The sequence below is a fragment of the Tasmannia lanceolata genome, unplaced genomic scaffold (assembly GCF_043159265.1).
Source record: "Tasmannia lanceolata isolate RefF3 unplaced genomic scaffold, GAP_Taslan_0.1 ptg000003l, whole genome shotgun sequence".
Classification (NCBI taxonomy): domain Eukaryota; kingdom Viridiplantae; phylum Streptophyta; class Magnoliopsida; order Canellales; family Winteraceae; genus Tasmannia; species Tasmannia lanceolata.
The window spans coordinates 56,387,955-56,460,043 of NW_027518680.1; the positions used below are offsets into that span (position 1 = coordinate 56,387,955).

At 39.6% G+C, this 72,089-nt stretch overlaps 3 protein-coding genes and 1 long non-coding RNA gene across 6 annotated transcripts in view; 1 reads left to right on the forward strand and 3 right to left on the reverse strand.

Annotated features, from left to right (window-relative positions):
- Nucleotides 1-5,778: 5,778 nt before the first annotated feature.
- PNM1 (Pentatricopeptide repeat (PPR) superfamily protein) lies at nt 5,779-15,929 on the reverse strand. The gene is made up of 2 exons (XM_077366481.1): nt 14,314-15,929; nt 5,779-6,205 (listed from the first exon to the last, which is right to left on the reverse strand). The coding sequence occupies exon 1, from the start codon at nt 15,897-15,899 to the stop codon at nt 14,331-14,333; it is 1,569 nt and encodes a 522-aa protein (XP_077222596.1). The 5' UTR covers nt 15,900-15,929; the 3' UTR covers nt 5,779-6,205; nt 14,314-14,330.
- A 2,468-nt stretch (nt 15,930-18,397) lies between these two features.
- LOC143863479 (small acidic-like protein) lies at nt 18,398-45,529 on the reverse strand. The gene is made up of 8 exons (XM_077374154.1): nt 45,378-45,529; nt 45,178-45,260; nt 39,135-39,173; nt 38,991-39,043; nt 38,817-38,880; nt 38,640-38,682; nt 38,499-38,546; nt 18,398-18,886 (listed from the first exon to the last, which is right to left on the reverse strand). Exons 1-8 carry the CDS (start codon nt 45,456-45,458, stop codon nt 18,725-18,727), a joined length of 573 nt encoding a protein of 190 aa, XP_077230269.1. The 5' UTR covers nt 45,459-45,529; the 3' UTR covers nt 18,398-18,724.
- Nucleotides 45,530-51,583: 6,054 nt separating this feature from the next.
- Nucleotides 51,584-54,249, forward strand: LOC143863490 (pyrophosphate-energized vacuolar membrane proton pump-like). Its single transcript, XM_077374163.1, has 5 exons — nt 51,584-51,631; nt 53,001-53,054; nt 53,409-53,521; nt 53,607-53,687; nt 53,771-54,249. The coding sequence occupies exons 3-5, from the start codon at nt 53,430-53,432 to the stop codon at nt 53,886-53,888; spliced, it is 291 nt and encodes a 96-aa protein (XP_077230278.1). The 5' UTR covers nt 51,584-51,631; nt 53,001-53,054; nt 53,409-53,429; the 3' UTR covers nt 53,889-54,249.
- Nucleotides 54,250-57,085: 2,836 nt separating this feature from the next.
- LOC143856306 (uncharacterized) overlaps nt 57,086-72,089 on the reverse strand; it is a 20,947-nt gene continuing 5,943 nt past the window's right edge. Inside the window, exons 4-8 of one of the 3 annotated variants that reach the window (XR_013238160.1) lie at nt 71,902-71,940; nt 71,616-71,679; nt 71,430-71,472; nt 71,289-71,336; nt 57,086-59,574 (exon numbers count right to left, since the gene is read on the reverse strand). This is a non-coding gene — a long non-coding RNA (uncharacterized LOC143856306). Of the gene's footprint in view, nt 59,575-63,843; nt 64,093-70,689; nt 71,337-71,429; nt 71,473-71,615; nt 71,680-71,901; nt 71,941-72,089 lie in introns of those variants that run through there. The other 2 variants (XR_013238158.1, XR_013238157.1) reach the window with 2 other exon arrangements.

Below are 72,089 nucleotides of genomic sequence, written 5' to 3' on the forward strand. Positions count from 1 at the left end.
CATTGGGTGTATTTAGCATCTGACACATCGAGTGTGTGGTGCTACCATTCACTTGCCCACAAAATATCATTCTCTAAATTTTGTAGTTTATTTTTCTTATCTTTCAAAACACATCACTTTTATATTTGGGAGATGATATTTTCACTCCCCCTGCATTACGCATGCGCCCCCCTTATAACATGATTTGACGTGAAAAGTGGGCAACTTTAACGCTTTTTAACGTCAAATCATGTTAAAGGGGGGCGCATGCCTAATGCAGGGGTGAAAATATCATCGCCCTTATATTTTAATAAAAAGTGTGAATACCATGTTTTTTTTTTTATCATTTTTGAAAAATGAGACATAAATCTACATGAAGACCTGTATGGTATCAAGGGGATTGGGAAATTTTGTGAAAAATGGCATAAATAGGGCTGCAAACTTATGGGTGGAAACATTTTGCAAATTAATGATGTAATTAATCAATGGGGTTAAAAATTTTCGAAAATGGGTAATTTTTGGGGATAAATGCTATAAATATGTAAATAGGGTTGCAATTTTGCGGTATAATCCAACGGCTAGGATTTTTTATATAAAAATTTGAATCTGCTATTTTTTTTTATCTTATAGCTAGTTTGGATGTGCAATAAAATGTTCTTCCATTGTGCTGACAGACAAAAAATATGATACATATACTGCTAAATGGAGCAAAAAAAAAAAAATTTGCAGGAAAACAAGCCAACTGTTTGAAGCAATTCTAAAATAAATAACCAGTGTCCTTTCTTTTCCACCAAAATACAACTCATTTTCAATACTCTTTTGTCAATAGTTAGGGGAAAACATGGTACTATGAAGGAGTGCCAAATTAGATACTATGGGGCTCCTTGCCTTATTAAACACTTTGATAATGAGACTCCTTACCTTATTAAACACTTTTTATTGGTTCATGATACCTTTTTGGGAATTATTACAGCCTTTAACAGCTCATTAGAGAAGTGTAAATAGAAGGATCATTCCAAGATTGAAAAAATTGAGTGATATCAATTTCCCTGGTTTACCATATTTTTCTCAGTGTCTTGCCATCCATCATTTTCTACTTCCTCCCAACTCCACTAATGGCTGAATATGATAAATCTATCAAGAGGAGCAGGAATTTCCTTTCAAGACAACAGGAAACAGTGCAAAAAGGAGGGTGTTAAAGTAAGTATTTGAATCAATAGATCAATACCCACATCATGAAAGTCCAAGACTTTGTACTTTAGTACAGAGAATCTATTGTATTGAAATTAGAGAGGGATGGTGTCTACTCTCCATTGTTGAGTTGACATCACCTTTATACTATCTTTGAGAAAAAGCTCTTCTGATTCTCCATTTATCAAAATTTAGTTGGATCCTGAAAGTCCCATGTATAACTTTTTAAGTACTTGATCTGTGGAAGTTAGCCCACAGAGATTGACAACTCGTTCTAGTCCAATTGAGCTTCATCATGATGGTAGCATTAACTGACTCCATCTGTTGAGCAGCGGGACCTCCTTCGTAGATTGGACGTCTGATATTGATCGACACTACTTTACGAAAAAATGCCTTTTTATTTTGGTTGATTGAGCCCAATGGAGGATCTTTCAGACCTTTTTCAGACTCTTTTTTTTTTATGATTAAGCTGAGAAAATTAGGAAGAAAAAATCTCCATGATTTAATGGAAAACTTATGGTGAGCTAGCTTGCCCAATCACATGGGTCCCATATTTTGGGGAGTGATCCAAACCATTCATTTGCAAGGCCTTATCATAGATAGGAGGTGTACCAAAAATCAGCTCCATAGGATCATCCTAACCCCTCCATTTGTGGAGGACAAAAATGGGGCAGATTTGTGTCTGTCCATTTTTGTCCTCCACAAATGGAGGGGTTAGGATGATCCTATGGAGCTGATTTTTGGTACACCCCCCATCTATGTAAGGGACTTTCAAATGAATGGTTTGGATCATCCTAACAAAGTGGGCTCCCATGTGATTGGGCAAGCTAGCTCACCATAAGTTTGGTGAGCTTAAGCTCACCAACAGTTTCCTATATATGTATATATATAGAGGAAAGTGAAGCTACACCGCCGGCTTAAAATACAATGGGCCCACATTGTTTTGGTGATCCAAAGAATTCATTTGATTGGCCCTCACATAGATAGGGTGTCCACCAAAAATCAGCTCCATAGGATCATCCTAACCCTACGATTTGTGGAGGCAAAAATGAACGTGTAAAAACCTTCACAAATTTGTCCATTTTTACCTCCACAATTTGAAGGGTTGGGATGATCCTATGGAGCTGATTTTTGGTGGACACCCTATCTATGTGAGGGCCAATCAAATGAATGGTTTGGATCACCAAAACGGCCCATTGTATTTTAAGCCGGCGGTGTAGCTTCACTTTCATATATATATATATATGAGGAAAGTGTTTCTACTCGGTCCCCTAGATAAGCTTATCTACTCCTCCCTTTAAAAAAATACAGTGGGCCCACGCTGTTTGGATGATCCAAAGCATTCATTTGATAGGTCCTAACATAGATAGGGTGTGCCCAAAAAATCAGCACCAAAGGGTCATCCGGCTTAAAATATCAAATGAATGCTTTGGATCATCCAAACAGCGTGGGCCCACTGTATTTTTTTAAAGGGAGGAGTAGATAAGCTTATCTAGGGGACCGAGTAGAAACACTTTCCTCTATATATATATATATATATATATGAGTTAAGTGAAGCTACACATACGTGTAGCTAACTTAGCTACACCGACGGCTTAAAATACAGTGGGCCCACATTATTTGGGTGATCCAAACCATTCATTTGATAGGCCTCACATTGATAGGGTGTGCCCAAAAAATCAGCTCCATAGGATCATCCCAACCCTTCAAACTGTGAAGGCAAAAATGGATAGATTTGTGAAGGTTTTTACGCGTCCAATTTTGCCTCCACAAATCGTAGGGTTGGGATGATCCTATGGAGCTGATTTTTTTGGCACACCCTATCTATGTGAGGGCCCATCAAATGAATGGTTTGCATCACCCAAACAATATGGAGCCCACTGTATTTTAAGCCGTTGGTGTAGCTAAGTTAGCTACACGTATGTGTGCTACACCTCTCTCTCTCTCTCTCTCTCTCTCTCTCTCTATATATATATATATATATATATATATATATTAGCGAAAGGTGTGCGTACTCGGTCGAGTAGATAAGCTTATCTACTCGGTCGGGTTAAAAACAGTGGGGGGCCACATTTTTGGGGTGATCCAAACCATTCATTTGAAAGGCCCTTACCTAGATAGGGTGTCCACAAATAATCAACCCCATAGGATCATCCTAACCCATCCAACAGTGGAGGGAAAAATGGGCAGATTTGTTGACAAGCTGTGTTTGTCCATTTTTCCCCATTTTTCCCTCCACTGTTGCATGGGTTAGGATGATCCTATGGGGCTGATTTTTTGTGGACACCCTATCTAGGTAAGGGCCTTCCAAATGAATGGTTTGGATCACCCCAAAAATGTGGGCCCCCACTGTTTTTAACCCGACCGAGTAGATAAGCTTATCTACTCGACCGAGTACGCACACCTTTCCCTATATATTATACGATTCTTCATTATAATGGGTAACCAAACACAAGAATTGAAATCCAAATTCCCTTTACATTGGGAAATGGAATTTGATTTCCAACCCATTCTTGATTCTTGGTATCCAAGCGCACCCTTAGGGCTTCTTCTATCTTGGCAAGTGTTGTTTTTTCCTCCATGGGCATGTGTGATGACCTAGACAAAATATGTTAGGGCACTTTCGTAATCTAATGGACCTTAGTGGGACATCCGGACATGTGTAGAGATCCTGGCTATGGTTCAGCTTTCATTGGATTCTAATGGATCTTGAAATATGAATCCATAAAGGGTCTTTCAGATTATAATAAGTGTCCATATTCTTTTAATCAAATCGGATCGTGAGGATCCATTGTTGGACTGTCCAAGTCTGTTAGCTTTTTATTAAAAAATAGTGGTGTTTTTGTCATAAAAAAAGATTGATAGTGTGTAGTTGAGCACATGGTGCACTCTTAGGATTTATGATGTAAGGCTTGGGGTTTTTTCACGGCAATTCCTATTTATGTGTTGCGGAATTGGGCCCTTTTATTTGGAAGTATTGAATATAGTACAGCAGGAAATGACATAAAATCTGTTAAAGGAAGCCTAATCAAAGGGTCAAACAATAAGATCTGTCTAAGTTGATGGACCGGATCCCAAAAGGCGGCCTTTCAATAAATGGCCATGGAACAAACTCTACCCATATTGGACGATCCAAACTGTCCAATTTCTGGCCACTAGGGATGCATCTCGGGTCGGGTTGGGTCAGGTTGAGGCCAACCTGAACACGACCCAAGCAACCATTTACTCAACCCGAACCTGACTTGACCAGAATTCTAACCCGACGTGGTTCAACCCGACCCGACCCAAGGAACCCTTTTTGCCAACCCGAGTCCAACCCGGCCCAACCAGAGATTTTAAGCTTAAAAAATTAAAAAAAATTATTAAAAATGTCGGGCTTTACTCGGGTCGGGTTGCACAAGCCCTCAACCCAAACTCAACCCAAGCTGGGAAAACTCAATCCGAACCCAACCTGACTTTTATTCGGATTGAATCTGATGGGTTCGGGTTGAGCGCGCCCGAGTTGCACCCCAAGTAGCCACAAGGTAAAAATTTTAAAAAATAATAATGATGCGTATTCATCAAGAAATCCTTTAGAAATTGGGGGATTAGAATCATCCAATGTGAGTGGATTTTCCTCCATATTCCATCCATAGAAAGGGCTACAAGTAAATGATTTGGATCATTAAGTGGGCCCTACTTTGCATTTGCCCACACATTTTTTTCTTGCTCATCCATCATGTAAGAACCCTTATTTTCAGACTTATTATATGATGCATGCACATATTTTGCCAATGAAAAAAATATGAGCACGCAGAAATAGAAAATATGAGCACACAAAAGTAGAAATAAGACCTATTTGTCTTCTTCTGATCTAAACAATTCACCCATTAGGCCCCGAGAGCCTTTAATTTGTGAGCTTCCATCAAGCTCATTCTTCCCGAGTTCCCAAGTGTAGTTATTGCTATTCATGTCTCTCAAGCATTTAATCTTGGCAACTAAGTATGAACAGTAGTAATCTTTTTCGGTGGAAGAGGTTACAGGGCAGATGGTTCTAGAATGAGAAGGATTTACCTCCCGTGGCGTCTCTTCGAATGGATCAGTAGGCATAGTTTCGAAATTTCAGTTCCAGAATGGATATCGGTCAAAATTTCGAAATTTCGGACGAAATCTAACGAAACCCAAAAATGTAATATTTTATCCGTACAAAATTTAGGTAATCTCGACTGAAATTTCAAGAAAATATTAAATAATGAATAAAATTCGGATTTTTTTGGTGATCTTCCTAAATTTCGGAACAAAATTTCAGGGACGAAATTTCAGTCGAAATTTTTTAACATTTTGGGTTTACCCAATTTCATTTTGGTCTCGACCGAAACCCGAAATTTTCAGTCCGTCGAAATTAAAACCTTGATCCTAACCATCCTTAAAATGTCGGCTCAAAGTCCTATCATTCCTACCCATCCCCACCCCCTCAGGAAAGGGCTGGCTAATGGAAGCGGACAAGTGGATTCACAAGAATTAGCATTGTTTGCTCTAAGAATCAGCTTTTCGGAGGCACTGTCGTGACTAGAAGGAAAGGATAGTATATGTCATTCTTGGCATTTCTCGACTTTGCACAGTCTGGACTTATTAACCCAAATGACAAATTGCCAAGGGTCAAGGGGACCTGCCGCCGTTTGCAATTTTACATAGGTCGCTGCCTGTGCAAAAGCCAAAACCCATAATAAGAAACATTCTAACATTCTCCTACTTGGCCTGCATATGTTTCATGGTAGTGATCCTTCATCAAGCGCATCCTCTGTCTCTTTCACCTCTTCAACAGAAGAAACTGCAACACCTTTTAGGACAATTGGGTGTGCAGCGGGGCATCAACTGAAGCTATTATGGATTTCTTGATGTATTTCTCTTTTTCGTTTTGGCCTTTGGTGGGTAATCCAATGGCTATCACGATGCATGCGGTCCCAATATAACATGATTTGACGTGAAAAGTGGGCAACCTTAACACTTTTTGACGTGATATCACTTTAACGCATTCGGGACCAGGATTCCCAGCCTGCAATACAAAATATTAAGGAGATTGGGCACGGACATACCCAAGACCAATTCAAAAGTAACCAGAATAAACAAAATTACAGTAGAAACTGAGCAATCTTTCCTTTATTCTGTAGTATGTCTTCTTAACATCTTTCATCGCAATCTTATAAAACTTCCACCTGTCCCTTTTTGACATTACATATAATTGTAGATCTCCCAAACAAAAACCTCTTGAAACTTCAAGCTGACCGATTCATTTGAAACTACCAAAACTGCCTCCTGAAACTCTAAAAGTCCAGATCTGATGTAAAACTCCAAGAAGGTATAGCAAAGTTCAAATATCCAGACAGGAAAACCTAAGCGAAAGAACGATTCTCTCAAGCTATGGCTATGGAAAAATGACAACTTCTGGATAACGACAAGCAATTTACAATGCTATCAGACGATAAGAATCCTGGAGAATTGTGAAAGGGATTTACCCTATAGCGGCCTACAGTCCCAGATTCTGAAACTCCATAAAAAACCAGCATATTATAAAAAAACCAGCAGATTATAAAAAAAACCTATACTACCACCAAAAAGCACTAGACTGAGGGATTCTCAGGCCAAGAGGGAAAAGCCTCCCACACCAGAAACACTTCTAGTGAAGCTATCCCAAAGCCCCTATCTCCTTCTATAATCCAGGCCTAAATTTTCTAGCTGAATTCTATTTTCCTTTCTCTTTCATTTCTCTATCTATTCTTTTTCTTTTCTCTTTTTTTTCCCTCTTTTTACCTCTTCATTCTCTCTTTGTCCTTTCTCTTCTTCCCTTATCTCTTCTCTCCTCTTTTTTTTTTCCCTGGGGCCGGAAGGCCTTTCATTCAGGGTTATTACCCTCGGCCCCCCTTTACACCATCATCCTTCTCAAGTCCAGATTCCTTACGCTCTTTCAGATCCCTAATAGCCATGGACCGAAACAAACTTTTAGTGGCTTTCAGATCATCGTCAAAACCTATTCCGAAGACATCCCCTATAGCCAACAACTCATCCATTTCCTCAGAGGGAACAACTTTACTTTCTTATGATTCCAGGAAATCCATCAGCCTTGAGTCCGTCTCATGTCCTTCCACTTCCACTCCCATCTGAGTCCGGACCTCCATGATGACTTCCTGGTCTAGGGAATCGCTTGACTCCTAAGGTACGTCTGCTGGGATACCAATCAATTTTTCCAAACACTCAATCTCTGCTACTTTAACGTCCTCCCAACGCTGACTTTTCAAGGTGTATAAAGTAGACTCCTTCAGTTGATGCTCCGTCCACAAATCGAAGGGTTAGGATGATCCCATGGAGTTGATTTTTTGGGCACACCCTATCTATGTCAGGGCCCATCAAATGAATGCTTTGAATCATCCAATGTGAGCCCACTCTGTTTTTGGTCGGCAGACAGAGAAGGTTCTCTAGTCGACCGAGTAAAGACGAGATATTAATTAGCATTGACAGTGTTTCAAAAGAGGGGGTCTACCTTATACAAATTGAAAAGTTAGGGGGTGTAGTTGATGAGTTTGAAACTATAGGGTTATCGTTGAATGTGTCAGAAAGTTGAGGGGGTGTGACTGTAATTTTTCCTAAAACAACATTAAAAACGTTTATTTGGAACGATGCCAGACACACCTTATCCAACCGGCCTGGTATGAAATGAGGCATGCACATATTGTATTAGATCCTACATATGAGATTGGAGATGCACATAGGTTCCAAATCAATCCTACAGCAGAGGAGGACTGATGCAGGGCCTGCAAATTAACTCCACTAAAGAGATTTTAAAGAAAAGTAATTCATCTGAAGTGTTCAAAGTCACACACAATATATACAGTATTCTCATCACCATCAGATTTGCTTTACCTGATCAAATTAGGCAGCTTTGTGCAACTGCCTCTTCCAGCCACGCCCTAATGCTATTTCTGCAATTAAGCTATAACAGTTCTCATCAGTCAATACATCTTTCTCACTCACTTTTCTTTCTTTTAGTTCTCTCATCTAAATGCAATCAAAAGCTTTGTCTCCTTGACTCTCATTGCTGTTCCTTGTCATCTAATGACCACCATGTCTGGATCCCTAACACTATTGGTTCCTTCTCTGTTCCCTCTTTCTTCTACAGGTTGGCTCGGGAGGATGGGACAACAGAGAACTTCTCAAACAGCCGGTGATCGTTGTCCCCCCTAGAATTGTGGCCTTTGCTTGGACCGTGGTGTGCAAGAGAATCAACAAGTGCGAAAGGCTTAAAAGTAGGAACATCTCACTTGCCGGAAGGGGCAATTTTAGCAAAAATGAAGATGAATCCTAGACCATGCACTATTTCACTGCCCATTCTCCTTCAACCAATGGAGGACGATTATCAAAAGTTTTGGTACGAACAGGATGTTCCATAGATCTATCAAAACACAATCTTTCGTTGGAACAATGGCCCTTTCAGCAATACAGGGAGAAATCTTTGGAGGTTGGGGCCTTATGCTTTGATATGGCATATTTGGAGGGAGAGAAATATGTGAATATTTGAAGAGAAAAAAGATCTAGTAAAATTAACTACAAAGATAAAAATTGATCTTGTATCTTGGGGAAGGGAGAGCCCAATTCTATCCTCATATTCCATGGGGGACATTTTGAGAAATTGGAAGACAGTGATATGTTAAGTTTAAGGTGACCCCAAGATGGTACCTGCGTCCACTTGAGTGGGTAAAATTCAACTTTCATGGGAGCTCAGAAGGGAACCAAGGGAGAGCCGGCATAGGAAGGATCTTTCATGATGACAACAGAGCTACACAATTCACTTTCTCCGAACCAGCAGGGATATGCGACTCCAATGAGGCAGAGGTGAAGGCTCTCCTAAGGGGCTTGCAACGGCATGTGAAAGAGCAACGCCTACCATTAACCATTGAAGGTTACTCGACTAATGTCTTGGCACGGGCAAGCAACAAGGGGCAGGGGTCATGGAACTTAGCTGGTACAATTTCAGAAATTAAGAACCTCTGTCGGAAATTAAATCCTGAGTTCTCTCACATGAGATGATCTGCAAAGAAAGAGGCTGGTCACTTAGCAAAGAAACGACCAAAGGAGCAGGAAAAACCCACATAAGCGAATAGTTGAGGAATGATTAGAGCCTTACAGAGGTAAATGACAATTGACGCAGGGAATCATCATTTGAGGAATAGCTGGTGAATGGTTAGAGCCTTAAAGGTAAACGGCAGTTGTTATTCTAACATCTGCTTCTTAAAGATTGATATGGTAGAAACCTGGAACTCTCAACTTCTAGGGATATCTAGGTGGAGTCGTCCCAGCAAGATGGCTCAAGGAGTCGACTGTATTCACTAGAAGGGGACATCTTGCCCATTTCTCTGTTGTAATCAGTCAGTATTATGAATAAAATTCCATTTCCTTTTGCAAAAAAAAAAAATGATCGAAGAATGCAATAATATCCAGCCTGTGCTGGGGAGCTCTACAATGCAAGGTTCTTAAATCCTTCGAGTGTAATAAAGGACATAGTTGGGAGACTCCCCCACTATAGCCTAGCAAATAAGCCTTGTGACCATAAGAACCATGGAGCATTGCTAACAAAAGTAGTTGGATAGAATATCGCCTCTAGTTCATATGTCAGCAAGGCTAATGAAGTTGATGGGCCATAGGAATATGGACTCCTATAACAAACACATCGGCTCTACAACTACAAGCTTATTAAAGCCTCCATAAGAAGTGGACAAACATTCCATATAGCTGTCTCAAAACACCCACTGCCCAGAATATTACTCTTATCCCAGGTTTAAATGCCCAGAGAATCTTTGATTCAAAGAAGAGGACCCACAAGATACATCATAGCTGAATCAATGACAAAGATGGTCTAAAATCAGTCTATAAGCCAACACTTTCTTAGCCTCCACAAGCCCAAACATCATAGACAATCATTCAAGGTATGTAAAAAAAAACATCACTGCTTAGATTATACCCATGCTAGGTTTAAATATATGGAGAATCTTGGATTCAGAGGACCCACAACAAACATCGTAGCTGAATCAACGGACAAAGATGTCAATAGTTTAAATGGAAAAATACAATTACACCCCCTCAACTTTCTGACACATTCAATGATAACCCTATAGTTTCAAACTCATCAACTACATCCCCCTACTTTTCAATGTGTATAAGGTAGACCCCCTCTTTCGAAACACTATCAATGCTAATTAAGAGCTCGTCTCTAGTCCGTCGACTAGAGAACCTTCTCTAGTCATCCGACCAAAAACACAGTGGGCCCACATTGTTTGGATGATCCAAAGCATTCATTTGATGGGCCCTGACATAGATAGAGTGTGCCCAAAAAATCAGCTCCATTGGATCATCTTAACCCTTCGATTTGTGGACGGACCGTCAACTGAGGGGGTCTACCTTATATACATTGAAAAGTCAAAGGGTGAAGTTGATGAGTTTGAAACTACAGGGTTATCGTGGAATGTGTCAGAAAGTTGAGGGGGTGTAACTGTATTTTTCCCTAGTTAAAATCATTACATGAACCAAGTTTATTTCTTAGCCTCTACAAACATAGAAAAAATGAGCCTTCTTCTTAAAAGGGATATTTTGCAAGCTAGTGATCGCTCCACAAGCCTTCTTACTTTAAGGGATATTCAATTTCCTTTTTAACTAAGTCTTCTATTATCTTTCAAAAAGAAAGCCTTCCCAGTGGTCACCCAACAAATAAAGTATACAAATACGATTTACCAAGTTTTAAATTATACAAGCGAATTGCTGCATTAGAACTTGAAAACAAAAATACGCATCAGTGTTGCATTAGACACTTGAAGGGGTATGTATTCTGTTTTCTCTTTAACCGGATATGAAGACAATCTCTATTATCTTTGTTGAAAGAAATCTTTATCTCATAGGTGGAGGAAGACAAGCGTCTTTAGGAGTAAGGACCCTTTGGCAAGATATTTCTTTAGCGTCTTGTTGAAGGAGAATAAGCCATCAAGGAATTGGAACCAGGTATGGAGAGCCCTTGTGCTTCTCGTGTTCAGAGCTTCGGATGGACGATGGAATTTGAAAAGATAGACACTACACCAGCTCAAGTGGAGAAAAATTAAGCTGGACAACAGTGTATCATGTGCAAGGAATCGGTTAATTATCTCTTTCTCCATTGTAAATTCGCTAATCATCTTTAGGAAGCAGTTCAGCAATGTTTTGGCATAGCTTGGATCTAGATCTCGGGGAAGGGCAGGAGGATGGCTATATGGGTTGAGGTACATATGATAGTGGGGTCTTGCGATTATGTTAAATCTTGGGGTTTCCAAGCATTTAAGTGGCAATGATTATATCTAACAAATATCCACTAAACCTCCAACCTATGTTACCCAGATGCTTTAAAATGGGTGTCATACCTTTGTCCAACACTTCAATTTTGAGCATAAATGCCAAAACCGCAAGTACCCGGGCTATATCCAGGTGAAATGGGCTAAAACTAGTACCCAACGGCTGTGGATGCAGATGGTGTGAAAACTTGGAACATTGGAAAAGAATGGACTAACTTTGATTTTCAAGTAATGGGTACCAATTCTTATTTGTTACTATATAAATGTTGAGAGATAAAGAAGAGAGGAGAAAGAGAGAAAAGAGTAAGTGAGAGATGTGCTCCCCCTCACTTATGTATTCACATAAAGAGAAAAGTACAAAGACCAAAGTGCCCTTAGGCACATATACACTCTAACACTCCCTCTCAAGCTGGAATGGAGATGTCATATATTCCTAGCTTGTTACAAATATCATTTATCTTAGCTTTACTCAAGGGCGCGATAAATACATCAGCTAGCTGATCTTCGGATCTAGTGAACGTAGTGCATATGTCTCCTTTTTGGACCCTCTGGCGTATGAAATGAAAATACACCTATATGTGCTTTGCTCATGAAACACGGGATTGGTGGCAATGTGAATAGCAGCTCTATTATCACAATAAAGCTGAGCAGGAGATGAGGAAGGGGCGAGGGATCAGGGGGTTAAAAGAAGAGAGTGGCGAGAGGCGAGAGGCGAGAGGCGAGGGAGGCGAGGAGGGGTTGGGTGTGTTAGGGTTAGGGTTTGGATGGGGTGAGGCCAAGGAAGAAGGAGAAGAAGAAGGGAGGGGTTTGCAATGGTGGTCCCTAGGGGATCAAAACCCTAGGGCTCTAATACCATGTTGAGAGATAAGAGAAGAGAGGAGAATGAGAGAAAAGAGTGAGTTAGAGATGTGCTCCCCCTCACTTTGTATTTATATAAAGAGAAAAGCACCAAGACCAATGTTGATGCAGGACGGACACGCGATCGATAATGGCGATGAAGATCCGATGAAAAAATAACAAAAGATAATTGTGGTGCTCAAAAGATAACCCACGTTAGAGAGAAACTCCAAGAAAGAAGTGTAAAAACACCTTTTCTCCACAAGAACAGAACACTTTTCACTCAATATGTTTAATTGTCAAAACCAAGCTCCTTCTATTCATTCTAGTGAATCTTTTATAGAGGATGTCCTCTTTACAATTAAGCAATAAAACTATTAATAGGAAGTAAATAGAAAAGAAAGGAACCATGACTCGTTCGATGTAGTGGCTTGCCTTTACATCCTTAATAAAATAACTTTAAGGAAACTAATATCTCAATGGATGTCCATAATAAGAAAGCACCAGCCAATTCGCATGCCACGTCCAAGATGCCATGTCCAAGAATAAAGCAGCAATGTTTGACACTTTCTAAAAAGGTATTTCAATGCTAGGACAAAATGGTGTATTTGAGCAGCTTAAGATAACATGTTGCTGATCTTAACATGGAAATTCCTAAAACTAATAAATCCTATTAAAGGAAGACCTTCTAAATGTGTGGAAAGGTGGTTGACGAAAATGGGTTACAAGGCTAGAAAAATATCCTCCTTAAACCACACTGTTAGGAAATAGAACTTACTAACTTAGGAGAGATGAGAAGGAAAATTACCAAATTAGAAGCCAAATTTATATTTAGAAAAGGGTTTCTAAATCTAGAATGGACCAAATATGAAAACTGACACAAATGGGAAAGTGGCAAAATTAGCGACTAAGAAGATTAGAAACTGGGATTTGCTAGCAAAATTGAAAACTTTCCCAAACGGTGAGTGTTCTAATGATGACATTTCAACGGCCCGATCATCAATCTTGAGGCCCTTAGAGATCCGATCACACATCCAAAGTTTTTAGCCGTTGATCTGTGTGATCTGGCGAGATGCTCCTGGATCAAAAGTGCCCTTAGGCACATATACACTAACAATAAGAAAATAAAGAAGTGTCACCTAGGTTGGCACTATCATCAGTATATAGGTACCAATTCTTCCAATAATGTTGAATGGATTGAGGGGGACATGGTCTTGGTTGAGACAAATATAACAACTTCATTTTATTGTGTTTGCATCGAATGTTATGAAGCTCTTCAACAGACCAATCCATGAAAAAATATAACTTAAAGGATCAAGGAGACAGATTCTTTCTAGTGTCACGACTTGTGTAGCATGCTCCAATTACATCGCTACACAAAACCAACAGACGGATTCAGATTATCCACGAACCAATTATCTCGGGATACAGTTTCTGTGGTCACTTCCAGAGTTTAGAAGTTACCTGTATTTCTTACATGTTACCTGGTTTAAACCAAATATTTTGATTAAACACGAAAGCACAGACATGCACTGAGCTGTTTGACTGCAAAAAAAAGGATGAATAGGTGTACACTTCAAGCAAAGAAGGTCACAGCTACAACTGAATGAATTTAGCTATACCATCCATCCAAAATTCCAAATTATATAGTCTACTGTCATGGTTACTAATCATGGCAAAAAGTCATGGCTTTCAATCAAAATTTATGGTAGATGTTACTACTTGCTCAGTGAGAAATTTTTCAGTGTCGATACAACATATCTATGAGCATGAAGAAGTAGAGTAACAAGTTATTTGTGGTGCCAAAACAGTAGGCACATAGCAGCTAAAACAAGAATAAGGGTTGAGGTGAGAAAGTTCTGAATAAAATTAACCCAATCTACACTAAATTTCAGCTTCAAATTTTAGAAAAGAACAAACATAAAACAACAAAACTGAGAGTTCTGAAACAAAGCAATACCCCGGGAATCACGTTTATCAGTAGGCCATTCGCATTCCTTTCTTTGGCTTCTTTACAAAACTGAGACGTAGCTTCCTAAGACGCTTCCTCTTCCTTGCCATTTTCTCTGGCAAGGTCTCCCGCTTCTTCTCTTTCTTCTTCTCAGGCTTCTTAACAAATCTCGGATCAACCTTATAGACTTCTGGAGTGACAGGCACTCCATTATTAACAGCAGCAAAGAAAAGAGCATTAGCTCTCGCCGCCTTCCCATGAGCTGCCAACTTCCCAATCAACAACTTATACGTCTTAATCCCCGGAGTACACCCATCCTTCTTCATCCTCGTAAAAACCTTCATAGCGTGATCAACCCTTTCAATCCCACACAAAATCTTTATAAACCCATAATACTTTTTCTTATCAAGAGCTTCCCCAAAACCCGTAGACTTCATCCTATCAATCATTGCGTCCCCTTCCGAAGTCCTCGCAGCCTGGTAGAGACTGCGTGTGAGTACAACAAATGTCTCAGCATTGGGTGAACACCCCCATTCCCCCATTCTCTCAAACAACTTCAATGCATCCTCAGTTTTGCGAATTTTGCAAAGATTGGTTATAAGAACATTGAAGGTACCCGTATCACGTGGGATACCCGCAATGTCCATCTCAACTAGCACTTTATCGGCCTCAGTCTGGAGTCGAAACGGATCCTTTTTTCGACAAATCCGACAAACACAATCCAATAGAGAATTATACGCCGACGTACCCAATTCAAATCCCCCTCTCAAAATCTCCCCAACTAGCCTTCTCGCCTCATCTATTTTCCCATCAACACACCATCCCCTCACTAGTATTTCACATATAGATTCATCAGGAAAGAATGCATCGGCCACTCTTTTTACTAAGCGTTCCGCGTGGCTGGCGAACCCGTGATCACAGAGCGCGGAAACAACAACTAAAAGTGCCCCGCGATCACGGGCAAATCCATAGTCCTTTTCCATATTATCAAAGAAAGAGATTGCCTGGGTCGGACGCCCTGCGCGAACTAGGCGATCAATGGATGCTTTGAAGCATTTTTCCCCGGCAATGCCGCGGTTTTGTACTAGTAATTCCTGGATTGCTTTGAAATCTTTGTTGCGGCCTAGGTGTTCGATGAAATGCCTGAGAGAATCGTCATCAGGTTTGAAGGAATTGGGGTGTTTGGAAAGCCAATGGTAGAAAGATAGGATTTGGCGGCCGGCGGAGGGGGAGAGATTTAGGGTTTGGAGAAGGAGTTCAGGAGAGAATGATATGTTGGAAAAGTAAAGGTCTAGTCTTTGATGGAGAGTGAGAGAGGGTTTGGTGGGTTCATCTGGGTTGTCATTGGTTTCGGATTTAAGGAGGTGGGTTGAGAGTAATTGGGCAATTTGTTCGTCTGTTGATTTGGGTTTTGAAGGGAGAGATGCGAGGGTTTTGATGGGAGTGAAATGAGGAAGGGAGAGAGGAGATTTGGGTGAGTGGGTTTTGAGGGGGTGACTGGTGGAAAAAGGGGGGGAGGGAGAAAAAGATGAGGAAGATGAAGAAAAGTAGCGAATTAGGAGTCGCCTGAGATTGGGAGAAGGAGATCTGAACATTTTTTTTGGTTTTGTGTTTGCAGAGAGAGCGGGGAGAACAAGGGTTTATTGAAATGGGTTTGTGGAGATTTTTGGTTTTGGACAAAATTACCCCTGTGAAATTGAGAAAAGACGTGCAGATAAGTTCTAAATAATGATGTTTTTACTTTGTCTTTGTGTTTTGATAGAGATCCAAATTCATACATAGCGAGGCCTAACAGATAAATGGTTTGGATCGTTATAAAAGTTGGCCCAACTTGTACTTCTGGCCAAGGTTTAAAATTTCGGTTTCGGTACCGGTTTCGGACCTTGAAATTTTGAAATTTCGGTCAATTTTGGTCGAAATCTGGTACAAAACCCGAAACTAATATTTTATTCAATATTAAATTTTGGCCGAAATTTCGGTGAAATATTAAATTAATATTAAAAAAACAGATTTTTTGGGGCAAACTTCGGAAAAACCAAAATTTCGGCCGAAATAAATGACCGTTTCGGTTTTTATGGATTTCGGTGTCGGGCTCCACAATTTCGGATTTCGGTCGAAATTTAAAACCATGCTTCTGGCATGGCCATATTTTTACATAAGAACTTGTAGAAAACAAGTACATGCTCTAGTTGAGGCGTTTTGGAGGAGATTAGGAGTCCGTGTGTGAGAACCAGTATTTTTTAAAAAGTAAAGTGAGACCCACTTCGTAGGATGATCCAAAACGTTCATTTGTTGGAACACAATGTAAATAGGCTGTACCCCGTAAATCATCTCGATAGGATCATCCTAACCTTCCGATCTGTGGATGTATTGCCCATCTGACATCAAATGAAAAGGAAAGTGGTCCAACGAATCCAGCTAAGCACAGATCCACTCTCTGAATAACAACCAACAATAGAATAGCAGCTAACCTGTACGGGTGTGGCTCTTTGGCTTAAAGTCATGGGTATGCTCCCTATTGACACGAGTTCGAATCCCCTTGGGCTTACCCGATGAGCATTGTTTACGGGTGATTGCGCACATCAGTAGGGAATAGTCCCGCCCTAAAAATTAGGGTGGGGATATCCTTATGTCATCAAAAAAGAATAGCAGCTCAATGCGAACCGTTCAAAACATGTAGGCCTCCTTCGTGCAGGGTAAGATCTGCGTGCATCTGATTAGAGATGGAGTGACGGACCCGACAGGACAATCAGTTATATGACGGCTCTCGCCTTTTGTCTGCAACTAGCATTTCTAGTATGGTTAACCTAAAATAACCTTGTTTGCAAATAACCAACGATTTTTTATTTTTATTTGGGCAGTGATAAATTCATTCCCTTGAAAGAAGAATACACCCCTTTCAACAGAAATCGTTAAGTTTTAATGCTTTGGTCTTTCAAACTTGAGAAAAGTGTTCCTGCGCAGCTGCACAGGGAGTTACCTGCGCATTAGTGGCTTATAAAGCCACCGATTGGTTCGTATGGCGGGTCCACCGGCTTTATAACCCACTAATGCGCAGGTAACTCCCTGCGCAGCTGCGTAGGGACACTTCTCTCTTCAAACTTATACGATTTCTGTTAATAGGGGATGTACTCTTCTTTCAAGGGGGTGAATTTATCACTGCCTTTTACTTTTGTAATATTCAGAGAGGTCCTTCAATAGTGATTTTCCCGGACTCAAATAGCGAGAAATCCCAGCCGGAAAAGTCTGATGCTTCAACAAATGACTCACCATGATTCATCATGGCTTTGTTGCTTTTGACGTAAAATGGGTATAAAATTTCCCATTTTTCACATAAAAATGGGCACAACTCAAACATTTGTTTTACCCCCATTTTGCGTTGAAAGAAACAGAGGCCAAATGAAATAGTTTTGTCTAACAATGGGGACTCTCCTTAGAAGTTCGTTGGTAACATCACTCCTGTTCCTTTTAGATTTTGACAACCAATTGCGAGTCCCAACCGATTATTATCGATTATTGGACTCAAAATCAAATGTAATTTTGAGTCCAATAACCAGTTTGCAACTCACAATCGGTTTTCAAAAATCTAAAACAAACAGGTCCTTATTGTGGTCTTACTATGGTGACAAATTTGGAAGGAGAGGGACAGTCGAAACTTCAAAACTAAGGCTCTCTTCATTTTGTATCACCACAACCAATTAATGAGAGTTTGAGCCCCATAATCGGTTATGGACACAATCGTTTTGTCAAAATCTGAACGAACACTTCCCAATTGTAGAACATTGTGATGTCCTTTCTGGGTCAAGTGCAAAAAGAGATCAAATATGAATAAATAAAGAGATTCCTGCAATTCTTGAACGATCAGAATAAAGAAAGAAAAATACTGTGATGGTACAGCAATATAGATGGAACCGTAGTCTGGTTATCGATTTTCAGTTAATCATCATGCAGATTCCAACACAAGATTTGAAACTTGGACCTACATTTGATCCATCAAATGACTTCATTTTCAGCAGTACAGTGAGGGAAAGTGAAGACAATTCACCTTTTAAAAACAGATGAAGTGGGTGCAATCATTCTCCATATCTGGGGCTTTAAAAAATGCCTCTCAAGTATAAACAAGCATTGCTACTAAGAATCAATAGTAACTTTGAGCCAGGTAGCTGTTCTTGGTTTTTGACTGGAAAATTATAAAGGGACTCACCTTTAAGTTAATAACTTTCAGAGAATTGCCTGATACAATATAGTATGAACTCATTTGCCACAAGTGGTCACCATAAATTCCTAGAGTAGCCTTCAACATGTAAACTTACATGGTGCAGAAAGGAAATTAAAGCAAAGTTGGCAAGCAAAATATTAGAATGAGCTTCACCTCATGTATATGGTGCAAGTGTCACATGCTGTTTGAGATTTCTCCCCCTCAGTTGCAGATATGATATTCATCATTGTTGGCATCATCATAATCTCTATTGGCCTCAGCATACTCATCGATTGACGTAGCAGGAAATAAATCACCCTCTCTACTTCTGTCCCCAACTGGAGGAGGTGTTTTCACTGCATTGTCTGTTTTATTCTTGTTCATCTGTTGCAAAAATAAAGTTTTATCACTGGCAAGATTATAGAACATAGATCAATAAAATCAGAAACACCATGTTTTGTTTTGCAGAAGTAGTTCCAATAGAGCATAAGCTAGCATCATCAATTCAAACCCTGCCACTAAATTTGCAAAAGTAGATACCACTTGGATTTTGCGTGATGTGGGAACCTCCAAAATTTGTGACTACGAACTTGAATGCTCATACTTAAAGACAGATTACAATATCTTCCAGATTTTGTGGGTAAGAGTTGTCAGACAGTGGTTCTGGATAACCAAACACACTGACACATCCCATGCAGTTAAATAAAGATATCAAAAGCTATATTATTATTATTATTTTTTTAAAGATGACAGATTTTCATTGATACTAAGATTGCATTGGGGACAAGGAGTCCCATCCTGTATTACAAAGTATCTGAAATGCTAGTCAGGGCATACCCTGGACCAGGAAGGTTACAAGTAGAAATTAAAAACAATACCCAGAATCTGTTTTTCTCCATTATACCAAGAACGAAAGAATACCAAGTGTGACCCAGAGAATTTCCATCGTACCATCTTCTTACACCACGCCTACCTCTAACTTTACTCAATAATCTCCTTAACACAAAATACCAAGATTTCATCAACCCTACTGAAATACTCCTCCCAAGGATAGATATAGCAAAGCAGAAAGATCGAAACAAAAAGCCACTCAAGGTGAAAGATCATGGCCTCTCCAGCCTTAATTGGTTATAATAGAGCCCAACCGGATGCAAACCCATTAATACAACTGCTTCTATTACTGCCAAGATCATACTAAAATTTCCTTGGTAATTTTGAAATTAAATGCCGGCAATTAAGAAACCTAAAGGAATTTTTACTCCACCCTAAGATTCACCTACCTTCCCTGCGATTCCACAACCAAGTAATCGATTTTGAGTCACAACCTTTCTCAAGGGATTGCGATCTACCTATGACCATGGTTTTAAATTTCGACCGAAATCCAAAATTACGAAATTTCGGTGGGGACCGAAACCGAAATTTTCCGAAATTTCTTTTTGGCCATTTACCAAATTTCGGACCGAAATTTCGGATTTCGGTAATTTCGGTCCGAAATTTAGATTAAATGCCATTATTTTATTTTATTTTAAAGTGTTACAAAATTTCGTCTTAAATTTCGGAAATTTCATCCGGAATTTCGAACCAAATTACCAAATTTCAGCCGAAATTTTGGTTTTCGGTGGGGTCCGAAACGGTTACCAAAACTGAAATTTTAAACCATGCCTATGACTCAACACCTAAGGTAGTCTCCCCGACACTAGCCAATGCTCCCAGAACCCCAGAAATTTGATTACACAAAAATTTGGAGAAAGGTTTGCTAGAGAGGGATACAAAAACTGAATCCTAAACTAAAGAGACTAAAACGCCTAAATGAAACAAAGCTGAGAACCCATTACATACCAAGGTCCTCCTCCCCAGACTTTGCAACCTCTTTCTCTTTTTTTTCTTCCAAATCCCTTGCGCCCATTCCAAATCCTAAACTATCAAAAGCTATATTAATATGAGGGCTCCTAGCAAAACAGAAATGTGCTTTTGTGTAAAAAAAGCACATGACCCTCTAATGTGACACGTGCAAGAAAACAAGAAAATGGGGCACGAATCCTAACAAATGCAAAAAATGAAGTGAAAATGACCAAATTGTCAGTCATTTTCACGACCACCTTTATTTTTTTTTTGTTTTTGAAAGATAACGATTTTATTTCATTGAGAGAGATACATGCCATAGGGGCCAGATGTCCCCGTAAACGTTACATGATATCAAAGACCCAAATTAACAACCAACAGAGGGAGTTATAACTCTAGCAGTGTGGGCTCGTTAGCAGTAACTGTAGTTTCCGTGAGTGTCACTCCCTCCTTTGCCAAACTATCTGCCAGAGAATTTGCCGAACGTCTCGTATGCGTTAACTGCGGCCGTATGATCCATATTATGTGACGAATCCCGTCTACGATAGAAGCCAATCTCCATGGTCCAGCACATTGGTTCTTAGCCCGAGCGATGACGTTGGTGGAATCCCCCTCCACTATTAAAGGGCCCACATTGAGAGATCTGAACCACCTCAGTCCAAAGAGTAAAGCTTTCACCTCGGCCTCGTTTGCACCACCACCTTTATTTTTGGTACAGGATCCCATTTTAGAAGTGCTTTTGTATTAAGTATTAGTTCACAGAAGTAAAAGCATTAGAAGCATAAATTATGGCGCATCGAAGAATTTATATGATTATATAATATGAGTTTTTATATGGTATAAGGCCTTGCAACTATACGGTAGAGGTACCACCCTTGATATTTGATCCAACGGCAGCACACTTTTTGAGAAGCTATTGTTGGATCAAATATCATGGATGGCAGCTCCACCGTACAAAGGCCTTATTGTTGCAAGGCCTTACACCATATAATTTCTCATATAATAAATACATAGGCGGCAAGCACAGAGTCCCAGAGAGAGATGGAGTCATCTGGTTGGAACATGACTTGGGAGACCTTTCTTGATGAGCAGATCTACAGGTGGCAGATAAAGACTATGACGCGCTGGAAGAAGACTACAGGCAGGTCATCGACAGTTGACGACGGTGGGCCAGGGGAGGAGCACTTTAAGGTGTGCCCAGCATTACCGACTATTAAGACTGCCAACCTACCCAAGAGGATAATTTCCTATTCAGCGGATAATTATTATTCTGCTTCTTCGACCTAGCCCTTCCATTCTTAAGGCTTCTCGATGCGGTAACCGATCCTTCTCGTCAATCGAAAGCGTCCTATCTATCCACTTCTGTCGTCAAAACAACGGCTTTAAAGCCAAGCCCAGGAAGCAGTTTCCCCTTCTTTACAGGCGAATGATAAAAGACTAACACCCCCACCCCCAACTCAGTTAGGGCAGGGTAGGGCATGGTACCTTTCGCTCATCCATTCCGCTACACTTCCCAAGTCACATCTTCGCTAAGTCTTTCGTTAACTCTCGTTGTCAAGCTCCTCCCTCACTCTCGACCAGCCACCTATATAAAGTGCATGCTGCTTTTTACTCATCGAGAGAGCATCCTCACGAGAGACCGTCTAGCTATGGAAAAAAGGGTATAAAAAATAAGAAAAAAATAATACATTATGGCATTTTCATAATGGCAATGTTGAGTAATGTACAGCAAAAGCTTTAAATATGTTTTGAGTCCTCGTAACATAGCCTCAGCTCTTTGTAGTAAGTGCATCCTATGATGTCTGAGAAGCATGCATTATGCTCTCCTCTCAATGATAAGGTTATGGCAACTCTTGATCATATTATGCATGCCTCTATGGGGCCAACTCCCAGGGCTTGGAATTGGATTTACTTCTACCAGGCGTGGTGGGTTTCTATTGGCCCGTCTGTTCCTAGCAAACCACCTAACATAGACATGGAACAATGAGGAAATCTTGAATTTAAACAAGGGATAATTACATTAACACTGCTCAACTATGGCCAAATTCCACTTTTGTCCCCGTGGTATCGACTTCACCAAAGACACCCCCTCATCTTTCCGTGGGTTTTTTTAACATGACAGAGTGGACGGAGAGGAGAAAATGACTGAAATGCCCTTCATAAACCTAAAAGAACTTGTTTTCTTTCGTTTCCCTAATTTCACTCTTCTCTTCTCTTCGCGGAGATAGGGTTTTTCCGTTGAATTAGGGCTTAATTGCAAAGCACTTGGTCATCTTCAACCTCGATCTTCTGGAGGGGTTGGTCATCTTCAACCTTCAACCACGAAAGAGGTAAGTTGAATGAACTGATGTATATGGTTTCAAAATCGTTTTTAGCTGCTATAAGAAATAAAATCATAGGAAAAGAAAGGGTTTCGAACAACATTTTATTTGTGAACGATTTTGTTTCGAAAATCGTGTTCCCTGTGAATAAGATTCGAATTTTCTTTTAGGGTTTTTTGGAGAGAGAAAATAGAGGATTTATACTAAAATAATTGGGTTTTAGTACTCGATGTGCCTTTTTATGTCTTCATTGACATCGCTATCATTTTTTTTTTAAATTGACAAATTTCATTAATATTCAAATCGCATTCGGGAGGGGTCCCAACCTGCGATTACAAAATATTAGAGTGAATTGGCACGGGTATACCCAAAGCCAATTCAAAAGCAGAAGGAAAATATTACAAACCTCAACTATTACTCTCCTGTATTGTAACACCCATATCATTGTGCCTATATGTAATCTATTATATACGTATCTTTTCCTTTATACAATTTCCTTTCCTTTCCTTTCCTCCTCTCTCTGATCTATGTCATTTTGGTCTGCCCAAACTTTACACAGAAACCCTAATATTTTATAGTTCATTTCGGAATCTGTCAATTTTTTAGTCTTCGAATGGGCGGTGTGCGTAATTATTTACTCTTCGAATGTAGAATGTAGGGTTTTTTTGGAATTTGTCTTCGAATGTGGAATGTAGGGTCTGGCAAACTTGTTATTTCTTGGAATGTAGGGTTTTTTGAAAACGATGTGGCATTTTTTATGTCTTCATTTGAAGGAATTTAGTGGGTGTTTGTTGTCTGTTTCCTAGTCTTTTGCAATTTACCATGTTTGCCAGTGGGGGACATGTGGTCCCCCTTTGCAAAGAATTTACAATTACCCTAGGAAACTCTTGAAGACAGAAGTTATGATGGTGATGTCTGGTCCGCCTTTGCATCCATTTTAAATGATTATTTGGTTAATATGATTTATAGAAAAAGCTTATCTGTGGTCCGAAACATTGTGTCTATATCCTAACTTTGTTTGTAATTTCCTCTTACAACGATGGCCATCGACTATTTTACGTTTGAGGTCTATTCTGGTGGACAATTCCGCAGAAATCATAAGGTATATAAAGGTGGTAAGGTGAACCACATTGATGATGTGAACCCAAATAAACTAAACTTATTTGAGATGCAAGATATGTAGATAGAGGTAGTTGGTGTTCATGTCCACTTGTTCATCTACCATCGGGTTCGAGGGATAAGAAGGTGGGTTTGGAAAGATAGAAACCAACAGGGATGTGTTGGAAATGACAGAAATTCACAAAGGGAAAACTTTGATTCCTATACATATTGACAGCCCCCCTCTGGGACCAGATGCTGTAACAAAAATGTTGATAATGGGAGGACAAGAGGAGACATCACAACCTCTACCAAATGTTGTTAATGCAGGTTTGGACCAGCATAGAGTGGAGCCTCCCTTTCAACCAAATTAAGGTTGGGATGATTTAGTTACAAAAGTGGAAACCCCCATCACCACAGCTGATGTTGGTGGAGGTTGTGATGTAGTCGTGAAAGATGTTTGGGAGGGAGATTGAGGTAATGATGCTATGGAGGAAGGTCGAGAAAGTATTGGTTTGGAGGGTCTTCAAAAAAGTGCTGATGCTTTGGAGAGAGGAGAAGAAAGTGATGATAGCAGTGGCACTGATGATAGTGATGATGCTCATTACTATGTGTCTAGAAGGTCTGCTGAAGCCAATGGCAGTAGTATTGAGAACATAGATGATGTAGATATTGTAGATGATTTTTACAGAGGAGCAAACACTGTTGATGAAGAAAATGATGTACCTAAGGAGGTTGTAGGTGTTACCTGATGCAGTTGAGGAGGAGTTTGTACATGAAGATCCTCTCAGCTATATTGTAAATGAGGAAGATGAGCTCCTGAGAAGACCGAGAGGTTCTTCTGATGAGGAAGATGAACCCATTGCAGAGTTTATTGAACTTATGGATATGTAGCATCCAGTTCTTGTTGTGGGAATGGTATTTAGCTCACCTAAAGTGTTTAGAGCAGCTCTAAAGGAGTATGCTATACAACAGGGCTTCGACTGCAATTTCAACAAGAATGAGAGTAGAAGAGTCAGTGTCGTGTGTAAGAAAGGGTGTGGGTAGAGAATACATGCTTCTCCTATGCAGAGGGATGATGGTTTCCAAATCAAAAGCTTCAACCCAAGACAAACATGGACAAGAAGTTATAGAAACCAAAAGTTACTTCATCTTGGTTGTCTTCCAAATAGATAGAGAAGATAAGAGACAGCCTGACTTGGAAAGTCAATGCAATCCAAAAGAGTGTCAAGAGATTTCAAGGTGGATGTTTCGAAAGCTAAGGTATACAGGGCCAAGAGGCAAGCTATTGAGAGCATTGAGGGAGGTTATTTGGAGCAATATGCCAGAGTGTGGGATTACTGTGACCTTGTGAGGGCTAAAAATCCAGATAGTTGTTTGAAGCTTAAGGTGGATAGGTCATCTTTAGATGTGTTGCCTACTTTTTATAGACTATGTCAGTCTTCATGCGACGAGGACAGGTTTCTTAGCTGGTTGTAGACCATTCATAGGTGTAGATGGCTACAATTTAAAAGGTCCAAATGGTGGTCAAATCTTAACTACATTTGGCAAAGATGCGAATGACCGAATGTTCCCAATAGCCTATACAGTTGTAGAGGTAGAACTAAAAGACTCATGGACCTGGTTTTTTACTAACTTGCTGAATGATATTGGCTCTGTTGACACTCATGGGTGGACTTTTATATCAGACAAGAAGAAGGAATTCCTTCAAATCGAAGTCTATTTTACGCTATTTTCTTGGTTTTGTCATTATGTGATACTGACATAACTTGTACACCCTCTTGCTGAAACATTTGAAGCGATCTTGCCAAATGTAGAGCATAGGTTTTGTGTAAGATATTTATATAGTAATTTCAAGACTGAATATAAAGGGAAGCTGCTTAAAGATACTACGTGAGCAGCCTCTACTTCCACAGCCATTGAATTTGAAAGACATATAGATGCAATGGAGAAGCTTGATAAGAGTGAATATGGATATCTTAAAAGGCTAAATCCAAGATTGTGCTCGAGATCCTCATTCAGTACTAGGTCGAAGAGCAACCTCTTAGTGAACAAGCTCTCTGAGACTTTCAATTGTTTCATCCTTCCTGCGAGATAAGTCAATCCTAACAATGTTGAAAACAATTAGGAGATTGCTCATGAGAAGGTTTCAAAAGCAAAGAATAGAGATGGAGAAGTACCAGGGTCCCATATGCCTTAAAATACAAGAGAAGGTAGAAAAGGCAAAGTTATATGCATGTGACTGTCATATGCAGTGGTCTAGGGCAGAAGAGTATCAGGTGGAGAAGTTAAGGAAGTAGTATGTAGTGAATTTATAGCAACATACTTGTGGTTGTAGACAATGGGATTTAACGGGTATCCCACGCACCCATGCACCCATGCAGTGGCTGATATATTCTTCAAGCATGAGAATGTTGAAAGTTATGTGCACCCTTACTACCATCGATATGCCTTCCAAAGAAGCTATAAAAAGCTCATTCACTCCATACCTGGCATAGAGTAATGGCCTCGAACAGACTTGGAACCTGTCCAGCCCCCTCTAGTGAGAAGGCCAAAGAAGTTGAGGAGGAGGGATAGAGATGAGCCTCGAAGCCCTTCCAATCCTTTCAAGTTAAGTAGAAAGCATCAGTCACTGAAGTGCAGTAAATCTGGCCAATGAGGATACAACACACATACTTGTAAAGGGCCAATCAAAGGAAGAGAAAAGGCCACTTCTAAAAGACCAGTTGGATCAAAAGAACATGTGGGGAGGGGTGGAACAACTGTTGGAAGAGGTGAGGAGAACATCAGATCAAAAGATTCCATTAGGAGGGGTGGAGGTCCATCATTTGGTGGCAGTGGAAGAAGTGTAAGGGAAGTCCCTGGATATGTAATTCAATATTAATGCGATACCTTCATCATGTACTTCATAGTTAACCTTTTGCGAAACAGCTTCTGTGATTGCTTTTCTGATAGTTCCGTATAAATGGTATCCGTAGGAAACAATGTTTAGTGGAGGAAGAGGTAGAGGCAGAGATGTAAGGGATAGCTCTAATCAGGAAAATCCCTATTCTTGTCATGAAGGAAGTGGAGGAAGAGGAGAAAGAGGTAGAGGAGGAGGCATGAGAGGTGTATCATTTGGGATTGGTCTTTATAATGGCCAGTTTTACTCATATCCAACAAGACAAGTAGTATGTGTATTTGTTATCTTATCATTTGAATAATACCAGATCATCTAACTTGATGTTCTTCACACAAATGCAGTCTCCTCGAAAATCTACTGGAACACATGTTGCTTCTACCTTGGGTGTGGCAAGTACCTTCAGTGTGGTAAGAGGTAGACATTGCAGTGGACCATATGTTGGGACTCAACAATCTTCAACTCATGGTGGCAAATGATAGGCAGTTCCGATTGATTGGTTGAAGTTTTCATGAATATGTTGTATAGCTTTTTGAGTGGTTTTGTTTGTGGCGATGACAGTTAAATAGTTTTTTGGGTAGATATGGTTGACCAGTTTGTCTAATCTTCAGTTGAACAGTTGAATAGTTGTTTGGGTAGATATCTGTTGTATTCAACTGTTCAACTGAAGATTAGTATTCAACTGTTGAATAGTTGTTTTGGTAGATATCTAATCTATTGTATTTAGATAAAGTGTTTAACCATATCTACCAAAAAAACTATTTAGCTGTCCTCGCCACAAACAAAACCACCCAAAAATTCATGAACACTTCAACCAATCAATGGGAATCCCTTTTGTTTGAACGGATTCTGGTCGGTCTGCTAATGTAGCTTGTTGCTTCCTACTAAGAAGGAGAGCACTTGGTTCGACTAAGAAGTTCAATCTCCTGGCCAATCCTAAGGCTTCGAGGTGGGCAAACAACCATATCTACACAAAAAACTATTTACCTGTCATCGCCACAAACAAAACCACCTAATTTCATGAACACTTCAACCAATAAATGGGAACTGCTATCATTTGCCACCATGATCTGAAGATTGTTGAGTCCCAACATATGGTCCACTGTAATATTCACCCCTTGCCACACCGGAGGTACTTGCCACACCCGAATTACTTCCCACACCCGAGGTAGAAGCAGCATGTGTTCCAGTAGATTTCTGAGGACTGCATTTGTGTGAAGAACATTATGTTAGATAATCTCGTATTATTCAAATGATAAGATACCAAATACGCATACTACTTATCTTGTTGGATATGAGTAAAACTGGCCATTATAAAGACCAATCCCAAATGGTGCACCTCTCCCACCTCTGCTACCTCCCCCTCTACCTCTCCCACCTCTTTCTCCTCTTCCTCCACTTCATGACAAGAATAGGGATTTACCTGGTCAGAGCTATCCCTAATAGCTCTGCCTCTTCCTCCACTAACCATTATTTCCTACATATACCATTTATACAGAACTATCAGAAAAGCACTCACAAAAGCTGCTTTGCAAAAAGTTAACAATGAAGTACATGATGAAAGTATCACATTAATATTGAATTACCTGTCCAGGGACTTCCCTTACACCTCTTCCACTACCATCTTCCCTTACACCTCTTCCACTGCCATCAAATGATGGACCTACACCCCCTCCTAATGGGTTCTTTTGATCTGATGTTCCCCTGATCTGATGTTCCCCTCACCTCTTCCAGCAGTTGTTCCACCCCTCCCCAACTGTTCTTTTGATCCAACTGGTCTTTTAGAAGTGGCATTTTCTCTTCCCTTGATTGGCCCTTTACAAGTATGGCCACATTTACTGCACTTCAGTGACTGATGCTTTATACTCAACTTGAAATGATTGGAAGTTCTTTGAGGCTCATCTCTATCCCTCCTCAACTTCTTTTGCCATCCTGGAGGCCTTCTCACTGGAGGGGGCTGGACAGGTTCCAAGTCTGTTCGAGGCCATTGCTCTATGCTAGGCATGGAGTGAATGAGCTTTCAATAGCTTCTCTGGAAGGCATCTCGACGGTAGTAAGAGTGCACATAACTTTCAACATTCTCATGCTTGAAGAATATAACATCTACTGCATGAATGCATGGCATACCCGTTAAATCCCAATATTTACAAGCACAAGTATGTTGCTCTAAATTCACTACATATTGTTTCCCAAAATTCTTCATCTCATACTCTTCTGCCCAAACCAGTCCACATGGCAGTCACAAGCATACAACTTTGCCTTTTCTACCTTCTCTTGTATTTTAAGGCATATGGGACCCTGGTACTTCTCCATCTCTGTTCTTTGCTTTTGAAACATTCCCATGAGCAATCTCATATGGGACATTAGTACTTCTCCATCTCTGTTCTTTGCTTATCTTTCGCAGGAAGGATGAAACAATTGAAAGTCTATGAGAGGTTCACTAAGAGGTTGCACTTAGACCTAGGACTGAATGAGGATCTCGACCACAATCTTGGATTTAGCTTCTTAAAATATCCATAGGCATTCTTATCAAGCTTCTCCATTGCAGCCATATGCCTTTCATATTCAATGGATGTGGAAGCAGAGGCCGCAGCCCAGATGGTATCTTTAAGCAGCTTTCCTTTAAATTCAGTTTTGAAATTACTATACAAATGTCTCACACAAAACCTATGATCTGCATTTGGCAAGATCTCTTCAAATGTTTCAGCAAGACCCTGCCAAAAGGGTGTACAAGTTATGTCAGTATCACATAATGACATAAAGAATACCAAGAAAATAATGCGAAATAGACTTTGGTTTGAAGGAATACCTACTGCCTGTCTGATATAAAAGTCCACCCATGAGTCTCAACAAAGCCAATATCATTCAGCAGATTAGTAAAAAACCAGGTCCATGAGTCCTTTAGCTCTGCCTCTACAACTGCATAGGCTATTGGGAACATTTGGTCATTCGCATCTTCACCAAATGCACTTAAGATTTGACCACCACATGGACCTTTTAAATGGCACCCATCTACACCTATAAATGCTCTACAACCACCTAAGAAACCTGCCCTCGTCGAATGAAGACTAACAGACAGAAATTTGAAAGGTAGGCAACACGTCCAAAGATGGCCTATCCACCTTAAGCTTCAAATAACTACCTTGATTTTTAGCCCTCACAAGGTCACAGTAATCCCACACTCTGGCATATTGCTCCAAATAACCTCTCTCAATGCTTTCAATGATTGCCTCTTGGCTCTGTATACCTTAGCTTTCGAAACATCCACCTTGAAATCTCTTCTAACACTTTTGAATTGCATTCACTTTACAAGTGGGGTCATCTCTTATCTTCTCTATATATTTGGAAGACAACCGAGATGAAGTAACTTTTTGGTTTCCATAACTTCTTGTACATGTATGTCTTGAGTTGAAGCTTTTGATTTGGAAACCATCATCCCTCTGCATAGGAGAAGCATGTATTCTCCACCCACACCCTTTCTTGCACACGAGAATGACTCTTCTACTCTCATTCTTCTTGAAACGGTAGTCGAAGCCATGTTATATAGCATACTCCTTTAAAGCTGCTCTGAACACTTTAGGTGAGCTAAATACCATCCCCACAGCAAGAACATGATGCTGCATATCCACAACTTCATTGAACTCTGCAATGGGTTCATCTTCCTCATCAGAAGAACCTCTAGGACCTCTCAGGAGCTCATCTTCCTCATTTACATTATAGCTAAGAGGATCTTCATGTACAAACTCCTCCTCAACTGCATCAGGTAAACACCTCCTCAGCTATAACCTCCTCGGTACATCATTTCCTTCATCAACAATGTCCTCCGTAAAATTCATCTACAATATCTACATCATCTAAGTCCTCAATACTACTGCCACTGGCCTCAGCAGACCTTCTAGACACATAGTAATCAGCATCATCACCTTCTTAAAGACCCTCCAAACCAATACTTTCTCCACCTTCCTCCATAGCATCCTTACCTCCATCTCCCTCCCAAACATCTTTTACAACTACATCACAACCGCCACCAACATCAATTGTGGTGATGAGGGTCTCCACTTCTATAACCAAATCATCACAACCTTCATTTGGTTCAAAGGGAGGCTCCACTCTATGTTGGTCCAAACGTGCATCAACAACATTTGGTGGAGGTTGTGATGTCTCTTCTTGTCCTCCCCTAACATTTTTGTTACAGCATGGTGCCAGAGGGGGGTTGTCAACATATATAGGAATCAAAGTTTTACCTTTGTGAATTTCTATCATTTCCAACACATCCCTGTCGGTTGCTTTCGGAACCCACCTTTCTTAACCCTCCATTGAACCCAATGGTTGATGAACAAGTGCACAGGAACACGAACTACCTCTATCAACATATCTTGTATATCAAATAAGCTTAGTTTATCTAGGTCCACATCATCAATGTGGTTCACCTTACCACCTTTATATACTTTATGATTTTTGTCGAATTGTCCACCAGAATAGACCTCAAACGTAAAATAGTTAGAGGCCATCGCTATAAGAGGAAATTACAAACAAAGTTAGGATTTAGACACAATAATTGGGACCACAGATAAGCTTTTTCTAGAAACCACATTAACCAAACAATCATTTAAAATGGATGCAAAGGGGAACCAGACATCACTATCATAACTTTTGTTTTCAAGAGTTTCCTAAGGGAAATGAAAATTCTTTGCAAAGGGGGACCACATGTCCCCCACTGGCATGAAGACATAAAAAACGCAACATCGTTTTAAAAAAAACCCTACATTCCCCATTTGAGGAGTAAATAATAACGCACACCGCCCATTCGAACACTAAAAATTTGACAGATTCCCAAATAAACCCTAAAATATTAGGGTTTATGTGTAAAGTATGATAGTGATGTCAATGAAGACATATAAAAAGCCACATCGAGTATTAAAACCCTATTATATTAGTGTAAAGCCTCTATTCTCTACAAAAAACTCAAAAGAAAATTCGAACCTCATTTACAGGGCGATTTTTGAAACAAAATCATTCAATGATAAAACGTTGTTCGAAACGCTTTCTATTCCTACGATTTTATTTCATATTGCAGCTAAAAACGATGTTGAAACCATACACATCAGTTCATTCCACTCACCTCTTTCGTGGTTGTAGGTTGAAGATGACTAACGCCTCTAGAAGATCGAGGTTGAAGATGGCCAAGTGACCAACGCCTTCAGAAGATCAAGGTTGAAGATGACCAAGTGCTCTGCAATTTTAAGCCCTAGTTCGACGGAAGAACCCTAGCTTCGGCGAAGAGAAGAGAAGAGTGAGATTAGAGAAATGAAAAAAAAAAAAAGTTTTGTTAGGTTTATGAAGGGCAATACGGTCATTTCCTCCTCTTTGTCCACTCCGTCACGTTAAAAAAACCCACGAAAAGATGAGGGGGTGTCTTTGGTGAAGTCGATGCCACGGGGACCAAAGTGGAATTTGGCCATAGTTGAGTGGGTGTAAATGTAATTATCCCAGGTCTAAATCCAAATGGAGGGGAAATGGGCTATTTATAGAGCCCTTACACTAGAAAAGACTCAAATTCCCCTACTTACTCAAAATGACAAAAGAGGACATGAAAGATAACTAAAATGACCAAGCCATCCCTACTTAAGCGAAATGACTAAAAGACATGAAAAGACCACAAAATTATAATGAGCGAAACCCTCGTTTTGTGTTGCTGAGACATGCGCCTAAGGAGAAAGTGTTTGCAACAGAAGTGAACCGAGGAGCCGAGTGGCGTGCCATCGCTACTAATTGAGTGCCAGCACGTAGCTGTGCTGTCAGTAAGAAGGGAGCCGGCACCTTTCGAAGCACTTTCTAGTGTGAACCGAAGTCATGTCGCGTCACAAGCTATGTTGCGCGGATTCTTCATTTCATTGTACCGGGTCGAGTGCCGACACGTCTCGACACGGATTCGGACACTGATCCATGGTGGATGCGGCAAAATACGTATTGAAACGTCTCTAGCCAGTCAACGCACTCTTCAATGCGAATCTGACACCGCATGCAACTTTAGTAAATGCGAATCCAGGACATGCCTCTTTAATTAATAAGTGTTAGAAATGAGGTTAGGGTTAGAAGAGAGGAAGAAGAAGAGGAGTGAAGGATGGAGTCTCCACTAGGGAGCTCCTCATGAATATGATGTATATATAGGCCCAAACTAGGGCAATACATACAATGACTACAATACCCCTAACTAATACAAGTAATGTCTAAACTAACCTAGTACATTATTCAACACTCCCCCTCAAGTTGGAGTGTATATACTATGAAGCTCCAGCTTGCTACAAAGAACTACGTCAACAACTAAAAAAGTACAAGAAGCTCATGCACATCCAGCTTGGTATAACACTCATCCTCAAGCTGGTGTGGCACATACATAATGAAAAACATAAACAAAAAAACAAAGGCCACCATGAACAGCATCGAGATCAATGTCCATCAAAAGAGTAGCTCCCCTGAAGTAGCACAACAACGAGAGCGATCAAATAGGGCCTCTCCCTGAATGAGAGCACGACGAACATATCTGCATATTGAGGGCAATGGAGGCGCCATGGCAAGAACAACTACAATTCAGCAAGCAAAAGAGGCACACCAAAGGTGCGCACAAAAAACATTGGCGAAGCAGCACAACGCCAAGTGAAGAGGATAGCAACTGATGGGGAAACAATCGAAGACAAGGTCGACGGAGAAACTGTTGCCTGGAGAGAAGGCATAGAGAGAAAGAGGATAACCAACCAACGATGGGGAAACCATCATCTGGAGACTAGGTCGACGGCATGAACATCGTCACCTGAAAAGATAAGAAGATAGGAAGAGGATAACCAACCAACGATAGGGAAAACATCGTCTGGTGACAACATCGACGGCATGAACATCGTCGCCTGAAGATAAGAAGAGGAAGATAACCAACCAACGATGGGGACATCATTGCCTGGAGACAAGGTCGACGGCATGAACATCGTCGCCTGAAAAGAGCATACCAACGATGGGGAAACCATCGCCCGGAAAGGAGAGGTTGACGGGAAAAGACAGTCGCCTGTAAGAGAGACGACCAACGGATATGGAAGCCATCGCCCGGAAAAGGAGGAAGAAGATAACATGAAGGGATAAGGCAAAAAGCCGAACAACACGAAGAGACATGAAAAACAAGACAACACTCCCTCAAGAAGACAAGGACAGCACTAACAACACTCCCCCTCAAGAAAAGACAACAAAGTGGACAACACTCCTAAGAAAATACACAAAGAACTAAATGAAAACACTCCCCCTCAAGTTGAAGGTGCAACGAAAAGAAGACAAATAAGGCACTACACCGCTTTCGGACAATTGATCAAACACTTGGTGTGCGCCGTAGAGAAGAAGACAAAGGAAAGATGACAAACAAGGCACCACACCTCTCTTAGACATTTTATCAAATACTTGGTGCGCGCCTTGAAGAACTACATAAAAGACATAGAGGGTAATGGAAAGAAAGAGATGATAAGAAGACGACAACAAGACAAGCACAAGAGAACAACAAGAAACAATACAAGACAACACTCCCCCTCAAGTTGATGTCAAAGGCCTTCAACTTGAAACAAAAAGAACACTTTCAAGGCACAAAATCCCTTTGAGACATTTCATCAAACACTTGGGGTGCACCTTGAAGATGAGATGAGAAAGACAAAGGCCATAGGCCAAAAAAGCTATAGAGAAGAGAAAATAAAGAGAGCTTTGGAGTGGAGGAGAACCCAAAATGGGTTTACACAAGTAATACAAACATGATTTTTGTTTTGTTTTGAAATATACGATAGAGGGAAAATGGGTTAAAAACGAAATGGGTTTGACGAAATGAAAGAGAGTGAGATTTCTAGGGTATAGAACTGGTTTTTTTTATTTTTTTATTTGGGTATTGTAGCAGGTTACTGCAGCGATTTACTGTAGCGGTACTGCAGCGGGTTACTATAGCGGGTTAATGTAGCAGTTACTGTAGTGGCTTACTGTAGCAGGGAATGGAAGGGTTAGGGGAAAGGGAAGAGGGGCAGTGGGAGGAGTAGGAGGGAAGGACACGAGCGAGGAGAAGAATTGAGGAAGAAACTATAGAGAGATAACGAGAGAGATACGAGAGAAAGGGATGATGGCATGGAGAGAAATAGACTCTTCTTTCCTTCTTGAAGGATCAGCCCATTGGCTCTGATACCATGTTAGAAATGAGATTACGGTTAGAAGAGAGGAAGAAGAGGAGTAAAGGATGGAGAGTCTCCAATAGGGAGCTCCTCATGAATATGATGTATATATAGGCCCAAACTAGGGCAACAACATACAATGACTACAATACCCCTAACTAATACAAGTAATGTCCAAAGTCTAAACTAACCTAATACATTATTCAACAATAAGAATCCTTCTATTTCAGCCTTTCAAAAGACTTTCCAAGATATATATTAAAAAAAGGACTCGTCGGAGAGCCTTGCTGGGGAAAAAAGACTTTTTCCAAGATAAATATTAAAAAAAGGACTCGTTAGAGAGCCTTGCTGGGATTAATAAATGACAAAACAGAAAAGACAAATCTGAAGTTTCTAGATGGGCTCAAACCTGCTGGAAGACTTGCCAAGATAAAAGATTTTCTCAGATTTACATAAAAAAGGAGAAAGCTTTCTACGACTGAAAAAGATGAATTACCAAAATTTTCATTCCAGGATGGACTCTTTCTCTATAAAAGCAGCCCTAATGTTTCCACTTAGGCCCTGTTTGGATAGCAAGAAAAAATATTTCTCAAGGAAATCTTTTCTCACTGTATCATGCCTTTTCTTGCGACTCGAACAGGGCCATGGTGTGGATCAGTATTTAATGGAATAATGGATCTGTATTTAATGATATGCTTATGGTTTATTTAGACTGATACGATCATAAATTGAATTTAGGGTGTGCCCGGGTTTAAGGCAAGGTTTTACGGCCTCATTTTGAAAGCATATTGAATGTTGCTTAATTTTTTTCATCATATATATATATATATATATATATATATATATATATATATATATATTTTAATTTTTATTACTATTTAATTAATTTAATAAAAATGTCGAATCCGATGCCGAATCCGAATCCTTGTTTTTTGAGTTAGCCGAATCCGACACATCAAATCCGTGTTGAATTCCGACACCAGAATCTGAATCCATGCAACATAGGTCACGAGTCTACAAGCCCCACTGAGACCTACCAATTGTCTGGTCAAAGTATTAGTGACGGTGACTTGGTTGCGTAACGTAATATGGATCCATTCAGCGAAAGTCCGAGTGACGCTGACTTCATCGGATTCAGTCAGCAAAAGTCCCTCCAACTCAATCCCAACATGTAGTGGCGCTGACTTGGTTACGACGACGTCGAGTTGGCGGCGGAGGAAGACTCGGCATTCAGGTGAGCCGCCCGGTGGTGTGGTACGTAATGGGTTTATTACGTCTCGCCAAAACGGCTCGCTCCGAAACAAATAAAAAGGTGTGTGCCGCACTCCTACTTATGCTAAATGACTAAAATACATGAAAAGACCACAAAAGTACCAAACTATCACTACAAGTATGAGTGCAACAAAGCTACACTAAGGAGATACACCCCGACAACAATAATCCACCAACATTCCTCCCAAAGAGCAAATATTCGGCTCAAACACAAGCGAAAATCGACAAAGACGAAACTAGGTTTTCCATCCAAATTTTCATCAGAAGTTCACGATTACAACCTTCGAGAGCAGAGATAGCAACTTCAAAAAGTTTGATCAAGTTCACCTCAAATATCCCATTGTTGTCACTGGTGCGAGCCAACGAGATGGCAAGGATTGGGTGATTCCCGTCCATCGTTCCACTAACTTCCCCCATATACCCAAAGCGAAAATAGGGGAAGAGCATAACCGAAGAAAGCCGCCTCCGCCAACATCGGCCGACAACACGGAGGCAACTGGGCCCAATCCTATTAACATATGACCCAAAGACATTGCTTGTCAGCTCTGAGAGGGTTATTCAGGACTAGGCTGGCTAGACCTTGAAGCACCTCAAACACGGTGTCCGCCATTTGAAATTAGTATAGCGGCAACGATGGCATTTCTACTCACCCAACCCACTTTGTGCCTCTCGCTTTTCACTTCCTCAAATCTTGCGGCTTCCTTGTTCCGCACCACACCCCACATTCACTTTACTGCCCTGGTGGTTTCCCCTTCACTGATTTCTCCCTCTTCATAGGGGTGCAACTCCCCTACTTCATTACTTCTCTGGCTGAGTGTTTCCATCATAGAATAGGATTCTAATTCCTCCCTTCCAGAGGATTTACAATATGTGACTTTTCTGATCCTTGTGGTTGAAGTGATTTTTATGAATAAAGGATATGTTGAGCAGCTATAGTCCTGAGTAGTTGAGGGACTAAAAAGTGCTCATCAACAAAATCTCGTTGGTTTTGATACAATCACAACCTACATAATAAAGCTTTGGAATTGGTACAAGCTTCTTGGTTTCATGTATCACCATAAAGTTAAATTCACATCCAATTACAGTTTACTTGACTCCTAATTTGTCCTTGTGTGCTTGATTAAAATATCCGATCTTCACTCTTCAGGTGGGATCTCGATGGATCTAGGTTTTGAGCTATAATCATGTTGAGAACTGGCTCACAAAACCCCAATCCTAGCGATACAGGATTACCAGACGCGCACATATCAAAGTTGAGCCTAACAATGGAAAATCGATAGCAGTGCCCAATTAGCACTTCTCTCATCCTCAATGCATTTGTAATCTCTATCCATTTCCTAGTAAGGTCTTGAAGAACTGCTCCCCAAAACCTCCAATTCCTCAACATCTCTAGATAAGTGTCAAATCAACCAACAATATTTGATACCAAGGATACTGCACTCTTGAGTATTCAATGACCTTAAATCTCTAACTACGCCTATGCCTAAAACATACTCAACTGCCACAAAACCATAGTGCTCTCTCTCTCTCTCTCTCTAGTCTTAATCTAATCAATGAGAACATATTTACCAAAATTAAAGGCTAAATGTAAATTCTGACCATAAGACTATATCCATTAAAAGACAGTCAAATACTCAAATTTGAAAGGTCCCTCCCTCTCTTCCTCCCAATGAGAAGAAATTTACTGAGATTAAAAGCTAAATGCAAATGCTACTTGTACAAGTCTACATCCATTACAAGGACACTCAAATACTTAAATTTGAAATCTCAGATCCACAACTAGCTGATATTATCAGAGCTGAGGCCATAGCTCTTACATACTCACAAAGCTTTTAACTGTCACTGAATTGCTAAAAGAAGGGTCATTCCATAAGTTGCAGTGGTATTTCACATAGGCTGCGGTTTAGGCTCCACTTCAATGACTACCGAAAAGAAAAAAGTCGAATGCTTAATGCAATGGATTAGAGGTAAACAATGAAAAGCTAGTAAAGATTTGATATTTGAAACTCGCATCTAAGAAGATAGACAAAGAAGACATAGACCAACTTGAACAAAAACACAAACTTTTATTGCATAATTCTTTCAATTCCATTTCAGAAATATTTTCATATGTGTTTCTATAGAGTGACAGTAAGGGTGTGTTATCAGTCAACTTCCCCATATTCATCCCCAATAGCCCAAACCCGGCCTTGCGTCAAGTCATCTTGTATTGGCTTGCATAAACTAGTCCATTTTCTTCTCCAAATTCGTCAAATATGCATCTAAAAACAACTACAATCCTTTTACATGGCCCATAATGAAACTCTAATAATCGTGGAGCTTATTGAAAAATTATTAAAAGAAATGGATCTTATTGAAAAGAACTCGAATAATCATACCGCTCTTAGTAACGTCCTCCGATCCCTTTCCCGTGCATTTTTAAGGGCCTGTAAACAAGCAAGACTACTTAGTTTAGAAACTTAATAACCAATATTTAAAATTATAATAGCTAAGATACAGAAGACGAAGAAAAAACTCACCTCATCAAGCGCCTTGCGCTCAGCCTCTAATTCCTCAACATCTCTAGACATGACCAAAATATTCAGAACATCGACAGGTGAAATTGAATTCCATTTTACCCATCAGAAGTACAAAATCAATTTTTCAACTAAATGAAAGTTGAGAAAAAGAAAAAAAAAGAGAAAAAAATCAATCACCTTCCAATTATCCGATCGACACGACAAGAACATTTGGCGCATACACCTGATTCCTTTGCACATGCTGAATTAGGAAAATGGGATAAGGATCAGTAATTCTATTAAATATACGCAGATTTAAAATCAAAAGAAATGAATTTTCCTTCTAGAAAACCCAATTCAAACAGAACTTTCCAGTGCAAAGATTGTGGTAGGCCTGCCGAACCGCCCGTTTCCCACACTTTTGGCTGATAATTCAAGCAACAAAGACACAAAAATCAACAACAGGAACCAAAAAAGCATATAAACCAAAACAAACCGTGCATATGCGCTACGTACCATTTCGCTGGCTCGACAAGAGGCTTGTATTTCCCATACCTAGAATATACACAAAAATTCAGAGAGAGAGAGAGAGAGATCCTAAACCCTAACAAGCCATATGGATACAAGGATTTTATAATCTAGGATGGTAAGATCCTGGATTTTACAAGCTAAGACCTTGTTTTATAAGCTAAAACCTAGATTTTACAATCATATAAATGTACAATTGATGTGATCTGTTAGAAGGTATTAGAAGATGTATTACATAGTGTTACATAGCCTAAGGGCATAGTGGTCATTTTTATGTTCTCTTTCTATATATATCAAAGTAAAGGGAAGTGGGCTTTACTTCTTCTTTTCCTCTTCTTCTCATTCTCTAACATGGTATCAGAGCCCTAGGGGTTTTTGTGCCCTAGGGACCATTGGAGAACCCCCCTTCTCCTTCTTCTCCTTATTTTCCCCATTCTCTCCCCACCCACCCCTCCTTCGCCCATCTTTCTCCCTCACGCCACCGCCCAGCCCCTCTCCCTCGCCCCGCCCCTGTCCCTGTCCCTCTCCCTCGCCCCACCTCCTCCCTCGCTCCCACCCAACCCTCGCCCAACCCCTCTCCCTCCCACCCAATCCCACTCCCCCTGCCCTCTTCCTCTCTCTTTTTCCCAACCCCTCTCTCTCTCTCTCTCTGTCTCTCTCTCTCTGCATTTTTCACCTTCCCTTCTTATTCCTCATAAACCCTTAAACCCTTAACCCCCCTTCCTAAGTTTCTAACCCTCTTTCTCCCTATTGTCTAAATTTCTTTCCCTCTTCTTTTCTTCTTTGTTCGCGACTCCGACCTTTCATCTTCTCCATTTATGCCCCAGAGGCCATATTATGTCTTCGTTTTTTCCTCTCATTCGTCGGAGTAGCGTCACATTATCTCACCACACATAGTGGTCACTTTACGCCCTAGAGGCATTCTCCTTTCCATTCTCTCTTGCCTTGCCGTCGTGTGTTGTGTCTATTTCACCTTCGTTCCTTCTATGGACCCCCCCCCCCCCCATTATAGAAAATCCCTCTCTCGGATAATCCCTCTCCTCTTCATCGGGTGATGCCTCCTTCCTCCCGATGACCACGGTCAAACTTGATGGTTCCAATTACATGAATTGGAAAGTGGCAGTGGAGGTTTATCTCATTGCCAAAAGGAAGGTCTACACCATACGTCGTGACCCACCTGCGGCTTCGGATCCCACCTATGAGCAGTGGGAGACAGATGATGCTCATATCCGTAGTTTACTCTAGCAGAGTATGATCCCACAGATTTCAGGGACTATGATGCAGCTTCCGACTGCAAAGAGGATTTGGGACCATACTGCAGTTATGTTTTCCGGCGTGGGTAACCTCTCCCGTATTTGTGCCACATATTCTGAGTGGATGCATCTTCGGCGTGGCGACACCCCTCTTTCTACATACTATGGCCAGTTCGTCTCTCACTGTTAGCAGCTCGATGTTTTCATGCCCTTGACGGCAAACTTGGCCGTAGCCGCACAGCAGTGGGATCAGCTCCGAGTTGTTCAGTTTCTTGAGACCTTAGGCCCCGAGTTTATGTCTTTTCGCCAGCAGATTTATGGTTCTGGTACTATGCCTTCCCTCGAGGAGGTCTATCAGCGGGCTCAGCAGTGTCTCGGTGGAGCCTCTCTTACTCCTGTTGCTTTTTATGGTCGCAGGAGATCGGTCTGCCCGTGGTGGTGGGACGTTTGGCCGAGGCCGTGGCCGTGACTCTGGTGGAAGGGGGTATAGTGGCCGTCCTCGTCCATATTGTACACATTGCCAGCGCGAGGGCCACCGTGATGAGACCTGTTATGTGCTACATCTTGAACGTCGTCCCCCGCAGCCATCTTATTTGGGCGATCAGCGCACGTTTCTTCTCTCAACGACTCTGACCCTCGGGCATCTTCCTCCGGCTCCAGTCCGACTCTACCATCTTTCACTCAGGCCAATTATGATGAGCTCCAGCGCCTACGCTTGGCCGCCCACCCTCCCAATGCTGGCTTTGCACAGCCATGTAGCACCTCTGCCTCTCTTCTCAGTAGCTCGAGCTCCTGGATCATTGATTCGGGAGCCTCAAACCATGTGACAGGTACTTCATCATCACTCAGTTCCTTTAGCCCTCTTTCGTCTCAGTCTATGACCCTCGCTGATGGCCGCACTACTCCCATTTCTGATACTGGGAGTACCTCTCTCTATCCTGGTCTTACCCTCTCCTCTATCATTTGTGTTCCCCAGTTTCCCTTTAACCTACTTTCAGTCAGTCAGCTCACTAAATCTTTTAACTGCTATGTCTCATTTAATCCATCTTACTGCTTATTTCAGGATCTTGCGACTGTGAGGACGTGAGGTAGATGGGCTGTATCGTCTGGATAGTGTTCTCACCCGTGCCATTTTACATAGCTCTGTTGACGCTTACCAGTGGCACTGCCGCCTTGGTCATCCATGCATTGAGCGCTTACGGCGCACTTCTATAGTTTCTGTTCCTATTCAATCTTTTCAGTGTGAGGCTTGTGAACTTGGAAAACACCACCGTGTGTCTTTTCCCTCTAGGCTTATTAGTCGGGCCTCGTACCCTTTTACTTTAGTGCACTCTGATGTATGGGATCCCATGAGAACTCCTCCTATTTTTGGATATAGATATTTTGTTGTTTTCATTGATGACTATTCTCGCATGACTTAGTTGTATTTGCTTCGAAATCGTTCTGAAGTTTTCTCTGCTTTTCGTACTTTTCATTCTGAGGATACAAATCAGTTTGATTGTACCCTCAAATGCTTGCGCACAGATAATGCTAGAGAATATTTCTCCACTACCAATGGGTTCCAAGATTTTCTTTCCAGTCGGGGTATTATCCACCAGTCTTCCTGCTCACACCTCTCAGCAGAATGGTGTGGCTGAAAGGAAGATGCGATCTTTACTTGATGGGGCTCGCTCTCTTCTTATTCAGATGCGAGTTCCCAAGAGCTATTGTGGTGATGCTGTTCTTACTGCATGTCACCTTGCCAACCGGCTTCCATCCTCGGCTCTTGGTGGCTCTTCTCCCTTTACTGTGTTATACCCTGGTCATGACCCCTTTCCTATCACCCCTAGGGTCATTGGGTGTGTGTGTTTTGTTCACCACCTTGGTCATGGCTTCGATAAGCTGGACCCTCGGGCTGAACGATGCATCTTTCTTGGGTACTCCCGTACCCAAAAAGGTTATCACTGTTACAGTCCTCGTCTGCGGCGGTCCTTTGTGTCTGCCGATGTCACATTCTTCGAGTCTGAATCCTACTTTTTATTTTCTCATGAGACTCCTTCCACAGTTCCTGATTCGGACCTTTCTCTTCCCCTCCCAGCCCTTCCGGCTTCTCTCCTCACCCCTCTTGTATTGGTTCCTGAGACCACTCCTGTCTGTGATCCCTCCTCTTCACTACAGGCTCCTGAGCCTGAGGCTACTAAAGCTCCTCCTCCCGCTCCTACGAAGACATATCCTTGTCGGCAGAGATCGGCCGCGGTCTACAGCTCATCCTCCTCCGCCCTTGCCCTCGACCTTGCAGCCGAAGATCCCACCTTCCACATCTCAGGTACCCATTTCCCCTAGTTCTACTTCATATTCTCCCATTGCTTCTCATACTCGTTCTCACAGTACTGCTCATCCTATTTCCTCTATTGTTTCATATGATTCTCACACTCTTATGTTTTGGAGTTTTGTTTCCTCTTTGTCCTCTGTTTCTTTGCCACAATCTTTACCAGTTGCTCTTGATCATCCGGAATGGCGTGCGGCCATGGATTTTGAGACGCAAGCCCTCCAGGCCAATCAGACATGGGAGTTAGTTCCTCTGCCTTCAATCAGACATAGGAGTTAGTTCCCCTTCCTCCTGGGGCTCGTCCAATTGGTTGCCGCTGGGTTTATGCCGTCAAATACTTACCTGACGGTACTATTGAGCGCCTTAAGGCGCGGTTGGTGGCCAAAGCATATACTCAGACCTTTGGTGTTGATTATTTAGAGACTTTCTCGCCGGTCGCCAAGATTCTGTCGGTTCGCGTACTTCTCTCTCTTGCCGTTACACATGACTAGCTTCTGCATCAGTTAGATGTCAAGAACGCTTTCTTACATGGTAAGCTTACTGAGGTGTATATAGAGCAACCTCCTAGGTATGTTGCTCAGGGGGAGATATCTTCCTCAGTATGTCGGTTACAGAGGTCTATATATGGCCTCAAACAGTCCCCTAGAGCCTGGTTTGGATGATTCAGTAATGCTATCATGCGATATGGCATGAAGCAATGTACAGTTGATCACTCCGTCTGCAGTTCTCATTCTACAGCTGATTGTGTGCTATTAATAGTATATGTCGACGACATCATCATTACAGGCAGTGATTCAGAGGGGATACATAGGCTGAAAACCTTTTTGCAGAAAGAGTTTTCAACCAAAGATTTGGGTCGTCTCAGTTACTTTCTTGGCATTGAAGTTGCATATTCTACTAGAGGTCTCTCCCTCTCACAAAGGAAATATGTTCTAGATCTTCTTGAGGAGACAAGTCACCTTGGAGTGAAACCTGCGTCTGCTCCCGTGGACCCAAATGGGAAACTCCTTCCAGAAGAAGGAGATTTATTAGATGACAATGGCAGATACAGGAGGCTGGTGGGTAAGCTCATATATCTTACAGTCACTCATCCAGATATATCTTTTGCTGTTGGTGCAGTCAGCCAACATATGAGTTCACCCCGTACTTCTCACTAGGCAGCAGTGATTCAAATTCTTCGCTACTTGAAAGAAGCGCCAGGGAAAGGCCTCTTATTTAAGAAGCATGGTCATACCAGAGTAGAAGGCTTCTGTGATGCGGACTGGGCAGGATCTCCAACAGATAGAAGATCCACCACTAGATATTGCACATTTGTTGGCGGCAATCTAATATCGCGGAAAAGTAAGAAGCATGACATAGTCTCCAAGTCGAATGCTGAATCAGAGTATCGTGCTATGTCTCATACCAGTGGAGAGCTTATTTGGTTACGTTCTCTCCTTTCAGAGATTAGTTTCTCTTCATCTGCTTCAGCTCAGCTTTATTGTCTATTCATATAGCTACCAATCCGGTCTTTCATGAGAGAACCAAGCATATAGAGGTTAATTGCCACTTCATTCGCCAGAGGATACAAAGAGGCGAGATTCATGTTTCTTTTACGAGATCAGCTGATCAGTTAGCTGATGTATTCACAAAGCCCTTAAGCTATACAAAATTGAGTGACATATGTAACAAGCTTGGAATGTACAATATATACGTTCCAGCTTGAGGGGGAGTGTTAGAAGGTATTAGAAGATGTATTACATAGTGTTACATAGCCTAAGGGCATATTGGTCATTTGTATGTTCTCTTTCTACATATATCAAAGTAAAGGGAAGTGGGCTTCACTTCTTCTTTTCTCTTCTTCTCATTCTCTAACATGATCCATTAGCCATAAACTTGATTTTAGCTAAAAATACATTAGCCATAAACTTGACTTCTTTAAAAATCCTTTGCTGATTTGATTATTCTGGTTGTGTTTATGCTGATTTGGTAACGCATATTACCGATTTTATTGAATTAGAACTTAGTTTATTGCTCCAAAATTTTCAGAAAGTCACCTGCGAACCCTAGCTTTGATCCAAAGTGGTAACAGATCCTAGGGTTTGCATTAACAATCCAGGTTTTAGCTTGTAAAAACCAGGTTTTAGCTTACAAAATCTAAGTTTTAGCTTAAACCTGGATTTTACAATCATAGAAATGTATAATCCAGGTTTTAGTTTATAAAATCTAGGTTGTATCTTGTAAAATCTACGGTTTTACAAACCTTAATGATTATAAAATCCAGGTTTTAGCTAATAAAATCTAGGTTTAAGCTTATAAAATCTAGGTTTTAGCTTGTAAAACCTAGGTCCAGGTTTTAGCTAATAAAATCTAGGGTTTTAGATTGTAAAAGCCTACATTTTACAATCCAGGATTACAAAATCCTAGTATCCAAACGGTGACTAAACCCTAAATCCTAAACCATAAACCCTAAAAGGGAGAGATTTGGGACCTGCGTTTCCATTCGATTTGTTCTCTACAACGAGGGCATACACCGGTTACCTCCGAGTACGGCCGGAGCTTCCCTCCAACTTCCTACAACCGGAAACAAGAAACATATCAGATAGAAAAAGGGGAGCGAAAAAGGAGAAAGAGGGGGGTGCAGGGTGGGGGGGGGGGGGGGGGGGGGAGAGAGAATTTTTTTTATTTTACCGTTTCGTTCTTCTTGTGGCCTGCGTTTGGGTTCCAGGCGTACTGGTTTTGGTGTTTCGGGGGTCCTTTCCTGCTCGACATACTTTGACTCAGAGAGAGAGAGAGAGAGAGAGAGAGAGAGGCCTAATTGCAAATCTAAGTTAATCATATAAGTCATCAAAGCTGCATGATCCGATGATCTGAACCGTTGATATAGTAGGCTCCATCGCCAATGAGTAGGAGTACAAAAAATCACACTGATCCGAGAATCCTAATCATCCAAATTATAGTGTTTCTATCTATTTGTCTAGACTCAAATAGCAAGCCTCATTTAGGCCCTACTGGGATTGCAAGAAAAACATTTATGACGGAATATCTTTTTTTTTGGAAAACTTCTTCTTTCCATAATTTAGAGGGTAATAATATGATTATGGTTAGTTTAGAGGATTATCATAAATTTATGGTCCCTTTAAATAAAAATTGAACAAAGGTAGGGATGTCAACGGATCCACCTATGTCACAGTCACGACCCATTCAAATTCCTTATCGGTCGGGTCGGAGTCGGATTGTTCTTCGGATCCTACTTTCCACGTCATGATCACGATCCATTTTAATTCGGACCGTCCATCAGAGTGTCCTATTATGTCCCACTAAGCTAAGTAAACAATTATTTTCTTTTAAAAAGAGATCAGATGGCAGTCCACTATTAGTGTGTCTACTCATTTTCTTCGACTAAATTAAAAAATTTATCTATGTTTATAATAATGCTTGTAAACAACAAAACTAATCAAAATTACATACACAAATATAATGTATAACTATTATAGAAGAATATGATGCATAAAGAACAAAACCCCCCTCTCTTTTCCTTCGTGAAAGTATGAAATGAAACGGCGGAAATGAGTGAAATAGTATTCCCATTCGATTCATTTAGCGGTTTTGACGAAAATGCCCTTCATAGAACAATTAGCATTAACAAAATTTGGAGGGTATTTTTGTAAACCATTTTGGATCGTGACTATCCAATGGGCATCTGTGGCGTGCCCATACACAATCCAAAATTTTTTGGATCCCAGATTTGATGATCCGAAATATGCCCATAGATCCTATTCATATGTTTAGATCCCGTTCATTAACGTTCGGATTCGGACGATCCATCAGACCGTCTGGATCCATTGACACCCCTAAACAAAGGTTGGTTCAAGTTATTTTTGTTTTCATTGATAATAAATAAGCAATTTTACAAATTTTTGCCCTTTCCAAACTTTTCCACAAATTTGTTTTCATTGATAATAAATAAGCAATTTTACAAATTTTTGCCCTTTCCAAACTTTTCCACAATATTCTAGCAATCCAAACAGGGCCTTATTTCTCCAAAAAGGGAAATATCGGCTTCTCTAGTTAATCGTTTGGATGCACTAATTTTGCTTTCCCTAAGATCCTGGCTAGATGGCAAGAAAATTATTTATGATGAAAATTATTTCTTGGAAAAAAATTCCAAGTTTTAGAGGGGAATGATATGAAGAAATGAAATTGCAATCCTACGGAATGATATGATTGTGCTTAATTATATGATTGTGCTTAATTCAGAGAAGGATATTATCATAAGTTGAAGGTCCTTCTAAAGTAAAAATTGAATAAGATTGGTTGAAGTCGTCTTTTTCAGTGTATAAAATAGTGGGAACTTTTTAAAATATTTTTCCTATTTAAATAGTAGGCCTTTGGATGCTCCAGTAAGAAGAGGCGACTCATGCCAAGTTGATGGAGTAAAAAGAGGTAGGGACAGACCAAAAACAACTTGTGTAGAAACAGTAAGGAAAGACTTGATAGCTAGGAACATAATAGAGAACATGACCTTGGATAGGATAGAATGGAAGAAAATGATCCACGTAGAAGTGTTTGGATGAAATCCCATATATTTCTAAAAAATGTAGTTGTATTGTTTGACATATGAATTAATCAAATTTACCAGTTAATCAGGAATGGTGGGACGTGATATATATACCACCTGGAAAGTGATCTACTTATTTTGCAAGATGAATTAACTTAAAGCCACGTTTAGATACCTCATGTTTTTGTATTTGGATTTGGGTTTGAGTTTTGGATACAAAATACATCAGTCGTCCTCATGTTTGTTTGGGTTTGGGTTTGAGTTTTGGATACAAAATACATCAATCATCCTCATGTTTGTATGAGAGAGAGAGAGAGGGAGAGAGAGAGAGGGAGGGAGGGACGTCTAGCTGCTGGGTGAGGGTAATTGCTACAAATATTGATTTCCAAATAATGTCTTGCAGAATAGATTTGAAAAATTAGATTTTTTCACTATTGTAGCTGATTTGGAAAGGGATTTTTGCTGATTAGTCCTTACATGGCAAATAATTGCTTATTAGTCCCTAAGAAAAGCATATTATCTTATTAGTCCTAATTTTAGAAAATATTTGCTAAAAGGTCCCTAAAACTCACCTCGTCAATTTTCTTTGTTAAAAATTCTAATATGGCAAATTTACCCCCTAACCCATTTAATTGGTTTTAGCATTTTTTATTTCCCTTCCATTATTTTTGGAAAAAACACTTGGAAATAAGCAAAATATTATCTCTTCCAATATTCTCTTCGAAAATCTTGTAAAATCTTTCAAAATTGTAACGTTTTAGCCCATTTTGACTTTCCTTTGACATTCTCCCTTCTTCTTCTCCTAAGAATATAAGCTAAACCGTGGCCGAGATCGAGAACACCAAGGACCACTTACACGATGCCTTCCACTTACAAGATGGATTGTAAGAATTTTATTCGAAAAGTTCGGAAAGGAAAAAAATCTAAAATTTCTTATTTCTTATACATAAAAAAAAGATAAGGTAAACCAACCTTATTCGATTTTTCAATTAGGGACCTTCGGTTTATGATGCTATCCCTCTAAATTAATCAGACATAATTCCCCTCTTAAATCATTGAATGAAAAAAAATTCAATAGGAATAATTTTCCAGCAGAGTTATTTTCTTGCAATCCAACCAAGGGCACTGATATCTATGAGCAAGGTAGGCCCCACCATAGGATGATCCAAACCATCCATTCGATGACCCACAATGTAAATAGGTAGCACCACAAAATATCATTTCCAAAGGATGATCCTAGCCCTCTGATCTAAAAAGAAACTGCAAGTTATAGAAACCTCTATAGATTGGAGGGTTGTGATCATCCCATGGAAATGATTTTTGGGGCACAACCTATTTACATTGTGGCCCATCAAATGGATGGTTTGGATCGTCCTATGGTTCATGTCGTACAGTAACATTAAGGCCCAATTGTAGGCCCCACTTATATTTTTCAAAATGAATTGTACGGTCTACACAATAGGATGATCTGATTTTTCCAACTATAGGGTTCAGTCAACTGATTTGAAAAAATATAGGGAAAATTCTAAACGGATTTTCTCAAAACCCTAACTTAAAATTGAGAGGGAGAGAGTGACAGTGTGAGAGAGGGGTTTAAACCAATGACTTCTAACAAATTATTGGCTTAAACCAAACTTTAGAGGTTTAAACCAATAATTTGTGAGAAATTATTAGTTTAAACCCTAGATTTATCAAAAAATTAAGGGTTTAGTTGCTAATTTTTCGAAATATAGGGTTTTCTCAACTGATTTGGGAAAATATAGGGTTTTCTAAACTGATTTTCTAAACTTTAAACCAATGATTTCTAACAAATTATTGGTTTAAACCAAACTTTAGGGGTTTAAAACCATAATTTCTGACAAATTAGGGGTTTAACCCATAGGTTTTCTAAAAAATTAGGGTTTTAAACCAAAGTTTAGGGCTTTAAGCCATAGGTTTTCTAAAAAAAATTAGGGGTTTAAACCAAACTTTAGGGCTTTAAACCTTAGATTTCTAAAAAAAATTAGGGGTTTCGATTAGGGATTTGATTACTTTCTCTCTCTCTCTCTCATTTTCCCAAGAGAGAGAGAGAGAGAGAGAGAGAGAGAGAGAGAGAGAGAATGAAATGTAAAAACAGTAAAAACAGTAAAAAAATCATTGAATGACTTTAAGGGTAGTTTTGTCCTAAACCTACCCAAACCAATCACCATTACTCTGGATTGGTAGTTTCGAACTCTCCCCCCTTGATAGGTGATTGTCATAGACAGGTGATTATCATATCAAAGCCCTTTTTTCGTTATTTTCTCTAAAATCTTCTCAGGCAGATGATATTTTCACCCCCTGCATTACGTGCACACCCCCTGAAAACCTGATTTAACGTGAAAAGTGGGCAATTTTATGTCAAATCACGTTATCGGGGGTGGGGGTGTGCAAGTACCCCGGAATATCATCATCCTCTTCTTAACGCCATTCTATGCTTCTTTCTCCCGAACTCCTTCCTCATGCAAAACAAAAGGTAATAATTCTTTTCTGTCTGTAACAAAGCCAGAAACTCACGGATGTAATAATTCCTCATGCAAAACAAAAGGTAATAATTCTTTTTTGTCTGTAACAAAGCCAGAGACTCACGGATGTAATAATTCTTTTTTGTCACTAGCTTTATTAAGAAAGAGAAATGTTGTCAGCACTGCTTTATTTTGATGATCACACTCCTCACTTTTTCTAATAAAGTATTTATGGCCGGCACATAGGATGGTCTAAACCGATGGGCCACAGCCTAAATAGGTTGAGAGAAAACATTTCCATAAGTTGATCCTAACCCTCCAATCTGTCGGGGGACTTAATGTTAGAGGGTTGATCCTAACCCTCTATAGATCGGAGGATTAGGATCAACTTATGGAAATGTTTTCATAGGCTTAACTTATTTTGGCTGTGGCCCATTTAATGGACGGTTTGGATTATCCTATGGTGCGGGCCATACCGTACTTTTAGTAAAGTGAGGAGTTTGATCCTCAAAATACAGTACTGATAACACTTCCCTTAATAAAATATGCTATCTATTGTATCTTTCTTTGCCAGTGAAAATATGCTATTTGTTCTGGTATTTTTAATAAACTTTTGAAGGGATTTCGTAAGCAAGTTTCGAGAAAGCCATATTGTAGCTCATCAAATGAACGGTTTAGATTATCCTATGGTGTAAGGCAATGTATTTTTTGGAAAAGACGGTAGCTTTTTACCATGTTAAATGGGAAATATAGCTTGTAGGTGGCTACAGCTACAAAATTAGCATTATAAAACATTGAGGCAAAGCTATGCTCCTCCAACGCAAATCAATGTGAAAACTTATTCGAGATTTTTTTTTTTTTTTTTTAATTTTTTGTTGAGATGAAAATATTTTATTTTCAGATGAAAACTTATGGTCCAGTATTTTTCCAAAAAGTACAGTGCGGCCTACACCATAGGTTGATCCAAACCATCCATTTGATGGCCAATAAAGTAACTAGGTTGCACCTCAAAAAATCGTTTCCATGGAAGTGCAGTTATCATTTTATATCTATCTTTAGCAGCGGTCCTGTAGATTTACATGCTGAAATTTGATTAGCTATGGCAGCTATCTTAAATAGTCTACACTCAATTTTACGGTGCAAAAAATGATGTCAAAATACCATATCAAATGGGTTATTGGTTTATTTTTTTAAACATTGGTTTATTTTTTTAAACAAAAAAATCAGTTTAGGCATTTAGCTAGCCATATGAAAACCATGTACGCATGGTTTAAATTTCGACCGGATTTCGGTGGAGATCGACACCGAAATCACATAAACCCAAAATGGTATTTTATTTTGTCCGAAATTTCGGAATTTCGGTCGAAATTTCGGAATTTCGGTCGAAATTTCGTTTTTTCAGTTCATTTTTTCCCATCTCCGGCTGCTTGCTCCATTTTTCCCGGCCCGTTTTCTAGAAACGAAGAGAGAGTTGTAATTTCTCACGTAACGTAAAGTCCACCTTACGTTACCCATCTCCACGTGACCTAAGTCTTGAGGTGTCACCATCAAAATAAAAGAGAGTTGTAATTTCTCATAAATAACCCATCTCCATGTGACTAAGTCTTGAGGTGTCACTATCAAAATAAAAGAGAGAGTTGTACTTCTCATAAAGAGAGGAACGTTGTACACGTAGCTATTGAGAAGTGACAAATGTCACAATCAAGCTATAAAAGAAGAAAGTGGGTTGTAATCTGAAAACTTTGTAATATTTTACCGAAATTACTGAAATTTCGGCCGACGGTCGAAATTTTGTATAGAATAAAATAGTGTTTTCTTTGTTTCGCCGGATTTTGGCCGAAATTTTGAAATTTCGGTGGGGTCAGAAACCGGTACCGAAACCGAAATTTAAAACCTTGCATGTATGCTACCTTATTGGTTTGTTATTTCCATGAAAATTGAAGAAAAAATTCAGATAAAAGTGACTGGAAATGCAGCCTTCTTTTTTAATGAAAGATAGTGTTTTTGTTTATTTCTTTTGTTTCAATTTGGTTCTTTTTGAAATTGCAATTAGAAATGGACGAAATTAAGGCCACTTTTGGATACCAACAAGATTTAGATTTGGATTTAGTAGATATTTTGAACTGGATTAGATCCTTAGATTTCCAAATCAGCTGCAACAGTGCAAAAAATTCCGATTTTCAAATCTGTTATGCGAGACATTATTTGGAAATCAATATTTGTTGCAACTTCCTTCAGTGATACCATCACTGCTCCTCGACGTTGCTCCGGCATCAGCTAGACATCCCTCCCTTCCTCTCTCTCTTTCTCTCTTTTAAAACATGATCATGAAGATGATTGATGTCTTTTGTATCCAAAACTCAAATCCAAATCAAAATACAAATGCATGAGGTATCCAAACGGGCCCTAAATTATTTTCTTTCCTTCCTTTCCTTTCTACTTCACCTAAGAGGGAATCAGTTCAAGCGAATTCTTACCTTTAAGTATTTCTTCTATTTCAATTAGTGTATTCTGAAATTTTTCGTATGTGTGGAGAAAATGCTTCAGGGTTTTTTTCCTATTTTTGTTTTTGTTAATGCCTACACCCGGTGTATAGGGACATTTTTTACTTAAAATGTGCGGACTTTATCTACAAAATCTACTAAAATATGAAAAATGGGATGTATATGATGGCTGCACATGATATTCTTAAATACAACTAATAAACTATTTTGTAAGCATTTGGACTTTTTAAACTACAGACAAAAACTGAAACAACAAAAACATTTTGATGTAGGATTGGTTAGGAAAATTGACTTAGGATTGTTGATCTTAATCACATCAGCAGGGTTCAAGGATTAAAGGAAATGGTTAAAAGTGTAATTATTGACAAGTGATGGTTCAAAGGAATTAGGGACATGAGTCTTAATGGTTTGAGAATTGATTTAGTAGATTGTTGGGATGGATAATAGGGGCTATTGTGACTGTGGAGGGATTGGTGGGATTTTTGAGGTATAACTGTTGAGATGGGCTTATGGAACTATCATGAAGGGACTCGATATGATGGCCGATTGAGTAGGAGGAGGGATTAGGGTGGTGAATTTGTTGGGAAAAGGTTTACGGTGATTGGTAAGAGATTTAAGACTGTAGGTACAAGTTTTAGGACTGTTTTCAAGTCTCTTTTTTTTGCCTCTTCTTTGCATTAGTTGTAGTTTGTGTGTTTCATGAATTGTTTGTAAGTGATGGCTCCAATTTTGTATTTCGCACTGACCCTGAGTTTTTGTTATACAGTCACAGTACCTAAATCCAGTGAGTTGCAGCATTATACAAGGACTGATTCGATTTGTGAGTTCATTGCTACTTTGAAGTTCAATAAGTTCTCTTCTTTTTTAATTTCATCACACAGTTATCATCTGATCTTCACCTTAGAGAAAAATGTACTTATCAAGGGATAATGAGGGCTTGTTTTGATTACAAGAAAAAATATTTCTGATGGAAATGGTATGAATATGATTAATTTAGATGGATTTGATCATAAATCATGCTGGGTTGTATGATTGCTGTTTTTTTATGACGGGGAATTGTATAGTTTATGTATTTACATTTCCTCTTCGATATTGATTTTAGTGTTCTTCGTTTTTTCTGTCCTTTTTTTTTTTTTTTTTTTCAGTTTTTCATCATGCTGGGTTGAAGGAGTAGCTTGTCATCTCCACTATTCCGATGACTCTTAGGACTACAGTTGTTAGTTGGATTGGCCTCCCATCGGCCTTCAAAATCTTCAATTTTGGAGTAGAGGAGGATGTGAAGAACTGGTATAACTTATAGTTAATTCTGTTTTTGCAAATGTGAGGCGTTGATGTTTATTGTTACATCTAATCTATGAGTTGGATTTGTTAGGGAGCTATTTTTCAGTGTTGCCACTGGTTTATGGGCTGGTTATTGGGTTTATACTGAATATTACACGAGCAATGCATATAGGTAACCATCTAAATGTTTGTCTAGCATATTTCTTCACTGTACTTTCTGTTCCAAGAATACTTTCCCTTTTCCTTTTTTGGCAGCCTCGTGCAAGATGTTGATGATTCTTGTGGGGCTGGAGCTGCTACTTGCTTTGGGATAGAGATCTGTCATTATTTATATCGGTGCAATGATGAGACTTTAGAAACTCGGTTTTATTGATTGTCAAGCTTCAACATAGGAATCTTGTTAAAGGGGGAAGATAGGCTGTTGTGTAAAATAAAGGGCTATGCAGAATCTTTTTTTTTTAATGAAATGAGACGTTTCTAAGAGACTTGTAAGGAATCATATGTTTGTGTTAATCACATGATATCACCATGATCTGAGTGGTTAAAATTGTGGGTTCTGCTATTATAGTACAACTACTATGGGCAGCCTTTTGAGGTTACTCAAGCATTATATGCTTGAGAAAGAAAGGCCACAATGAGCATTGGATTCCAGGTAGATCGAAGTCGGTTTAGGATTTTTATTCACGCAAGACAGAAAGAAATCAATTGAGATGGTGTTTTGTTTCATTCTTCAACATAGCTTTATATTTCGTCTGGCTTGGTTGGTTGGAATTTGGATGATGCTATGATCTTTTATAGGTTGTTTTTTAAGTTGGGATGTTTTCCATGAAAAACGATGTTGCAGTTACCCAAGTTTGTTAGAAAGAGATTTCTGACTTAATGGTCAGAATTAGATGTTCTCCATTCAAATTCTTTTGGGATGATTAGTATTTGAATGACAATTTAATCACGGGCAATGATAAATCAACTCCCAAATATCTTAAATCGACCCCTCATGGGTAGTAACCCAGAGGGGTCGATTTAAGATATATGGGGGTTGATTTATCACTCCCCTTTAATTAATTTAATTGAATGATAAATACTAAATTGTGTTGTTAAAATACCTTAGCCACACGTGCGTTGCACGTGCACTTTTACCAGTCTATTAGAAAGGGAAAAGAGTATTTGTTTTCTTTCTCTTATTTTTTCCATAGTTGGATTGGAGTCTTGCATACCAAAAGAAAGAACTCATAAACCTATTAGGAACTTATAAATCTTTGGCTTTATATGCAGGAAAACATTGTTGTGCAAAACTAATTAACAATTCTCATTATATAAGACCGCAAGGAATTGGATTACACCGGCAATTTTCTCAGCAGTGTTGCCGCAGCTTTAGAACTTCTGCTATCAAACGTAACATTTATATTTTGTAGTTATGATGAGTTGTTTACTATTCATGCCATGCAAACTGATTGAGAAAGTCATCTGTTTTATTGAAAAAATAGAAGTTGATTCTGTTTATTAAATGAATTCTAAGTATTTATTTTCAGGAATTTGTTAGTCCTATTTTAGGCCTTCGATACACTAGAATTGGTTTGATTGATGCTAAAATAAGGGATAAATTATGGGTTACAACATGTCAGTCACATTTTTCCTTCCCATCTTTTGTCATGCATTTTCTTGCTTTTGGATTACCATTTTGGAGGGTTTTCTATGCTATAATCATGTGCCTTGCCCCCTTTTACCCTCTTTCAATCAAAACTCCCTTCTGCTATAATCTTTCTGATTAAAATAATTATAATCAACGCATTTCCTTTTTTTTGTTGAAGAATAATATTAGGAGGCCCGTGAATACATATGCCAGCTCATGTTAAGAGAGATAGAGAGGGAATGGGGTACTTCCTATTGGAGAGGAGAGGTTGAGAAGCAAAGAGGGTGAAGGAAACTGCCAGATTTGTGGCTTTCCAATTACTTATTTCCACAGCATATATGGAAATCTGATTTTTTTACTGTCAGTCGCTGATTTAGAAATCTAAGGATTTGATCCGGATCCAAATCGCAACACAAAAAGGGCTGCAAATGTGAGAAATCGAAATAAAAATATTCTCGGCATCTAAACGGGCCCTTAAGGCATCTCTTTAAAACCATTAAGTATTTTTCTTGCCCGCGCATCGCGTGGGTGCTTTACTAGTATATATATATATATATATATATATATATATATATATATATATATATAGAATTCCTAAGGTGTCACCTCATATAGCTTATATGATGTGGTGTTCACAAAACATAAGGGGCACACATTTTTGGGGTGATCCAAACCACTCATTTGAAAGGCCCTTAGATGGATATGGTGCCTACAAAAAATCAGGTCCATAGGACCATCCTAACCCTTCCATTTATGGAGGTTAAAAATAGGCAAATTTATGGAGGTTTATACCCATCCATTTCAACCTCCACAAATGGAAGGGTTAGGATGATCCTATGAAGTTTATTTTTTGGGCACACCCTATCTATGTGAGGGCCTATCAAATGAATGCTTTGGATCATCCAAACAAAGTAGGCCTCTTATGTTTTTAAGCGCCACCTCATATAAGCTACATGAGGTGACACCTTAGGAACTCTATTCTCTCTCTCTCTCTCTATATATATATATATATATATATATATATATATATATATATATATATATATATATATATAGAGAGAGAGAGAGAGAGAGAGAGAGAGAGAGTTAAGTGAAGCTACACATACGTGTAGCTAACTTAGCTACACCAACGGCTTAAAATACAGTGGGCCCACATTGTTTGGGTGATCCAAACCATTCATTTGATAGACCCTCACATTGATAGGGCGTACCCAAAAAATCAGCCCCATAGGATCATCCCCACGCTTCAAACTGTGGAGGCAAAAATGGACAGATTTGTGAAGGTTTTTACGCGTCCATTTTTGCCTCCACAAATCGTAGGGTTGGGATGATCCTATAAAGCTGATTTTTTGGGCACACCCTATCTATATGAGGGCCCATCAAATGAATGGTTTGCATCACCCAAACAATGTGGGGCCCACTGTATTTTAAGCCGTTGATGTAGCTAAGTTAGCTACACGTATGTGTAGCTACACTTTTCTCATATATATATATATATATATATATATATATATATATATATATATATATATATATATATGAGAAAAGTGTAGCTACACCGCCGGCTTAAAATACAATGGGCCCACATTGTTTTGGTGATCCAAACCATTCATTTGATTGGCCCTCACATAGATAGGGTGTCCACCAAAAATCAGCTCCATAGGATCATCCCAACCCTACGATCTGTGGAGGCAAAAATGAACTTGTAAAAACCTTCACAAATTTGTCCATTTTTGCCTCCACAGTTTGAAGGGTTGGGATGATCCTATGGAGCTGATTTTTGGTGGACACCCTATCTATGTGAGGGCCAATCAAATGAATGGTTTGGATCACCAAAACAATGTGGGCCCATTGTATTTTAAGCCGGCGGTGTATATATATATATATATATATATATATATATATATATATATATATAGAGAGAGAGAGAGAGAGAGCCGTGAAACAACCCTTGCCTATGGGTATTTATAAACCCATTAACTTCCTATTCCAAACCAAATTCAACATAAGTCAATGATCTAATCTATTGGATTTAATTTAACACCTACACTCCAAACAGATAGTAGTAAATATATAACCAAGCAAACCTAGGATATGCATAAATCTTCGTTTTCATATGCCAGCGTAGTTGGTCCACTACCCAAACACTCGTATAGAACGTACCCTTCATCTCCCTGGACTTATTTTACCAAAATTCCTCTTTCTTAACTAGGTGCCCCCCTGCAGCCATATATGGCCTTGCATCCTCGGTTATAATAAGGGTTCCCCGGTGTAGAATCGCGATTAACAGGTAGGTCTGGCATGAAAACCTTATAGGTGATATATTGCTGCTGTTGAAGAAACCTTCTACTGATATCTGAATCCATGAACAACTCCTCTTCTTCATTGCAGTCTGCAATGGATCCACTGCATGTTGTCTTGCTCCTTCTGCCTTTTTCAGAACCCACCGTAGCATTAGTGAGTGAGTTTGCAAAGAGTATTACAAGGAATACTAAAGAGAAACATACACTTCTCTTCAACTCGTTTCCCATGGCTCTCTTACATGCACTCATGCAGATGAGCCTTGGTCCTTATAATTGAGTAAGAAGCAAGTGGATAAGAAATCAGTGGATCTGAACTTTTGAAAGAAACCCATTTAGAAAGAACACGGGAAAAAGAAAATAAAGCATATCCATCCTCTCTCATTTCGATTCTAAGGCATTTGTCCGTCCTCTCTCATTTAGATTCCACCAAGAGAAGCTAAATCATTGATTTTTTCCCTTTATATTAGACACGAGATTTCTGTTCCTCTGGGACCCAATTACCCAAAGATTACCTTTTACCATTGACTCTCCATAACTTTTATGTAGTGTTGTTCTATATTTATGTATGTGAAAATGATATTTCCACCTTCTTTACAAGCGTAATTCTGTCAATAAAATTGATCATACCTTCCGAGTGCAATAATGCTACATAGGTGGCCTTTGGGTCATCTATTTTCTGACAGTCAATCTAATCACGCCAGGCTGTCAAAAGCATTTATATCCAAACCTGTCTGCATCAATAGCTTAGACAATGGCTCGTATACAATAACTATTTTCTTTAGAAAATGATATTTGCACTCCCTTATTTCAATAGTGGCACTCTTCTCATCATTTAGCCCCTCTGATTAGTTGTAAAAGAAGATGGTGAAGGGGACCTATCTAACTCTCATCATTTCTCTACCCATTGGCGACCTAATTAAACTAATCAAGCTAGTTTATTAAGCCTAAATTAGATGAGGGAAAGGCCTTGAGATTTAGAGCTGGATTAGCACCAATTCCCATGGCTTTTGCCCTTTATTAGTTTACTAAGCCTAAATTAGATGAGGGAAAGGCCTTGAGATTTAGAGCTGGATTAGCACCAATTCTCATGGCTTTTACCCTTTATTATTATCAATCAGTCCTTTGTTAATCTCTTGTCTGATTAACCTATTTAATTGAACTAATCCTAACCTAATTATGGGGGAGAGGCCTTGGGATTTAGGGCTAGATTAGCCTGAAATCCCATGGTTTCTCCCCTTTATTAAGTTAATTAATTACTAGATTAAAATGGGATTAGGTTAGACTGTACCCTTGAAGAGTGCTTTCTGTAATTAATCGCGTACATGGGTCCGCGACGCGCGGCTCGACTTTTCAGTGGGGCCGCCTCCGGAGTCCTAACTACAAATTCCTTCAGGGAGCCAAACCCTCAACCCAAAAATTCCTAGTTAGAACCCCAAATTTATAGAATTAGAAATCAGGTGCTCCCACTGCCAGGTTAGATGTGGGGCTCAAATTCAAGAAAGGTGTGACCGCTTCGTGCGACCGCACATGAGTAAAAATTGCAATTTGCGATTGTGGTTTTTGTGACTTCCGGCTATTTCATACTTGCGACCACTGCGGGTCAATGCACTGGGAATGTTTGAAATTTGGGATTTTTCTAGGGTTTTTGATGGGTGAAAAATATGTAGGTTTGGCAGATTGTTTGGTAATGTGGGATCTCCTAATTTCTTAATCTAAAAAGACCTTTTAAAAAAAAAAAGTTGGACAAAATATATTTATAGTATGAGAATTACATTGGGGACCAGAGGTCCCAACTTCCATTTACATAGCATAATTGGTCAAGAGCTTATTCCTGATCCTAGAGGTGAAACAAAATAGAAACTACACTTAATTACAAGTTTACAACATGATAAAGAGAACTTACTAGTTCATCCAACCAGATCTAACACGACAACTTTGAACACACGGGTCTGCAACCCAGCCAACCTCCGAATCCACCAATAGATCTTCTTCACTCCCAACTTCCTGAGGACAAGTACAGGTTCTAAGGAAGGATATCACCCAGAGCGAATGACCAGAAGTCTATGAAGCTAAAGGGAATCAACTTCCAAGCGTATGCTCCACAGCTTCCAAGGTAAGATTAGTACCTAAAAAAGTCACAGATTTTGAAGCATAGTGAAGATCTTCATCGTCTCATTCTTTCACGTACTTTCTCTGGAGTAATGAAATCCACACTTCTTAAGAAACGAAACACCTTGTAAATTAAGCAACCACCCTCTCACCGACCAAAAACATCACGTCCTCCTTGCAAAAAACACCCAGAAGATACTGCCTCCTATTGAGTCTAACCTTCATACAAAAAAATAGCACTGCCATAACTACAACCCCACTTGATCTGAGATCGAACCTCTAATCACCTATAGTAGTAAAATCTTAACACCACGGTGTCAGCATCTTCACTAACTATCTGTATCCAGTCATGCCAAAAACCACCTACTCTGAAGGGAACAAAACAAGAGAGACCTATCAAAAACATACAAACAACCTAAAAAATAGCTATTTACAAAAGGGGGGCCGAACAACAGCTTCTTCAGGGTCCCGACCCTTGACCCCCCCTCCCTCAACATCTTTCTCTTTTTCCTTCTCCTCTTCCTTCTTTTCCTTCTTATCCCTTTCCTCTAATACTAGAAACATTTTCCTCATCTCTTCCAGATTATCACCATAACCGATCCAAAAGACATCACCTACTAACAACAACTCGTCGAACTCATCGGACTCAACCTCTTTCTACATTTTTCCTGCTCAGACTTCCTCAGAATCTACCTCCACTTCCTTACCTATAGAATCTTCCTCCCTAGCCAAACACAACCAAACCAGCTGGCTAACTTCCACGTTTAGAGAGTCTCTAGAAGTCTTACAACCCTCATCAGGCATCGAAGCAGGAAAAACCACCTCTAAGTTCTCAAGAGCAATATGTGCTTCCCATTTGAGCCGACTCTCTCTACGCTCTTCCTCTAGAGCTACTTTATAACGGGGGAGCTTGTAGACTGGTACACAAATTTCTTTCGGGTCAAGCCTACGCGTCAGTCTAAAGAACTCCTCGGCGTTTGCCCATGCATTTTTCTTTAACTTTTTCCAATCTTTCTTCCATATGGCCATACTCCTTTATCTAGGAGTCGGAAATTCTCTAGAAACCTTTTCTTCATCGTAAACCCAGATCTTTTTTTGCTTAGGGCCCTCATTCTCATCCCTAGAAATTCCTTTACCTTTACTGTTTTTGTCTCTATCGTCTCCCTCCCCTGAAGTGGTAGAGTCAAAAGGATTATCAAAGTTTTCCAACATCTTCTTAATCTCTAAGACAAGAGATCTCTTTTTTTTCCTCCCTAATAAAATGGCCCTGGAGCTTCCTTTTAAAGAAGGAAAGACAGTCCCCTGTGGCCAATAAGTGATTTTCAGATTTCTGGAGCCTACACGTGGCCCTAGATGTACCTCCACATAGGCTTTTCAGCTTCTTCCTCGATATCACACTCTTCCTCCTAAATTTTACTAAATCAATTAGAGAAATTTTTTATTTTCCCACCTTTCTACTGTAATCGTCAATATCACTATTTAAGGATTGCTTTGGTAACGTTACTTCTGTCGACTTCGGATCCATTACTTTTGCCTCACGACTACTGGTGACCTTTAATCGGGCGCCAAGCGTCCTGGCCTTAAATGAACTCATATCATTATCAAGGCCACGCCGCCCTTTCCTCTCTTGGGAAGAGAACTTCTTATCAACTGACCATCTGACTCTCTTTTTCTTAATATTTTTCTTCTTTTTTTAATTTTATTTTTAGAAATCGATTCAAAATCCAGAGCCCAGGCATAACGGCTCTTTGACCAATGGAATCATCTTCGCTGGATTTGCCTTTCCATCAGAATCCAGGAAAGCCTTTTCCCCCGGCAATAACTCCGAATTCCGCTGGCTGGAACCCTCGGGAGAGTTTAATTTTTCAGACTCTCCAGTGGACTGCCCACTCCCATTTGGGGGTAACTTCATTCGCAGCTTTAACGCCTACTAAGAAGGACTTGGATTCCACCTTAAGGCTTATAAATGGCACCAGAGATTTCCACAAAGAGGTTAAGACTTTAGCTGAGGCAAAAGCCATGCAGTGATCATGATGCCGTAAAGTTGAACCTCGAGAACCTGCCCAAAATATTCCCCTAGGGCCTCCACTGTGGCAGAAGACCATTCATGAAGAGGAATATCAAAAAATCTGATCCAGATAGATCTTGCACCAATGCAAATCACTAGGGACCAAATCTGGAGCGAGAGGAGATACCCTCCAAGGGCATCCCCTCCACTACGCAATATTGAGGAAGCTTGCAGTTCCGAATCAAAACTGAATAGGGCCATCAAAGGGCTTAAAGTTTCTTTAACTGAGGAAGGCCCATTGTCTTTTAGCCCAAGCCCAAACCTCTTCCAGAAGCCATGAACGATCTTTCATGCTCCCCAGCAAGCAACTTTTGAGGGCGGATCTACGCTCCAAAATTTGCTCTGAAGGTACTATAATCTCCGGGATTCTGCTAGGATCTGATTCCGGATTAAGGGCAACGCTATCCACTCTGGGTGGCCCACCCCTACCAGAGGTTTTTGTCTTTCGTGACAACGAACATTTTCTACAGCAACTTCGCGACCCAAAGTTGATATATCCACACTCCAAGCACTTCCAGTCACTAGCCTTGGTGGGTGGGAAACACCCTCTAACACCAACCTCTCTTCTTCCTAGAATTCTTCTCGATTCAGGGACATGGCCTACTAAAGAGAGTGTTTCCCTCCTCAATACTCCTAGGAGTTCTAGGAAAATACCTAGGGGAAGACCAATGGGATCCACCATCGCTACTACTCTGCCCTAACAAAATCAGGGATCTTCTGCAGCAGACCTTGAACAATCCTAACGAATGGAAAGCTTCTTGAGTGGAATACTCTGACTCAACAAAGTCTACGTAAGTTCCTTTTAAGCTTCCAATCCTAAACCCACAACTATAGTATCCATCACCCAAGGGGTCATCTCCCGGAGATAGACCACGGTGACGACCATAGTATTCTCTTATGGTCATTCTAATCCCCTAGAAAAAGAGATTCATTCAATAATTAGGAATACCACGGTGGTCCGCCCAAAAGTACATAAAAAGAAAATAGAATACAGAGGAAGAAATAGAAAATAGAGATGACAAGGAGCTCGGCCTACTAATTCCTAGTCTTGAAACTCTTTCTAGGGTTGTTCTCCACCATCTACAAAGGCCTTTTGACTGGTCATCCGAGGATCAAACCTTTCCGAAATGCTTATCATCGGAGTCATCATCGCGGCAACCTACCTCCAGTTCGGGTCTGGAAAAATCGGGTGTCTACAGTTTCTAGTTGGGATTCGAAGGTGACGGCGATCTAAGAAGTGAAAGACCTCACAAAGCTTTCCTTGTAAGGAGTTGATTGGATCTCTAATTACACATAAGATGATCATTGATAGCCGCGAAGAATAGAAGGGGAAGGAGAAAGGACGATAGCATTCAAAGCCTCTTCATCAAGTGAAGCTGATAGTGAAGAAGAGATTATTAGAAAATTCAAGAAATTATGGAGAAAAAAAGAAAAAGAAGGAAAAGAAAAAGGAGGAGAGTGAAGAGGAGGAAGATGTCCGGTGCTATAGGTGCAAGAAGTGGGGACATATCACACCAAATTGTCCCCTCAACAAGATCTCCTCAAAAGATAAGGAAAAGGAGAAGAAGAATAAGAAAGTGATGTGCACCACTTGGGATGACCTAGGAAGCGAATCATCATCAAGCTCGAGTGGAGAAGAATAAAACGCAAACATATGCTTCATGGAAATCACCCATGAAGATGAGGTAACAAGTATTGATAGTGATAATGAAATATCTTATGAAGAATTAGTAAATGTTATGAATAAACCAATTTCAAAAAATGAAGTTTTGAGAAAATCTCTTTCAAAAATTTCAAAAGAACATGAGGATTTAAAGAAAAATTGTAACTTCTTCCAAAAATAAAGCTTAATTGTTCAAGTATTCGAATACCTAAAAAAGGAACAAAATCCTCAAAGAAGAAAATGAAAGGTTAACTCTTGATTTTTCTCAACAAATTAAAGAATTGCAAATTAAAAATGAAAAATTAATTAATGAATAAAAAAGAAAAAATCAAGAAGTAAATAAGGTCCTGAAAAATGTAAACAATGAGATTATCAACAAATTCAATACTTGAGAAAAGAAAGTGAAAACCTAAGATTATGCGCTAACAAATTAATTTATTGTCACGCCCCCAAGCCATACACATACATACATATTCACAGCACAAAGCTTAAGAGTGAGACAACACCGTACACCTGCAAAGCAAGCTTCACAAGCATACAAGGCTAGCAAAGCAATAATCAAAATCATCTGCAATAATCTAAATAACTGAATTTAAAAGTCTTACATCAATCCATTATTAAAATCTCAAATTCTCTCATCTAACCCATAATCCCATAATAATAAAAGTAACGAAATCAAATGACACAGTCTCAATAATCCTAACAATACTCACTGTCTAAATAATGCAAAATACTAAAAGATAACTAAATCAAAATTTAGAGATCACTTCTGCGCCTCCTCGCCGACTTCACGAGGATCAAACTCTAAAAATGTTAACATAACCACAGTCAGCTGAAAAACTCAGTACATAATAACGCACTACAAAAGTGGGGTTATGCATGCTACAAAGGAAAGGTTCACAACTGAATGAAAATGATTTAAGCCACAAGTGAAGTAATTAACACAAGTTCAATGTTGAGGTGTAAGGTTCATAAAGGCATAGATCAAAGTGTCACAACTAAAGAGTCACAATGTTCAAAGGATCAAAGGCCAATAATGAATAAAGTAGGTACAAGCTACACAAGGCATGACTAATCACAAGAGCAATTGCTTAGAAGCAAAGTTCATAAAAGATGTCTCATAATGTCACAACGAAGGGAGTCACAGGTTCTGAGGGTCACAGAAGGGAAACTCATATAGGTACGATACCACCCCGAGATTATCGGCTTAGTCCAAAAAGCAAGTTATTTTCACCCCGACTGCCCACGGGTCCACAAAGCAAGTTATTTTCACCCCGACTGCCCACGGCTCCAAAAAGCTAGTTATTGCTTACACCGACCGCCCACGGTGTCAGAACTAGTTCCTAGGTTCACATACCTGTCGACAGGGCTAACGTTTATCCCCCATTAGCGGGATCACAGTTCTTATGTTCATATATAGGCTAATGCCTATGCCCCACTGGCGGGGGTCTTTTCTGAGTTCACATAACCTAAGCCTCTCAATAGGTGTTCAAAGTTCACACAGCTCAAAGAAGGTGTTCAAAGTTCACATAGTCCAAAAGGAGGTGTTCACAGTTCAAAGTGAGTGTTTCACATTAGTTCCAAAGTGGATTCATATAGTAGAGCATGTCTGATAGTTCAAAGATTCATAAAGTTAGAAAAATTGAAAGGGGTTTCACAAATCCAAATTATTCCATCTGAAATATGTACTAGATAACAGGGTTCAATAGAGTTCATACGACATTCAAAGATAGTAATTCACATGGATTTTTCATAAGGTTGTCAATGTGGATGGTCATACAGTGGTCAAAGTTCATAAGTGTGAAGGAATCACAAATGGGTTTTCACAAAAGTTTCATATATTGGGAAAAACATTCAATGTAAGTCTCTTTGCCTTAAGATTCAATAGATTTCAAACAATAACGAAATTAGCATGCAAGACCCAAGTTAAGTCTAAAGTTTATCAATGGCTCCAAAGATTCAGAGAGTTTGGGATTCACAATCAACAATGCCATAGTGTTCGAAAGGTAAATCGCAGCACTAAAGTAGTACGAAATTACGTACCTTGAATGACGAATATATATCCCTTCAACAATTTCTAGGGCACAATACCTATCCCAAACAATGGCATACATATCAATAAATAGGCCTAGGATAGTGGCCAAAGCAGTGATTAAAACCTCCCAAAATTAAGAAAAATATTTCAAAATTTTCATTGGGTTTAGAAGTCCGGCACTATTCATCGGACGGCCGCTTACACAGACTGAGTTTTTTCCGAAAATTCCAGATTCGTCCCCGATTTTTCTAAAACTTCAACGGACCATAACTTTTTCGTTTTAGCTTCGACTGGTCGGATCTGTTGGACTCGTATCGACAAGAGGAATCCATCTAAATCAATTTCACGCTCCGAATCCGTACGAATAATTATTGTAAAATAATCTAATCTTTTGGGTTAAGATTCCTAAAACTAAAATTCTATGACATAACGGCCAGATCTTGGGTTCGTTGGGGATCGAAGGGCGATACCAAACCCAAGGAATCCAAGATCAGTCAAAGGGTTCTTATTCTAAGTCATATCGATCACAATTCACACCTTTTAAATACTTTAATCCTTGTTTTAATGTTCTTAACATGCTACATCTTATACAGAACATAGATCTTAGCTCGATTTGCGTTCTCTCCTTTCAAATCGTGCTCTTTCTCTCTTTCTCCACATAGATCTTCTCTTAGGGCTGCAAAAGCAGTTTAGGATTACTTAATCTCTCTTAAAGATGTATTTATAGGCTTTTCTAAAGAAGCCCTAATTCTAATCCGACTTCTAATGACAAAATTACCCTTGATTCACAAGGGGGACGAATTTTAAAGGAAGGGCGAATTCAGGTATTTACATTTATAAATGGTGATCCGATAATAGACATGTTTATAATACTTAAATAATTAAGATGCTCAAGTAATGAAGTAAAACATGTTTATAATGCATCTTGTACTCATGCTTGTCTTTACACTTCTATTAGATGCCATTATTGTGGAAAATATTGGCTATCAATTCAATTACAAATTTTGACGTATAAATTTGAATGGAGTTAAATGGGTCAAAAGAAAATCAAATTTTGCAATCAATGAAAATAGACCTAAGGGAACATGGGTTCCAAAAAGCTATCAATTCAATCACAAATTTAGATATATAAATATAAATGGAGTTAAATGGGTCAAAAGAAAATCAAATTTTACAATCAATGAAAATAGACCTAAGGGAACATGGGTTCCAAGAAGCCCAACTTAAACTCATCCTTTGTATTTGTCTAGATTTAGGGCTTAAAAGCTAAATTGGTAAAATATATTAAATATGAAATGAAAATATAAAATTGAAAATCATTCAATAGTTTTGAATCAAGCCCAAGGTTCAACCTTAAAAAGGAATATCACTCAAAATCTTTGAAGAAAATGAAAAAATCAAAACCCCTAATAAATTATCTTTTTAAATAAGAAAGGGGGGGAGTTTTATATTATTTTAAACCTTAATTAAGGGGAGCTCTAAACCATTGATCATTGATGAGCACATTTATGTGTGAATTGTAGGTAGAAAAAGCATGCATATTTGACAATTAAAGCGATACTACTAATGTATTTTGTTTGTTTTTGGTGTTTCAGGGTAATTCTTGAATTTCCATGGAAAATGAAGCTAAAAAAGTTGAAGATTAAAATTTTTTTCATCATTTGGAGGGGGAAGATCATTTCAGAATCGCCATGGAAAATAATTCGAGGGGTACAAGCAATTTATTCTAAGGCCCACTAAATGTGCGGTTAAGATCATCTTATGGCAGTGGATTGCGAGGTGCGAATAATTTTACATTGTTGACCATCGTATCGTTTGAATGGTTAAGATTAGTCGACAAAAATGATTTAAGAGGTGCAACCATTGGTAAAGCCGAATTTCTCAGATCAGCCCATTAATTCAACGGTTCAAATCATCTCATTGGAATCATTTAGTGGTGCAACTAATTTACATGATGGACTGTCAATTGGATGGCTTGGATCATTCCTTGGAAATGATACAAAAGGGAGGCGAATATTTTTGTTCGTATTATATTACATGGAGGGGTAGATTAGCAATTTCAAATAAATGTGGCACAGTTGCAATTCATACGAAGAGTAGGGATAACTTGGTCGTTTCACAAAATGAGCAAGAGAAAAAATAGGAAAGATACCAAAGATATAACTCTCTATCCCTAAAGACGCGACGAGGCGAGACGAACACTTCCTATTTCGTCTCCCCATTCTCCACCAAAATAGTAATTCTCCCAACCGACCGTATCTCTCTCTCATCTCTTTATATTTTCATCTCCCATAAACCAACAATTTAGCAATTTTCCTTTTTCCTCACATTTCCTAATTCTTTTTTCTCTCTTCCCTATTTCGTTGGAATTAATCCCTTATTTTGAATGGTTGAGATGCAATCACATGCACATATCCCTCAGCTTGGAAACTTTTCATTATTTATTTTTTTAACATTTAGAAAGTTGCTTGCGAATATAATTGGAAGGTTTTGTACAAGACACAACTTTGGAAAGAAAAAAAAGGAAAGTAACCCATGTTTTTAGAAGTGATAAATACAAGCCTATTCAAGCCTTAATCTTGTTCTTTCATTTGTTTCCTAAGATTAGCTTTCAATCTCATCTCTACATCTTTTTCCATCTTCTAATTTAGCAACCCTTCTCACCCAAATCTTATATATCCATCTCTCTTGAATTTTAGTCTCTTCTTGAATTTTAGGGAGTGTGTTTGTTTCGTCTCGTCTTGTCGCGTCTTCAGGGTTAAGAAGGGAGCCGGCACCTTTCGAAGCACTTTCTAGTGTGAACCGAAGTCATGTTGTGTCACGAGTCTACAAGCCCCACTGAGACCTACCAATAGGCTAGTCAAAGTATTAGTGGCAGTGACTTGGTTGCGTAACGTAATATGGATCCAGTCAGCGAAAGTCTAAGTGACGCTGACTGAATCCGGCTGACTTCATCGGATTCAGTCAGCGAAAGGCCCTCCAACTCAATCCCAACATGTCGTGGCGCTGACTTGGTTACGACGACATCGAGTTGGCGGTGGAGGAAGACTCAGCATTCAGGTGAGCCGCTCGGTGGTGTGGTACGTAGTGGGTTTAGTACACCTCGCCAAAACGGCTCCGAAACAAACAAAAAGGTGTGTGCCGCACTCCTACTTCTGCTAAATGACTAAAATACATGAAAATACCACAAAATCACCAAACTAGCACTACAAGTATGAACGAACAAATGCAGCAAAGCTACACTAAGGAGATATATCGGCTGATGTAATGAATCCTTGGAATGCCCTGCATCACACCCAGACAACAATAATCCACCAACATTCCTCCCAAAGAGCAAATATTCGGCTCAAACACAAGCGCAAATCGACAGAGAGGGAGCTAGGTCTTCCATCCACATTTTCATCAAAAGTTCACGATTACAACCTTCGAGAGCAGAGATCGCAACTTCAAAAAGTCCGATCAGGTTCACCTCGAATATCCCGTTGTTTTCACTGGTGCGAGCCAACTAGATGGCAAGGATTGGGTGATTCCCGCCTATCGTTCCGCTAACTTCCCCTATATACCCGAAGCGAAAATAGGGGAAGAGCATAACCGAAGAAAGCTGCCTCCGCCAACATCGGCCGGCAACACGGAGGCAACTGGGCCCAATCCAATTAACAAATGACCCAAAGACGTTGCTTGTCAGCTATGTCACAAATGTCGTTCTCGGGAATTTATCGGCAAGGGAAAATATCATGATATATTAATTTTTATTAATTTTTCGGATTTATATCGAGAAATAAACGGTAAAAATAAAATTATTTAAAAATATATAAAAATATTAAATTTAAGAAAAAATATATGGATAATATCGCGATATTATCCCGATATTTTATGATAAAAACGAAAATATCGCTATATTTTTAAAATCTAGAGATTAGTACGGGATTTTGTCGTTTTATCAAAATCTCGCGATAAAAACACAATATTTTGAAAATATCGGAGATATTTGAGACATAGCTTGTCAGCTCTTAAAGGGATATTCAGGATTAGGCTGGACTAGACCTTGAAGCACCTCAAACACGGTGTCCGCCATTTGAAATTAGTGTAGCTGCAACGATGGCATTTCTACTCACCCAACCCACACTTTGTGCCTCTCGCTTTTCACTTCCTCAAATCTCACGGCTTCCTTGTTCCGCACCACATCCCATCTTCACTTTACTGCCCTGGTGGTTTCCCCTTCACTGATTTCTCCCTCTTCATAGGGGTGCAACTCGGGTAGATTTTTGGGAATTTGGGTTGAGCTTTTAGTCTTTTACCATAAAATCGAGTCGGGTTCAGGTTGATTCTAATTCATTTTTTAGCAAAAGCTCAACTCGACCCGACCCAAGTTGCACCCCTACCTCTTCACTTCTCTGGCTGATTGTTTCCATCGTAGAATAGGATTCTAATTCCTCCCTTCCAGGGGATTTACAATATGTTACTTTTCTGGTCCTTGTGATTGAAGTGATTTTTATGAATAAAGGATATGTTGAGCAGCTATAGTCCTGAGTAGTCGGGGGACTAAAAAGTGCTCATCAACAAAGATCTCGTTGGTTTTGATACAATCACAACCTACATAATAAAGCTTTGGAATTGGTACAAGCTTCTTGGTTTAATGCATCACCATAAAGTTAAATTCACATCCAATTACAGTTTACTTGACTCCTAATTTGTCCTTATGTGCTTGATTAAAATATCCGATCTTCACTCTTCAGGTGGAATCTCGATGGATCTAGGTTTTGAGCTATAACCATGTTGAGAACTGGCTCACAAAACCCCAATCCTAGCGATACAGGATTACCAGACGCGCACCCATCAAAGTTGAGCCTAACAATGAAAAATCGATAGCAGTGCCCAATTAGCACTTTTCTCATCCTCACAGCATTTGTAATCTCTTTCCATTTCCTAGTAAGGTCTTGGAGAACTGCTCCCCAAAACCTCCAATTCCTCAACATCTCTAGATAAGTGTCAAATCAACCAACAATATTTGATACCAAGGATACTGCACTCTTGAGTATTCAATGACCTCAAATCTCCAACAACTACGCCTATGCCTAAAACATACTAAACTGCCACAAAACCATAGTGCTCTCTCTCTCTCTCTAGTCTTAATCTAATCAATGAGAACATATTTACCAAATTAAAGGCTAAAAGTAAATTCTGACTATAAGACTGTATCCATTAAAAGACAGTCAAATACTCAAATTTGAAAGGTCCCTCCCTCCCTTCCTCCCAATGAGAAGAAATTTACTGAGATTAAAAGCTAAATGCAAATGCTACTTGTACAAGTCTACATCCATTAAAAGGACACTCAAATTCTTAAATTTGAAATATCAGATCCACAACTAGCTAATATTATCAGAGCTGAGGCCATAGCTCTAACATACTCACAAAGCTTTTAACTGTCACTGAATTGCTAAAAGAAGGGTCATTCCATAAGTTGCAGTGGTATTTTATATAGGCTGCGGTTTAGGCTCCACTTCAATGACTACCGAAAAGAAAAAAGTTGAATGCTTAATACAATGGATTAGAGGTAAACAATGAAAAGCTCGTAAAGATTTGATATTTGAAACTCGCATCTAAGAAGATAGACAATGAAGACATAGACCAACTTGAACAAAAACACAAACTTTTATTGCATAATTCTTTCAATTCCATTTCAGAAATGTTTTCATATGTGTTTCTATAGAGTGACAGTAAGGGTGTGTTATCAGTCAACTTCCCCATATTCATCCCCAATTGCCCAAACCCGGCCTTGTGCCGAGTCATCTTGTATTGGCTGCATAAACTAGTCCGTTTTCTTCTCCAAATTCGTCAAATATGCATCTAAAAACAACTACAATCCTTTTACATGGCCCATAATGAAACTCTAATAATCAATGGAGCTTATTGAAAAATCATTAAAAGAAATGGATCTTATTGAAAAGGACCCGACTAATCATACCGCTCTTAGTAACGTCCTCCGATCCCTCCCCCGTGCATTTTAAAGGGCCTGTAAACAAGCAAGACTACTTAGTTTAGAAACTTAATCACTAATATTTAAAATTATAATATCTAAGATACAGAAGACGAAGAAAAAACTCACCTCATCAAGCGCCTTGCGCTCAGCCTATAATTCCTCAACATCTCTAGATATGACCAAAATATTCAGAACATCGACAAGTGAAATTTAATTCCATTTTACCCATTAGAAGTATAAAGAGAATTTCTCATTCAAATGAAAGTTGAGAGAAAAAAAAAAGGAAAAATAATAGAGAACAAAAGCAATCACCTTCCAATTATCCGATCGACACGGCAAGAACATTTGGCACATACACCCGATTCCTTTGCACATGCTGAATTAGGGAAAATGGGATAAGGATCAGTAATTTTATTAAAATAATATGCGGATGTAAAATCAAAGGAAAGGTAATTTATTTTCAAGAAAACCCAATTCAAACAGAACTTTCCAGTGCAGAGATTGTGGCTGATAATTCAAGCAACAAAGATACACAAATCAACCACAGAAACAAAAAAGGCATATAAACTGAAACAAACCGCGTATATGCCCTACGTACCATTTCGCTGGCTCGACGAGAGGCTTGTATTTCCTGTACCTAGAATATACGCAGAAATTCAGAGAGAGAGAGAGAGAGAGAGAGAGAGAGAGAGAGAGAGAGAGAGAGAGAGAGAGAGAGAGAGAGAGAGAGAGAGAGAGATCCTAAACCCTAACAAGCCGTAAGGTAGAATCCTAGATTTTACAAGC

Excerpts from the sequence above, each read along its gene's own strand:
- PNM1 (XM_077366481.1), bottom strand. The coding sequence starts at position 15,899 with ATGTTCAGATCTCCTTCTCCCAATCTCAGGCGACTCCTAATTCGCTAC.
- LOC143863479 (XM_077374154.1), bottom strand. The coding sequence starts at position 45,458 with ATGTCGAGCAGGAAAGGACCCCCGAAACACCAAAACCAGTACGCCTGG. Across the intron at positions 39,044-39,134 it reads CTTGTCGAGCCAGCGAAATG|CCAAAAGTGTGGGAAACGGG; the intron begins GTACGTAGCGCA and ends TTGAATTATCAG. Across the intron at positions 18,887-38,498 it reads GGAGGACGTTACTAAGAGCG|ATGAACAAGAATAAAACAGA; the intron begins GTATGATTATTC and ends TTTTTGCAACAG.
- LOC143863490 (XM_077374163.1), top strand. The coding sequence starts at position 53,430 with ATGACTCTTAGGACTACAGTTGTTAGTTGGATTGGCCTCCCATCGGCC. Across the intron at positions 53,522-53,606 it reads GAGGAGGATGTGAAGAACTG|GGAGCTATTTTTCAGTGTTG; the intron begins GTATAACTTATA and ends TGGATTTGTTAG. Across the intron at positions 53,688-53,770 it reads TACACGAGCAATGCATATAG|CCTCGTGCAAGATGTTGATG; the intron begins GTAACCATCTAA and ends CTTTTTTGGCAG.